The sequence below is a fragment of the Neoarius graeffei genome, chromosome 9 (genome assembly GCF_027579695.1).
Source record: "Neoarius graeffei isolate fNeoGra1 chromosome 9, fNeoGra1.pri, whole genome shotgun sequence".
Lineage (NCBI taxonomy): Eukaryota > Metazoa > Chordata > Actinopteri > Siluriformes > Ariidae > Neoarius > Neoarius graeffei.
The window spans coordinates 61,894,802-61,966,890 of NC_083577.1; the positions used below are offsets into that span (position 1 = coordinate 61,894,802).

Below are 72,089 nucleotides of genomic sequence, written 5' to 3' on the forward strand. Positions count from 1 at the left end.
CATCAGTGCAAAAAGACCTGGACGCCCACAGAAGACAACAGTGGTGGACGATCGCAGAATAATTTCCATGGTGAAGAGAAACCCCTTCACAACAGCCAACCAAGTGAACAACACTCTCCAGGAGGTAGGCGTATCAATATCCAAATCTACCATAAAGAGAAGACTGCATGAAAGTAAATACAGAGGGTTCACTGCATGGTGCAAGCCACTCATAAGCCTCAAGAATAAAAAGTCTAGATTGGACTTTGCTAAAAACATCTAAAAAAGCCAGCACAGTTCTGGAAGAACATTCTTTGGACAGATGAAACTAAGATCAACCTCTACCAGAATGATGGAAAGAAAAAAGTATGGTGAAGGCATGGTACAGCTCATGATCCAAAGCATACCACATCATCTGTAAAACATGGTGGAGGCAGTGTGATGGCTTGGGCATGCATGGCTGCCAGTGGCACTGGGTCACTAGTGTTTACTGATGATGTGACACAGGACAGAAACAGCTGGATGAATTCTGAGGTATTCAGAGACATACTGTGTGCTCAAATCCAGCCAAATGCAGCCAAACTGATTGCCGGCCTTTCATAATACAGATGGACAATGACCCAAAACATAAAGCCAAAGCAACCCAGGAGTTTATTAAAGCAAAGAAGTGGAATATTCTTGAATGGCCAAGTCAGTCACCTGATCTCAACCCAATTGAGCATGCATTTCACTTGTTAAAGACTAAACTTCAGACAGAAAGGCCCACAAACAAACAGCAACTGAAAACCGCTGCAGTAAAGGCCTGGCAGAGCATTAAAAAGGAGGAATCACAGTGTCTGGTGATGTCCATGAGTTCAAGACTTCAGGCAGTCATTGCCAACAAAGGGTTTTCAACCAAGTATTAGAAATGAACATTTTATTTACAATTATTTAATTTGTCCAATTACTTTTGAGCCCCTGAAATGAAGGGATTGTGTTTAAAAAATGCTTTAGTTCCTCACATTTTTATGCAATCATTTTGTTCAACCCACTGAATTAAAGCTGAAAGTCTGAACTTCAACTGCATCTGAATTGTTTTGTTCAAAATCCATTGTGGCAATGTACAGAACCAAAATTAGAAAAATGTTGTCTCTGTCCAAATATTTATGGACCTAACTGTAGACAGACAGACAGAATAACCCTGAAAGACAGCATTTCTCTAAAAATGTACCATGCATTAATACATGGTGATATATCTTATATAATCCTTTTCACAACTAGTAATAAACTTTACATCATTATGAGTTTGAGTTCAAAATGTTACTGAAGAATATGTGCTTGATTTTGAACAACAGAAAAATATGTAATGACATTTCATCATTTCGATTAAGAAGCTTTTATAATTCACTTCACAACTTAAAAGCTTTGCGCTGCTATTCATGACCTGATGCCTTTGTGCCATTTGAAAATATGTTCACAAGACAGGCAAATACAATAAAAGATCAGCTTAAAAGCCATTTCACCTACTTAGCAAACAAATGACACAGAATAAAGTGGTAGCTGTTTTTTTTTCTTTTGATACCTACTCCCTCCAGTGGCATAGAAATTTAAAATAAATCCAATGAAGGAAGTTCCAAATTCATACAAAGAAGTTTAAGTCTTCTTTGGAGATTTAATGAGGTCATACTTTTCCTCAAGAAAAAAAGGTTTGATTAGTTTGTGAAGATCCTTATACTGCATAGATTCTTTACATTAGCATGCTAAGGAACTCAACTGATCTGTAATATTTAGGCTAGTGAGCTTAGCATGCATGAAGTGAACCATTCATTTACTTAGACCTTGAATGGGTTTAGCTGCAATATTGGTTTATGATTAGCATTGTACAGTTTTTGTAAGGAAATATAGTTTTACGTCAGGATTGTGAATTTAAGACATCATTGAGCATTTGTGTAGCCCCATGGTTCTCAAAATGCTGTCTAGGTCAGGCATACTCCCAGGGTTCTGTAAATCATTACCAGTACATCTCAAGTCAGGTCAAGTTTATTTGTATAGCACTTTTAACAATAGACATTGTCACAAAGCAGCTTTACAGAAAATTAAAGGCTTTAAACATGAGATAATTTTATTCCTAATTTATCCCCAATGAGCAAGCCTGTGGTGATGGTGGCAAGGAAACTCTCTCTCAGATGACATGAGGAAGAAACCTTGAGAGGAACCAGACTCAAAAGAGAACCCATCCTCATTTGGGTGATAACAGATAGCATGATTGTAAATAGCTCACTTCTATAACTGTGTCCTATAGAGTCACAAAGTATAACTGTGAAACCAGGAAAATCATTATAGTTTTAACATGAAGTCAGTTTCGTTGATGTTATAACTCTTCAATTGATGAAAACTTGAGTGCAAAACTGTTCATGACAACTGCAGTCCTAAAGTTAGCAAGTCAACTGTAGTCCTCAGACATAAATGTATTACTGTAAATGTCCACAGCATCTTCCAAGTGTGACTTTTGACTGTCCATATAGGGCCGTCCTCCACACGAGCAATGTGATGAGACTCCAGCCAGATGTAGGAGTTTGAACAACAACAACAACAACAGGCAGTGGTGGAAATCATAGCCAAGCATTATAAAAGTTTAAATATTTACTATGGAGTTTAGTAGTTATTAGTCTGTTTGTGTGGTTGAATGGATGGAATACAAGCATCAGTACCTGAGGGTCTGTGAATTTTTTATTATTATTTTTAGGTTTCTTTTAACAGTTAAAGGGGTCCCTAGCTGCTAAAGTTAAAATAAAAAACTACAACTGTGACCCTCCATTTCAAAACCAGTCACATGGGTCAATTTTTCAAAATTGAGTTAGTCTGTTTTCCTGAAAGGCCATTAAAGAAGCTTTACAATGATGCATAGTTCAAGAAACTTGACCAATATACTACTGAGTTATGGACATTTCAATTAGTCAGATTTGACTTTTTACAAAAAGTCATAAATGGAGAAATCTGCTGGTAATATTTATATATAAACTCCTTAGGAAGGCATATTTAAAAAAAAAGATATTTAAATCAAATTTGGGGCACATATTTATTATGTTTTCACAGATGTACACACCAGTTTTTTTTTCACTCTACCATTAGGAACATCTTATAAACATATTTACAAAATGTAGTTTGTTTTTTTTACAGGATTTCCCCCCTTGTTTCCTCCATGTATCTCACTCAGTCTACAGTTCAAAAGTTCCAAAATTTTAAAGTTCTTTGAAAATGTTGTCCATAGTTCATGTATAACAAAAAAGACCCCCCCGCTTCAACCTCTCTGCCATGGCCATACTCATGACCACACCTGCTTCTGCAGCTACACACATCTTTGCCCACATCCATTATCTCGACTCTGTCTTCTTGTCCTTTATCTACCTGCACTGGTATTGCTTCATCCTCTGACCCATCTGGTTTATGGCACATTATGTCCTTGTTGAGCTCAGGAACAAAGGCTTGGATGTGTTTGTAGAGATACTCTTACCTAGCTTGTGGAAGTCCTGGTGAGGGAAGTGTGACTGGACGTCTACCTGGATTTCTTTGGGTACAAAAAGGTGATAGCACGGTGTTCCTTCAGGCCCGATCTGATATATGCAGCTTGAAAAAACAGGAGCTCATTGAGCTGTGGGAAACCAAAAGATATTAGGCACTCAGCATGACAACCCAACAATTTAAAAATAAAAGGACATGAAAAAGAAAGGCCTATCTGTGTCTGTATGCATTAATTACATGTCAGTTCTTTGCAAAGTCCTGCACTTGAGTATGACTGAAATTTCTCATCCTGGTTTGTGGTTGCTTATTTTTTATGTGCCTTCAATGCTCTGCATATAAATGTAATGATGTGATGTTAGGCTTGTGTAAGACTTCACAATGTAAACTCATACTCATGAAATTAATGCTGATTCCCAGCATGTTTATGATGTCCTTTGCAATAACAACTTCCACACAAAGATCATAGTAACTGCACACAAGATATAATGACTCACCTTTGAAACTTTCTCTCACTCAACTTAGTCAGCATCACTGGCATCGGCAGCTTAGCACTTTCCATGATGAACTCGAAATCTATTTGGGTCAAAGTCATCCTCGAATTCATCTTCATTGCTATTGATATCAGTTATAATATCCTCTTCCAAGGGTTGTGCGAAGAAATCCACAACTAAATCGCTCAACTTTTAACTATCGTTTAAATGTATTCATGTTTAAGAGCTTTGCAATTTCTCCTGCTATGGTTTATACATGAACGATCCTTTGCATCATATATAAGAAGACTTCTGATTGGTTGCAGTGCTTCTTTGCTTGTGCAGTTTGCAACACACAGCCAGTCAGAAGCCTTCTTATAGAGTATACATAGCCACAAGGAGGTTTTTTTTTACATGAAGATGAGTATGGTTTATACCATTTTATTGGCCACTAGTTGAAATTGCATTAAAATGAATACTGAAGCTAGTGAGTGGGAAATCTCCACTGTATTTTGATACCAGACATGAGAGAATGTCCTCAGAAATACACGATCAGTGGTACAAAGTCTGAAGGGTGTTTTTCTACCAGGATTTGAATACCTCATCTCAATAAAAGCATGTTTTAAATGTTATAAGTTATGAATTTCTGCAAAATTCTTTCAAAACATGAAAGTGTAGACATTACACTCACCAAGATCTAAAATTCTACTATTTTAGCCCACACAATGCATTTCCCTATTTCTCTCAAACTCGTGACTTGTGACTTCTAACTGGTTTTGGAATAGAGGATCACAATTTTGTAATATTTTGAAATATTTTGAAGGACACAGTTGGTGTTTTTAAATGATTGTGAGAGTCAATATTTCTGCAAGAGTTCACCATCACCATTAAAGCTAAGGTAAGTAATTTTAAGAAGTATTTTTGTTATATTTCTTGACATTCTCTTTACATCCCAACAGCAATGAATAAATCAAAGGCTCTGACAAAAAAAAAATCCATCATCTGTGGCACTCGCAGGGCTGTAAAACGCCTGTCCAATTATTTCATTCAGTCATGTCAAGGCCTATCTGCCTACCCACCTGCCTACCTGCAAGCACTCTTCACATGTACTCAAGCACGAGTCTTTCACAAGGCTAGCCAGATATACTTCAGACATATCGCTAAAGTTAGTGAGCCAACAGTTGTGAGTACTAACAATAGTTCTGTTCATTGTTTACATTCATAATGATAATGTTAGGTGTTTTCTTACATGTCAATGAGACATGTAACACTCTCTCTCTCATGGATTCGTCCTACAGCAGTAATCAGGCAGTGCGCATTCATGTGTTCTGGAGGAGTGGTTTGGAGGGAGGGCTGAGGGAAGGGGGTGAGATTTTTGGGTTGGTACTTTCAAAATATAGTTTTCTCAGGACATTATGGTCAAAAAATAAATGTTCTAATTTTAGAGTGAAAATATTGAATAAATTTCCTCTTTTTGATTGCTTGGGTTAAAAATGCCAAGCTATGATGACTGAATTGATTATTCACTTAAATATGAATAATATGATACAGTTTGGGTATTTGATATGGCGAAATAGGACACAATGGAAAAATCAAGAACACCCCAGAAAGATGAGAATAACGGCACTGGTAAAAGAACAGCGACTGTACCGGCTGAAGGTCGCGCAGGTCTCTGCTGCGGCGCACGAGCAATGGGACATCACTACCGCACCGGATGGAGCACGAGGTGGGGGCGGGGCAAAATGACTGGCTGTAGATTCTATCAAAAGTTCGATCTAAATTGAACATTGTTGCAAAATATTGGCCAAAAATACGCAAACACTACGGAATGTGAAAGTAAGATGAAAAAGAAACATTCTATTGCCTTATACTGCAAGACTAAAACAAAATAAAACTGTCAAAACTCACCTTTTCAGTGATAACATCCAAACAGATCACCCGCGTAACAGAGAGACTGCAAATGGAAGCACAATCAACTTCTAACTGTTGGAGTGGAAAATTCCATTCTACACATGTAAATTGTTAATGTGTGTCCTTCCCCGCACACAATTAACATGCTACTGTAAAAAATAGACCACAACTCATTTTATAGCTCAGAAATTCATACAAGACCAGCTACCATCGTAACATATTCTGTAAGAAACATATTCTATACCTAACTTTCAGCTTTCGTTTTAAAAAACAAAATCGCAGATTTATAACTAAATTTTTATATGGCATAGTGATTTTAAGTCACTACTTTTGGTGAGGTAGTGACCTTGACCCTGAGGCTTTCCGTTTAGATCAAAACACACGATCGTATTGGTTTGGGGTATGTGGAAAATGGAGTTACAACGGTGATCAAATATTTTGCATGATGTTTTATTACGGTTATGATTATTCTGTGAGCGCATCAATCCTTAGGTGTATAAAGTTACAACTTAAAATACAATTAGTGATAACTGTAGACTTTTCAGTGGATTACAACCTTTTTAAGGGAATGTGATGTCAACCATTTATCATGTCCCAGATCAAGCCACCATTTTTCCACAAATTTGCAGAATTGTTGCCAAATTCTGAATAGAGTATTCACATCAAAGATTTAGTTTTATCTGTATTATTTCTTTCATCATTTTATTTCAAATTAAAACCAACATCACCATTCAAAACTGTATAGTTTATTGACTGAGTATATTTAGTGGGGTACCCCCACAGTACCCAGTTTCTGAGACAGACCCATATATATATATATATATATATATATATATATATATATATATATATATATATATATATATATATATATATGTGTGTGTGTGTGTGTGTGTGTGTGTGTGTGAGAGAGAGAGAGAGAGAGAGAGAGAGAGAGAGAGAAAGACATGAGTGTTTTACTGGGAAATTGGGAAATATGCCACTTGTAGTTTTCATTTTACAATAGCTTCACTCATGAGGATATCAATTAATTGTTTTGATAAATTTGCATACTTTTTTGTTTGTGAATGTGTCTATATAATAAAAAGAAAATCACACGTTGGCTTGAAGACATGAAGTTTATCTTCTCATGTTGAAAAACTCATATTTTCCATATGAAATACATTGCAGACCTGAGTGACATTGGTTCCAGTATCTTCATCCAATGCCGTCACTCCCAGTGTTTTCCCACTGACTAGACACGCATTGTCAAAATGGCGAACCAGTTCAAAATTAAAATTCTTTTGATGAACTTGCGCCTTTTTGTGTGTGGATGTGTCTATAGTAAAAAGAATATTACACGGTGGTGTGAAAATATGAAATTTATCTTCTCATGTTCAAAAATATTTCACTTGTTCGCTTTGCTCACTCATGAGATATATAACCTTCATGTCTTCATACCACCATGTAATATCATATATATATATATATATATATATATATATATATATATATATATATATATATATATATATATATACATACACACACACACACATCCATGAGGGTAAGTCAAAAACAGTTCTAAGACAAATGAAAAAATCTTTATTTATGAAAATAACAAAGCTATTTCTCTACATATCCTCTATTTAAGTCTAAACACTTCTGCAAGTGATGTTTCCATCGGAGAATTCCTTCTTTGTATTCCTTTTCTGAATTCTTTTGAATTCCTTTTGAAATTATAACATCTGTATTAGAACTTTTTGACTTACCCTCAATTAATTAACTATAAAAGTAGGATTTAGCCTACACATATTGTTCACAACACTCGGCTGACCAGGCCACAACATGCTCTATTCTCTGTCATTCCTGTCAATCACTTTAGCACCATTTGAAGCACAGCATAGGTAGAATCTTTCATAAGCCCCCTTCGTGTCACAGGGTTTCATGCTGCATAAAGCATGCTGGTGGATATGCAGATATGCATTGTCAGATTTGCCCTCGAGGGGAAGTGCTGCATGTCCATTTGGTGGAGCAGCTCTCCCCTGCTGAGCTGAGCTCAGTTCAGGACACTCCAACCACAAAGCACAGGGACCTCGTTGCCCTGCTCAGACATGACACACCACCTCCGCATACTACATGCAGAGAGTGTTCACGAGAAGGTCACACACACGCACACACGTAAGTCTCCATGCCAGCTGAACACACTGTTACAGGAAGAAGATGATAGTGATCTGATAATACAGGCTGAGATCTCAGACATGCAGCATGACCTCGTGCTCTGGTACAGCAAAAGGACATTCAGTCTGCTTTAGATCTGTTCTTCTCAGAGAGTAATTACACAGGCTAAATGGCAAGCCATGTTCAGAGAGAAGACAAAGCAGGGGGAAGGGAACAAGGGGAATGAATGCTGGTGTCATTTTAATATTAGATGCATATTATTTGAAATAGCGGCCCTAGACAGGTATTGCTATAGACATCCCAGCAAGCATAAGACAACCTAGTTTCAGCTACGGATAATCATTTCAGGTCTATTTCTTAGCACCTTAATTCATTAAAAAAAAAAAATCAGGCTTATTTATTCACAGTAAAATACTTCTCATAAAACTATGCTGTTTTATTTTGTACCCATTTATTTTATTTCATTGTTATAAACCAATGGGAAAAAGTGTGTTATTCTGGAGATTTAATTTAAGGTTCACATTCATAACAAAGTGGTTTCTTTCTTTCCTTAGTATGTCAGTATATATAGAAAGTGTGTTGGGTTGGATAGCTAGGTATTTTTCATACTAAGTTAAATTCCATACCATAATAAATAAAAATAGAAAAGCTATTTAAAAGTATTGCAATATTTCCTTAAGTAAACATCCTCTGTCCCAAATTACAAACATGGGGAAGTGTTTGCTTGGAGTATATATCTCATATTTTCTTGCAGTAGACAAATAATAAATGGGAAGTACGACTGCAGCCTGAGCAGCCGTTTCACGTGAAACACTGGGCTGTGAAATAGAGAATTTTATTGGTTTATAGAGAGCACAATAAAGTGGTATGTGCAGTACATTTGGTGGAGGGAAAACTTTGTGGAATGAAAATCTTTCTCCTTTTAAATGTCTATGCATTTCTTTATGCTGAAAATATACACATCAGAAATTGAAGTAACTTTATTTCTTTAATGACTTTTTAAACACCATGGTGAGATAAATAGACAGTGATTTCAGTTTGACCTCCATTCAAAAAGAAGATGCTGTGTGCAGTATATCAGGCTCATCGTTTGGCCCATCACCCTTTTCCACTGAGTGCAGCTGTGTGTGGTAGTAAGAGAGCAGGTTTCCTACAGCTGGGCCAAGCTTTCGACCCTCAAAAGCTAGTCCTCTGAGACCCACTACTCCTCCTAGACTTTGACACGTACACCGCTTGTCATATGGTCCAATTTGGTCAATACAGTCACACCACTGCCACACTACAATAGATTAACCAGACACTCTTAAAAAGTACATTATTTCAGTTAGTGACTAACGCATTAATTTGATAGTGCTGGCCAAGGCTGGAATATATTGGACAGTATTGGGAACAATTTACATTCTGTGTTTGGTCCTCTGTGGCCTGCTGAAATAGCAGTTAAATTTCCAGTTCCAGTGCTACTGAATTAATTAGATTTTGTCCATTTGACCATGGTATCTGTCCTATATTGATGCAGAATTTATTGAATAATATGATGTAATTCACCACGTATGATTAATTACACAAAGCAAAGCAAAACTGTTTGCTCAGCAAAAAGGCAGACTGAACCAAAAGGAGAAAAGGGTGTCAATTAATATGTCATTTACACGTCTATTCATCCTCCAAGAGCATGTTTAAATTTGATTAAAGCCCGTCTGTTTAAATGTTAGTCCTAATAAAAGGCGGTGTAATGGTAGAAGAGGATTAGTGCCTGTGACACAAAGCCAATCCCTGAAGTGCTCTTTAACTCAGCTGTTATTACGGTTACGGCCGGGGTCTGCATGAGGCCACTCTTGATTGGAAGGCCCAGAGGGGCGGCACCAACCAGTCACCAGGGTATTGTTAGTGCCATCAAAATGGCCGACAAAGAATGGCTGATTATGCGACTACATCCAACACCACTAACAGGGAGCGTATTTGAATTTCTAACATAGCAGATGTTTGCTAGGCACCTCCATGTAGTGTGCATACACTGTTATGCTAATTTGCCAGTGTTTCCCTTCAACTTCGCTCAGAGTCATTAGAGCACACACTTAGCTTGGATCCTTCTGTCAAACTAATAATTGGCCATTATTGATATTAATTAACATTTTTTGCACCCCATCTCCATTCCTTGACCCAGTATCTGTTAGTAAATCTAGTTAGTGTGGGCCATTAGAAGCTGTAAAATCCAAGGGACCTCACGCTAGTCACAAGCCATTTATCAGAAAAGAACACAGCCCAATTAGCACCGAAGGGAGACAGTAGTCTTGATTCGCTGCTGACTACTTCTTGATCACCATTATAAATTGCTAATAGGGCAGCGAGTGCTATGCACCAGTCTGTAGGGGGTTGATGCAGGCAGCTGAGTGTGACAGGTGAGGGAGGTGGTGACGGCCGCCAGGATGAGACTGGCCCATCAGCCGGTATTTATTACTGAAGCCTGTGATGTCACAGCTGATCCCTCTCCTGCAAGTCAATCAAACTAATTAGGCCTTGAGCATTGTGAGAAAAGGCCACAGAAGGTTATTCTGCTTTCTGACAAAACAATACTTTGAAAAATCCTAAATTGCAACAGCACTTGATATTGAATAGTCTAACCCATTATTTTGCAATAAGGGCCACCGCTTAAGGTTTTTATGGCCACAGATCAAGAGATCATAATAGGAGCATATTGACAGATATTTTTCTTGCAAAGTTCCAAGGGACTCACTACAGCAGGAAAATATATCAAAAGCCTATCATGAGTGCTTGGATCTTCTGTGTAAAATCAATAGTGAGCCACAGAAGGCTGGAGTTTTCACAGTTCCCCTCCGTCATTTAAGAAGACTGTGCCGTATAGTGCATGGCCCCAGGAGAGCCAGTAGCTTAGCAACTGTGCAGTTTCTGCGATTAACTATACAGTACCATGATGCTATTGTTGTCACTTCAGCCTTTGTTGCAAATATTGATGTGAAACTCATGAAAATAAAATCACCTTCAGAATAACCTAATCCATGTCCTGGAATTAGCCAGCAACATTAACATTATATGCCTCTTTACAAAGGTTTGTTCAAAATATCCAGTGGCTTTCTCCATAAATTACACAGGTATTCTTCAAAGTCCTATCACTGAAGATCCAGAAGGCCAGAACAGCACAATTTCACTTTAGTGTTTTTATTCACCTGTCTTGTTCCCTTCCACTGGTGAAAAATATGAAGCCACAGGTTCATACAGAAGCCTTATAGCTTTATATCTCAGTGTCCTTGAGTCACATATATTGTTTTTAAAGTAACTCATCACTGATGAGGAGTGATGTTGTCGATAAGAGCTATTCCAAGTGAAAATGTTTCAGGATCACAGTCTAAACAATAGATTCAGCCACGGACAGCACTTATTGCCAATAGGCTGTCTTTCACATCATTATGGCAGTCAGCTGTGTACATTTTATGTTTCATAGCCGAATGAAAAAAATCAATCCTATATGTAAAAGAAAATGTTGTCTTCAAATGTAATTTTCCACTTATTACACAGCACAAATTTGTGTCATAATAAGTATTTGAAAAGTAAATTGAACTCTCCAGCTAATCTGACCCCCACTGACCCAGACATGGGTAGTTCTGTGGGTAACAAATTTGAACACGCTGATCAGAGAGCAAAGGATAAAAGAGAGCCAAAAAGATTCATACCGAGAATTTAGCTTTGTGTATACCAATCATTTGTGTTATCTCAACAGAAATACAAGGTATCAGAATAGTTTCATCTTTTTATGTCATGAAATTACCTCTTGATTTATTGCTTGAAGCAAAGTTGAAGCACAAAATATTGTCTCATCTTGGTAATACACTTTTGAGTGCCTTAATTGAGTACTGCTTAGCTGCATTTCTCTGTAAGTGAAACAACAGAACTTTGATAGAGCTTTGATCAAACCGTGTTACTTATCTGAGGTCTACCCTCTGCAAGCATAACGGAGCAATTCCTTATTCAACTGTACTGCTCCTGTAACAGTGGTTTTCTTTCTCTAAGATGCTTTCCCCCAGGGAATTGCTCTCAGAGCCCAATTACAAGTTTCATCATCAATCATCAGTGTTATTTATTCAGTAAAACGAATTTCTAATTAATAACTGATGAGCATTATGGCCTTGCAGACTGGAAAGCTATTAATTATACCCAGCCATGGAGAATTTGCCAGCACAAGAAAGGACTACCTGGTGAATTCTCGCCACCATTAGTATGTGGCGAATGTTTACATCCTCCTCCACAACTAGAGCATTTAGCTTGTGCCCACTGAAGGATTATTGAGCTAATGAGTGGCATATGCTGCTATTGTAGCAATTACACAATCAACCACATATGGTATATTTCATAACGTTAAATGGAAAGAACCGAAAGAGATGTTTATTGTGCAATAAAAATGACCATTTTGGTCTCCTATTTTATCTTTTGAACTCATTTTTACACAGTGAAAGAGCTACAGTCTACCACATTAGGAGTCAAGGACGGGACAAACAGTGCTGAGGTGTTTTACTGGATGTGGACTACCTGAGCTCCGGCCTTGTGGATAACAGATCGTATAAGAGGTGAAATGAGCACAACATTGTGCAGCTGTACTGTGGTCTCACACCATCAGCTTCCTTTCCACCCAGAGCAGCAGCCCATACCCAGTGTAACAATAATGATGACTTAGAGACTGTTTTCAGACACAACACCACTTTTTGCTTGTCATCTAAAAAAAAAAAAAAGAAAAATGACTCAAAACCAAAATGTACTATACTATGGCAAAGGGTTTATACATTTTCCTTATTTAAAGGGGTTTTTTTTTTCTGGCACAAATTGTACACTGTGGATGTAGGATAAAATTCACCTCAATGACAGAACACTTTACAAAGCATCAAACTGATGCAACTGTTTAAATCTATTTTTGACTTTCCTGAAAGAGCCTCCCATACTTACAAATGATAATAATACATGCTTATGTGTGCGGAAAACTCTGATGGTTACTTCCCTGGATGCATGCCTAGATTTCACAGAATACTTATATACTCAGAATATCAAGGTGAATATGTAGATGGGAGCTTTAATTGAGAAGAGAGATCAATACAGAGATTTTCAAGACAGGTACTCGCTCTTTCAAGCAGCTACAGCCCTCTTTCCACTCTTAACTGTCAATGCTATTCTTCATCTGGTTTTAACCTCATGCCAGGATTATCTGCTTCTCAAATTAATAAAGACAATTGTGTCTTTTGTTTACTGGCAGAAATTCAAAATGGTGTAATGAGAGCTACAGGGAGGAAGACAAACATATGATAAAGAGGCATAAAAATGTAATCTTTATATTTAGGCAATGAAAACCAGTCAAGCAATTCTTTAATTTAGCCATTGTTACAATTCAGCACAATTTATGCACAATTGTGACACTTTTTCATATGTTTATCTCATCTCCAGTACGAAACAGAGATGGATGGAGTTATGCATGGTTGTATTAGGTACCCAGAGTCAATGTAATAAATGTGTATGACCATAATGCTGAATCGCAGCTCCGTGCTGTAATCACATCGCTCTGGTTGGAATAGGGGGCTATTGCCAGGCTTGGTATTCACTACCATCACCGTTTGTCTGCATGGGTGTGTGTATATGTGACTGAAGAGCAGACCCTTACTCACACTACTGCTGGTGCCAAACTCTCAACTGAGGGCAACAGCCTGGACTATTTTTGTTGTTGATACATGAACTAATAGATGGTAGGAATACAGAGCAGTACACTTGTTATTCTCTTCATAGGTCTATCCAGACAAACAATTGGAAAAAGTTTTCATATTCCATCGCAAAATATATATCTAACTTAAAAGAACTAAAAATTTTAAATGCATTTAAATGTAAAGCTATTTATAATATGATGCTGAAATAATGTAGAATCTTTTAATAATACCGAATCAGCATTTAATATTGTAGAGAAGAAAGAATGTGTCATGAGCGAGGAAAATAGTTTCCTATCATGCATCTTTATCAACCTTTACCACCAATTAAAAAAATTACAAAGATGCCAGGTCATCACAGGGCTGACACAAAGACACAGACAACCATTCACACCATTCACACTCACTTTAGAGTCACCAGTTAACCTAACCTGCATGTCTTTGGACTGTAGGGGAAACCGGAGCACCCGGAGGAAACCCACGCAGACACGGGGAGAACATGCAAACTCTGCACAGAAAGGCCCTCGCCGGCCACGGGGCTTGAACCCAGACCTTCTTGCTGTGAGGCGACAGCGCTAACCACTACACCACCGTGCCACCCCGCCGTATATATATATATATATATATATATATATTTTTTAAATTAAAAAAAAAATTTGAGGCGACGAGACTGAGTGGAATAATTCTTTTTTTCTATCCACATTGACTGGATTTTGAGAAACAAAGCATTTTTATTTTTTGCAAATTCGAGAAATAAAAACTACAGTGGTGCTTGAAAGTTTGTGAACCCTTTAGAATTTTCTATATTTCTGCATAAATATGACCTAAAACATCATCAGATTTTCACACAAGTCCTAAAAGTAGATAAAAAGAACCCAGTTAAACAAATGAGACAAAAATATTATACTTAGTCATTTATTTATTGAGGAAAATGATCCAATATTACATATCTGTGAGTGGCAAAAGTATGTGAACCTCTAGGATTAGCAGTTAATTTGAAGGTGAAATTAGAGTCAGGTGTTTTCAATCAATGGAATGACAATCAGGTGTGAGTGGGCACCCTGTTTTATTTAAAGAACAGGGCTCTATCAAAGTCTGATCTTCACAACACATGTTTGTGGAAGTGCATCATGGCACAAGCAAAGGAGATTTCTGAGGACCTCAGAAAAAGCATTGTTGATGCTCATCAGGCTGGAAAAGGTTACAAAACCATCTCTAAAGAGTTTGGACTCCACCAATCCACAGTCAGACAGATTGTGTACAAATGGAGGAAATTCAAGACCATTGTTACCCTCCCCAGGAGTGGTCGACCAACAAAGATCACTCCAAGAGCAAGGCATGTAATAGTCAGCGAGGTCACAAAGGACCCCAAGGGAACTTCTAAGCAACTGAAGGCCTCTCTCACATTGGCTAATGTTAATGTTCATGAGTCCACCATCAGGAGAACACTGAACAACAATGGTGTGCATGGCAGGGTTACAAGGAGAAAGCCACTGCTCTCCAAAAAGAACATTGCTGCTCATCTGAAGTTTGCTAAAGATCATGTGGACAAGCCAGAAGGCTATTGGAAAACTGTTCTGTGGATGGATGAGACCAAAATAGAACTTTTTGGTTTAAATGAGAAGTGTTATGTTTGGAGAAAGGAAAACACTGCATTCCAGCATACGGTAAGAACCTTATCTCATCTGTGAAACATGGTGGTGGTAGTATCATGGTTTGGGCCTGTTTTGCTGCATCTGGGCCAGGACGGCTTGCCATCATTGATGGAACAATGAATTCTGAATTATACCAGCGAATTCTAAAGGAAAATGTCAGGACATCTGTCCATGAACTGAATCTCAAGAGAAGGTGGGTCATACAACAAGACAACGACCCTAAGCACACAAGTCGTTCTACCAAAGAATGGTTAAAGAAGAATAAAGTGAATGTTTTCGAATGGCCAAGTCAAAGTCCTGACCTTAATCCAATGGAAATGTTGTGGAAGGACCTGAAGCGAGCAGTTCATGTGAGGAAATCCACCAACATCCCAGAGTTGAAGCTGTTCTGTATGGAGGAATGGGCTAAAATTCCTCCAAGCCGGTGTGCAGGACTGATCAACAGTTACCAGAAATGTTTAGTTGCAGTTATTGCTGCACAAGGGGGTCACACCAGATACTGAAAGCAAAGGGTCACATACTTTTGCCACTCACAGATATGTAATATTGGATCATTTTCCTCAATAAATAAATGACCAAGTATAATATTTTTGTCTCATTTGTTTAACTGGGTTCTTTTTATCTACTTTTAGGACTTGTGTAAAAATCTGATGACGTTTTAGGTCATATTTATGCAGAAATATAGAAAATTCTAAAGGGTTCACAAACTTTCAAGCACCACTGTATGTACAAAATGTCCGACAAAATCATTTTCGCTTAGAATGTAAACAAACCGGCAAAATGACAGTAGCAATATGTGAAAAATGCTAGAATAACAATTATTGAAAAATTTTAAAATATATACGTTCTTACCATCACATACTTTTATTCCATATTTTATTGTTTTTTTGTTTGTTTTTAGGGGGGGTTAGAGTAGAGTTTTTATTTCATCCTCAGCTGGTTCAGCAACACACTCTCCCATTTTGTTTTTCTCTATGGTATATGAGCTGATAGCCTAGTAGTAGAGTAGCCAATCAGAGTGCGCAATTGCTCATATCGAGTGAATGTGGCTAGAATATAATATTCTATCCACATTCACTGGATTTGAGCAATTGCACGCTCTGATTGGTTACTCGACTACTTTTTATTGGCATTTGTGTAGACATTATAGACATAATTACAATTGTAATTAGGATAATTATATATATAAGGACCTGCTACTGACGTAATTATTATAATTATGCCTATAATGCCTACACCTAACCCTAAACTCAATAACTTTATATATATATATATATATATATAAATAAAAAGAGGTCCTTTTAGTTTTTCAAATAAAATCTGATTTTTTTTTGTGAGGACTGGGTCATAGTAAGAACATTTGACAGTATCCTCTCATTCTGAGGAGTTTTAGGCAATTTTGGTCCTCACAAAGGGCTTAACCCTGAAACGCATGGACATACGCACGCACGCACGCGCGCGCACACACACAAGTGTGATCTGATTATTTGATACTTTCTTTTTTCTAAGCAGTGTCATGATTGATTTGTAGATATACTTGCTTTGCAAACTCTTTCTGTCCATTTAAGAGAAATAATATATGGAAGCAATCAAGCTGCAGACATTTTGGAAAATCTATTTGAAATCATTTCAGCTGAGGCCCTGGCAGTTTGTCTTCAGAGGGAGCGGAGCAAAGCATAATTGTCTGCAGTCTAGTAAAACACAGAATAACTGCCACCACACTTGAGTGAGCTTATATCCAGTGACTCCCAGGGCCTCAGGAAGATAGAGCAGTTAATGTTCCCTTTTATTTTAGAGGATGTGTCACTTGTATCTCAGGTTTATACCATGATGCAGCAATTTCAGCCAAACAGATGGATAATGGTGTCAACTAGGGGAGGAAGAAAAAAACTGTGTTTTTATTGAGTTGAAACACAGGTTGCTTGAGTTTTACCAGTCTTGACTGCTCTCCTTCTCTTAATCTCTGTAATCTCAGCAGCATTAAGTTTGATGATTTTTGTTTGAAGGAGCAGTACAGCTCTGTAATAGCCAGAGCTGGAGACACAAATCCAGAGACCCTGTTTTCTGCCATGCCTCCATAAGCATCGCTGATTTATTGCGCTCTTTATGACAGAAAGGAAAATGATGTGCTGCAGGTATATATCAGCGCAGGGGGAGGAAATTGAACTTAGATATCATCTTGTCAGATGCTTAATGCTCTTCCTCCTGTCACATTCGATAGGGCCAATTTGGAGAATCCTGCAGAGGTAAAAAGAAGACAATTAACAATGACAGAGTGGTAATAGATGAAGCCATAAAACGGGGCCAAAGCATTCAGGATGCTTCATATGATTTCTACAAGATATACTAAGCTCATGCCAACACCACTATCAGTCGCATGTTACAGCAAGTGAGCAGTGTTTGCATTTATGGGCCGCTTTAGGTAGACATAGAGTATTTAACCCAAAATGGGTTAAAATACACAATCGGCTGTTTCTGATGCCATCAAATTTCCAATGTTGCATTACCAGAACGCAGTAAATGTCATAAATATTGAACACATATGGGACTTGGTTTTGCGAGGTAAATCTGTTTTGTTGCACTGATTTGTAATTCGATATCTTCTCAAGCAGTATTACAGAGTCAATAGATAATCCGTATTACAGTATGGATGTAGGATAAAATCTTTTTTTTTTTTCGCGGTCTGGTTTCCATCAAGTCCTGCACTCTGATTGGCTGGCGAGCGGGTCCGTATCGTAGGATACGGACCCCAGTTACAGACCTCTGGCAACTCGCTTGTTCACAACAATAACAAACATAGTAGAATTTTTTGTCAACATTTATCTTTTTTTTATAAGGTTTATTTATAAGATTATCAAAAATCTTGTAAATTTTTGCCAGCATTTATCAGGAGAATAGCATTAATTTTACATCATAGATAGCGATAACAAGTGTTCACAGCGAAAGCGAGTTTTACTACCCTGAGGAAGAAGAAATAAAAGAAAACATTTCAGGAGAAAGCTAAAAACCTGTAACTGCTGCTAACGCCGAGCAAAAACATGGCTGAATCCTGAATGACTCAATTTTGTATAAATAGGGGACTACATAGGCGGCAAAATGTAGTTTTTTTCCTGCCATGGAAGTGCACTTGTATACCGAGGAGGAAGCCATTTGCATTACAGCCGTGAATGAGGATTCAAAATAGCATTAATTTTACATCATGGATAGCGATAACGACAGTGTTCACAGCGAAAGCGAGTTTTACTACCCTGATGAAGACAAAATAAAAGAAAACATTTCAGGAGAAAGCTAAAAACCTGTATCTTGCTAACGCTGAGTGAAAACATGGCTGAATCCTGAATTACTCAATTTTGTATAAATAGGGGACTACATAGGCAGCAAAATGTAGTTTTTTTTCCTGCCATGGAAGTGCACTTGTATACCGAGGAGGAAGCAATTTGCATTACAGCCGTGAATGAGGATTCAAAATGGCAGCTTGGCTCGGTTTTCCCTTTCGGGCGCTCTCGTTTTCTGTTAGAATTTGGTAAAGAAAAAAATATATTATTTACCAGCTTAAGGTTGGTCCGTATAATGAAATACCATGACCTCAGCCTTGAATATTGACCTCGGCCCAGAGGGCCTCGCCAGTACTTTCAAGACCCCGGTCATGGTATTTCATGATACGGACCTCCCAGCTGGTAAATAACACATATATATATATATATATATATATATATATATTTTTTTTTTTTTTTTGCGGTCCAGTTTCCATCAAATCCTGCGCTCTGATTGGCTGATGAGCGGCTCTGTATCCTACAATATGGACCCCGGATACGGACCTTTGGCGACTTGCTCGTTCACAACAACATACATAGTAGCAATTTTTGTCAACATTTATTTTCACATTTCTCAGGAGAATAGCATTAATTTTACAGCATGGATAGTGATAATGACAGTCTTCACAGCGAAAGCGAGTTTTACTACCCTGAGGAAGAAGAAATAAAAGAAAACATTTCAGGAGAAAGCTAAAAACCTGTCACTGTTGCTAACGCTGAGCAAAAACATGGCTGAATCCTGAATGACTCAATTTTGTATAAATAGGGGACTACATAGGCGGCAAAATGTAGTTTTTTTTCCCTGCCATGGAAGTGCACTTGTATACCGAGGAGGAAGCTATTTGTATTACAGCCGTGAATGAGGATTCAAAATGGCGGCTCGCCTCAGTTCGGTTTTCCCTTTTGGCACTTTCGTTTTCTGTTAGAATTTGGTAAAGAAAAAAATAAATATATGTTATTTACCAGCTTAAGGTCAGTCCATATGGTGAAATACCATGACCTCGGCCTTGAATACTGACCTCAGCCCAGAGGGCCTCACCAGTACTTTCAAGACCTCGATCACGGTATTTCATGATACGAACCTCCCAGCTGGTAAATAACATATATATGTGTAGAATTTTAGCTGGTGCATGTCAGTTCTCAATAGTAGATAGCATATTATACATAGTAACTGCAAAGATAGCAATATGATTTAAAAAATAAGGAAACAAGCATGGTAGACAAATATACTCTATCAAATATTTGTTTAAAGGACTGGGTAAATAAAATTTCATACAAAATGACATATGACTCTACTATAGCATAATGGTTCAAAGGATGCATTCTTTCATTAAAGCTCTCACAAATACATTTCGAAGCATATTTTATTTTTTCCTTAGTCTACCAAATTACCTAAAACAATAAAAACTAAATCAGGTGTGCCTATAGTGTTCTGAGTTAGGGAACCATTACTAATGTGGAAGCAAGAAGTAAAAGGGTCAAAGTCCATCCTCTGATTTAAGACGAACACTTTGGCCAGAAAGAACAGTAATAAACACAGCATGCAAATGCGGAAAGAATGATATTGAAGGTATACTACCCAGTTCCCTCAGCATAGAGAAATCAACTTTATTGTATACATCTTTTTTCATTCATGAAGACTCATGATCCTTCAATATCAAAAGGGTTTGCTGGAAAATGAGTATATTGTTCAATAACTTCAAAGCGAGGAGGGATAATAGGACTCGGGGTTCCTGCCAAGATTGGTGCCCTTTTGGAGGTGAATTTAGCAAGTGTTTATAAACATTGTGGGTGATAAGGTGCTGACATTTCTAAACATTATGATGCCTCTAAATATATTTGAAGAGCAAATTTCAATTTGAGCTAATGCATCATGTTGAATGGGTTTTCTGCTCCAGAGAAGCTTATTGTTCCTGTTTAACAATTTATGACAGGCTCCAGTGAGCAGGGAGAGATGGGAATCAGCTTGCCTAAATGTGGTTTGTGGTTTAAACGGTAAATCCATTCAAATCAACATATTTTTGGCACCTCATGACCTTTTCACAAAATGAATTCATGGCACTCAACTTTGTCTTGTGGCATTTAAAGACCACAGAGCCAAGAACTAATCGCTAGATATCAAGTGCTTGAAGAGTGTCTCCTCATTTAGGCCATAGCAGCAGCATATGCCTTTATAACTCTCTAATTTGATTTTAATGCGTCCCAGTGCCACTATTGCACTGCAATGGCTTTGATAATGATGCAGTTGTCATCATCCAATGGTGAACTCTAATATTCAGAGAATGTTAATTGCTTTTGTGACACTCGTCTCGTTATTTTATATTATTCTCTTATATCCTCCTCAAGGAAACAGCACATGCTCCACTGATAGGCAATGCTAAAATGATAAACCCACAGATGTACATGTAGCAGTGTGGAGCTGAGAACACCACCACCAAGTGAGTCTGGAGTCTTTTGCATTGACTTTTTTAAGATTTCAGTACATAAATATAACGACAAAGGTCTTCATTTTTTTTTAACAGAGGGTAAAGTTTGAAATGTTCGCTTTCAAAAACAGCAAATGGAAAAGTGACATGGAGGGTGCACTTGTCTGTTTTACTTATTCTCTGCCTCAGGGTTTCATATTCTGTCTGGACCAGTGCTGTTATTTTCCTCAAGGGTTCACAAGGCCACACTCTTTCATTTCGACAGAAAATTGTTTCCCAGGATTTCAATCTTTGGCTGCTAGATATGACAAAACACAATATCAAGAACACTTATGTTTCTTATTTGCCATTCTTTCAAGGCATAAATAAAAGATCAGTATAAATTTGAGTCAAGTGGAACAGACTGTACATGTAAGAAATAAACATTTCAGAGAGCTCAGAACCCTAGACAAGCCCTGCTGTATTCTCCCATTCGTGACTGAATTACCTCAGCTTCGCTGACCACTGCATCATTTGTCATCCTTGAAAATCAATTAGTGGCTATGTGATAGCACATCGCTGATGGGATCCCTCTGCTGAATGGACAAGCAGGGCCTTGTAAGGCCAAAAGTGATGTATTCACTTAGGTGGGTTTTTTTTCCCCTCCTTTCCCCCTTCTTACACACCACATATATCTCTGTAGCAATGTCAGACAACATTTATGATCGCTGCCAGTAGGCTGTATGGAGCAAAACACCTTCTGATAGGAAAGAAAAGACAGAGTGACCACAGAACGCATCAAAATAACAGCGCTAACCAGATCAACATCTTTCTATTCCACAAATGCACACATTGTTCAATATATACAAAGCAAACAAGATGAGGACAGAAGAAAAAAAAGCAATACATCTTTTCCCTTATTTGTTCTCTCTACAAGTTTTGAAAGAGAATCCTACTTAACTGGAAAAACAAGCATATCAAAAAGGAAAAGATGACAATGGAAAAGACAAATGAGGTAGCAGTACTACATGGAATCCTTATACAGATCTCAAAAGAAAAGGGCATCACAAGATGCGTGTGTAATTACTCCAGCTCCTCCTGACAAATCTATGGGAAAAAATTAATCTATTGCAAATATGAAAAACTACTTTCAAGTGAGAAATATGTATTCTGTACATTTAATAGGAATTCAAAACAATATTTTGCTGGACAATGCACTACAAATTTTTCAAATAAAAATCGTGTTGAATCATGAAGCATGTAGTGAAGCATTTCAGGTTGATATGAAACCAAAAAGCCCAACAGTGATGTAGATCAAATGTTTGTGAATCATCATATTTGCTGGTAAATGTTCAAACGTCCTATTGACAGGCTGTTTTTTTTTTCTCCCCCAGTGCCCGTGCCACTGTCAGGGGTCAAGCTGAGATGGAGTGCACTGGTATCAGGTGCTACTGTCCTGCTGACAGTGATGCATTGCCACACTCAGGGGGTCATGTCTCTGTAAACATGCATTATCAAAACCCAAAGACAAATGTGAGAGGATGATCCGAGAGCCAGCATGGGAGAGTGAGAAACAGAAGTGTGTGTTTGTCGGGGGGGGGCAATATGGGTAGAGATGGTTCTCTTGTTGCAAATGAAGAGGGTCAAGCAATCAAGCTGGGTTGGGCTTGGGTGTCAGTCCCATTATCTAACACTGTCTGAAATGATCAATGAGATAAAATTAAATGATCACAAGCCAAAATAGACCAGTTAATGAAAATGGACTGTGTTTTAACAGATTCCTTTCAATGTCCTTCCATATCATGATCGCTGGAACAGACAGGAAGGGGAGTAAGCAATAAAGCAGCACACTAACAGCCCTAACAACCAATTTCTTTAGGAGGACATGCTTTTTCCTCTCTAGAAATGCAGGCGCAGTTAACTATTCAGCTGGGCAGAATGACTGATCCCTAATCTCAACAAACCACACATCTTTTAGGAAGCTTAAGATTCACCCTTGTACAAATGTAATAAGCAAAGTGCACAATCACAATATATACATAAAAGGTAATAGAAAAAAGTTAACAGAAGTCACTTGATTATGGTAATGGTTTAGTTAAATGTAGTAAAGATGCATAAAACGAGCACAATTAAAAATAAAGTTTATTTGTGAAAAGGCAGGGCAAAAGTTCATGTCATAAATAATTCCTATTTATTCTTTACAGAAATCTTTAAATAGAAAGGTACCTTCAAATATAATACTGCTGTACTTTCAGATTATATAAATAAATAGCTGTGAAATCTAATGGCTAGCTTAATCTATGTAAACATGAAACCCATCTCACTGCAGGTAGGTAGAAAACTAAACCTACTGAATACCTTCAAAAAAGGCATTGTAAAAGGTGTAAACATCTATAAATACCATAGATTTTTAGAAAACAGCAGACATTTTCATTATTGTACATGCTGAAAAAAAAAAGCTAAATACATTCATAAACAGTACTCATAAATTTCCCTTCTGAAATAAAGGACTACTATTGAGTTACTCATTAAGGAGAGGAACTGCTCTGTGAATTCATAACAGATGGAAGTGCATTATACACACACACACGACATGTAAACAGTCAAAATGTTGTGGACTTAAGGGTACTTCCACGTAAAACAAACAGGTTTTTAGCACTTAATTATTGGCATTTAGTCTTTCAACCTCATCTCCTCCAGATTAAGTTAAAAAAAAAAAAAAAAGTATATTTAAACTAGTCTAAATCAAAAAAGGTACAAACTTCGTAAGCACTCCCAAATATATTAAACATGCGCTACAAAATCACACCTTTCCAGAGGGACTTAAGTTCGTAAATATTCTTTATTCCACCTCCATAGCAGATACGTCTTGTTCATTGTCCGATTTGTCAGCAAGATCCGAGAGAGTGGTGGCTGGTTCTAAAGGTACTGGTTTTTCAGTTTGGTTTTCCATCTGATGCTCACTTAACTTTTCCTCTTCAGGTCCACAGGACTCAGATTTATCCTCTGCTGAACAAGATAGGTGATTCAGATTATGTACCTAAATAAAATAGTGTGACCTCATAATGCTAAGCATATCCTGCTAGTTTAACTATATTAGCCCCATAAGAATTTTTGGATTAAATTTATTGCTGCATCAACAGTCCCCATATTTCCTCAGAAATGCAGCAAGTCTATAATCAGCTTAAAAAGGCACACTTCTTACACATTAACTTGCATAAAAAGGAAGACCCGTTATGTACCTCCTATAGGATAATCACTACAAAGTGAGCAGAGAACAGGGCAGGAGGCCACACTGACAAACTATGTAGCACTCTGGGAGAGTATCATAAAAAGAACTCCTTTAAAGTCATACAGTACATATTTTCTCAGATTCAACAGAAGAGCAGATCAAGGTAAAGGGTGTTTAGAGATGATGAGCAAAGGGGATTTAAGCACCACATGATAATTTTTACACCAAGGGGAAAAGGGGAGAAAAAAAAAAAAAGGATGGGCTTAATAACCTATAGACTCATTCCTAGAAGAACCAAAGAACTGTTTATCCAGGCGAGACTCTCCAATCAGGGGTGACTGGGCTCATATAGGCAAAAGAGGGCAGATGGTGCTTTCCTCAGCATGTGTTAAACTGCCCTGTGATACAGCAGTTTGAAAAGATGCGGCTGGCTGGCTTCAGTTGTTAGCCAGTCACCATCCCTGGTTGACAGTTGTTGTATGATATGAAAGAGCCGACTGGTGGGTGAGAACTGGCAAGTGACCCAAATAGAGAGAAACGGGAGAAAATTTTTCTAAAGTTCCATTCCATTTCAAAAGTCCTGAAAATACTGGGGGAGGAAGAGCTGGATACAAATGGGTTTACACGCAAATCACTCCCAGGAGCATTTATGCAAAAGTCTTCATGAAACCCCTGTAAATTCTGAAAAATTTTTTGTATGCCATTCCTACTCTAATGTGTGTCTACATTTGGATACAAGACCACCAACTAATGCAAAACTCGGTTGATTGGCTTCTATTATAATAACTTGGGATAAGTCCCTGTGTTACACTGTCAAGTTCAAACCACGTATTTCAAATACACAAGTGAAATATTTTATCATTCCACAGAGGTAAATGCCAGAATTGATATGACTGGAAAAATTGGCACATGATACCCCTATGGAAGCCAAACATATTTAGAGACTAGTCGGATTTCAACCCTGAAGATGACAGCTGGCTTCTAAGTTGGTTCCGTTTGCCACAGCTTCTGGTCAATTTCAAAAAGCTTTGTCATAGCTAGTGTCCCCCAGGTAGCAGAGAAACGGTCATTAAGTAGCATTTACTTTTTTTGACCTCACTTATATTGCACTGGATGGATCACACTGAACAGAGAAATTAATTATTTTCCAGTGACTTAAAGGTAACCATTACCAAGTTTAACAGTCCCTTTTCCTGCTGGAACCTTATGCACAGACACGTGTACACACATACACAGTTTTTTTTTTTAAATGTATGCATGCACATACATATACACACACACAAACACACACATATATATATATATATATATATACACACACATTATATATATATATATATATATATATATATATATATATATATATATATATATATATATATATATATATATATACACACACACACACATATTATATGTGTGTGTGTATATATATATATATATATATATATATATATATATATATATACACACACACACACACACACATATATACACACACACATATACACATTATATATACACACACACATATATATACACATTATATATACACACACACACACACACATATATATACACACATTATATATATACACACACACACGTGTGTGTGTGTGTGTATGTGTGTATACATACACATAGCCAATTAGGATGCAACCTTTAAGATCAGAAAAGTGTAGTAAAGATAGACGTAGGCAATGTGAGGCTGCAACTACATAGCAGGTACCTGGGGAAGAAATGGGTGCACCTTGGTCTGTATCCAAGGAAACAGCAGATGGTCCAAGGCTTGTCTTTCCTTCACTTAATTCAGGGAGATGTGGAGCCTGGGGGCGTGTCTTCCGAGCAGGATTCAGGAAGTAGCAGTAAGCACATCTGAATGCTGAAACAGTAGCCATAACACAAACCTGATTAAAATTATCTATGGTCACATTGATCTGAAAATAAAGCATGCACTTGTGGAAACGCACAGCAAAAGGAACACAAGTCTATACTTTTACATATTTAAAATGTTACTGCTACTGTATTCAAAATGCTAAATTTGAAATGCTAGAGAAGGCCCAGCATTTGAGTGCCATGATGTACTGAGCTACCAAGTGTCAGAGGAATAAAGACGCCATGTTTGATGAAGACTGAAACTGTTCCATGTTCCTCTAAATCTTACCAATGTATTCAAACTCCTCCTTTAATGCCATGCCATTATGAGAGAGACACTGCTGGCATATTAGGGCATATCTGCAAAAGAATACAAAAATGTAAATTTATTAAAAGCAGGTCTACCAGCAAGACACTTGCCAACAGTGCAACCACAATCAACTTGGTGAGTGAAGGCCAACACCTACTTCCTCCATCACAACAGCAATAAACCGCTGCTTATTTCTGAGGTACAAATTACCCGCCCATATGTCATACACAAACTCGTTTGGAGGAGAATACCAATTGCTCCATTCTGCATACATGAACCATTACACCACTGACTGTCTGGCATGCATTAAAAGAGCAAATTCATGGGAAACCTCCACCACTATTAAACTAACCTGGATTCTTAGAGTATGACATGAAAAATTACCTTTTAACCATCATATATGCAAAGTAACTGCTAACCCAACAGCAAGAGAATTACAAATTATTTAAAAGGGGAAAAGCATTTAAGGATTATCAAAAAACATTTATTCACCTAACCTACAAGATTTCAGAACAACCGTAACAGTCATGCAAATCACTTTAGCCTGTTTGCTAGTGGGAGTGCTGATCTTCAGTTTACTGACTGCCAAGGTTTCACTGGTAGTGCCAGGTTCATGAGAGATCTTAAACAAAATCTGTACAAGCCAGCAACAGAATAAACAAAACCATCAATTTGATGACAAACTAGAAAACCTCCAGCTAAAAATTTAAGTGTGTATAAAATGAGTCAGTTCAATGAATCACTTTGTTGCCATTTGACTGGCTTAAATGTTCTGATGTACAGAAACCAAAAGAGGACATTTTGAATAAATCAAAACTTTCATTCCTATACCAGACACTTATAGACCCTTTTCAGTCACGTGACCTTCGTAAACGCGACCACCATTTTGGACATGTAGCGGACTTTGGCTCGAATCGGTTTGAATGCGAGGAAGACGACAAACGGAGAACATACAAGAAAAAGGAGCGAGATGCAGAAAACACCTTCACTATCCAGCGACGTAGGGCATTTACAGGGCGAGCAGAGGGAGAGGTATTTGCAAAAATTGAGGTTAGCAGGCTTAGAGAACGACGTTTACCTGCTTCCACCAGGATTGCTCACTGACGTACGGAAGTACACGAAGCCCTCGTCTTTACCTGACTTCGGCCCACATGATCTGTATACCTATGTTGTTAAAAACCCATCGCCATACACGCCAACGTCCGAGGTTCCGGAGCGCGCTCCGGCTTGCTCCCGGAGTGCTCCGGCCGAGGTTCCCCTCAAATTAAGCAGCGCGCGCCGGCTTGCTCCCGGAGTGCTCCGGCCGAGGTTCCCCTCAAATTAAGCAGCGCGCGCCGGCTTGCTCGAGGAGTGCTCCGGCCGAGGTCACGGAGCGTGCTCCAGCTTGCTCCGGAGCAAGCCGGAGCGCGCTGCTTAATTTGAGGGGAACTTCGGCCGGAGTGTGCTCCGGAACCTCGGCCGGAGCACTCCGGGAGCAAGCTGGCGCGCGCTGCTTAATTTGAGGGGAACCTCGGCCGGAGCACTCCGGGAGCAAGCCGGAGCGCACTCCGGAACCTCGGACGTTGGCTCCGGCAGCTATTTATACTGGATCCGGTGTAAATAGCTGCCGGATCATAATTACAGTAAACTAGTAAATACAGTAAAGGAAAAACTTGAGACTGAAAGGTTTTAACAGTCATCCAAATGACTGAACGTAAACATTGCTACAGTAACATACCAGCTACTTGTTGACATTAGCTAGTCAACAATAGCTACTACAGAAGAACAAAGAGGTTACAATGGGTTATTTTAACCTATTTGGTTACACACTCGCCGCCACAGAATGTTAACAGCAATGTAATGCCTTTTCTGGCTAATTTTATTCGTCTTACCTCCAACAAAGTGGTCACTACACAAGCGTTGGTATGCCGTTATCCATCTTCTCCGTCGGTCAGCATCTACCGGGATCCGATAAAATGATAACCCTTGCCTTGTTTGTTGATGGTTACTACATCCAGGTACACAACAATATAGTGGCATGATGGAAGTCTTGCTGAAAGTAAAAACTTTCTTTGCTGCCGTTCCTCAATGTTGGCTGTGGTAAACTACTGGTAGTACATGTCCAAAATGGTGGCCGCGTTTGTCGTGACGTCACGTGAAAAGGGTCCATACTGGCAAAAAGTAGTGCCAAGTAGATAGAAATATGTGGACCCTAAAACAGCATTAATGTTTGTGTGTGGGAAAGAAACACTACCAATCCTATGGGTGGTTGCCATATTGCTTTCACTTCTCTGTGGCATGAAGTTCAACTTTGCACTACTAACAACTGCTTCACTGACTGTTGCTTAAAATCTCAATCTCTCATTGAAAAGCCACAACAGTGCTGCTGCCTGTATGAACGTGTGCTTTCACAAAACTAAGATTCAGGATATTTACCTATTCTGAGGCCCATCACCTACTAGGAACTCAATAAGTTTATCCAAAGCGCCTCTATCTCGAGGAAAAACAGGCCGTGCCAGGGGTGGGCCAGGAGGATGCATTCCTGTGAACACATGCACAGACATCATTACTAACAAACCATCCAAGAATACACAAGCAGATCTTTCAGACCATGAACCAGTTTACAGATAGACCTGCAGTCCTCTGCAGCAGGCAGGTGGCCATGATAAATGGATGGCAGCGACAGATTTTAATAATGACTCAGAAATAGTCCTCCCTATAGATAACTGCGGACCTGCTGTGATCCTCATCTCTAATTAATATAATTTAACATGAAGAGCGATCATAGCAAGATGACTGGTCATTTCTACCAAACTTGGCAAAGTCCCGATATCCTGCTGCTTATTAATTTACAAGCATATGGAATCGCTGTGGTGACTCTTTCGTATCAAATTGCTTTTCACTAGCAATTCCTTACAAAAATGATCTTGCTTGGCACACCCAAGCACTGAATTCTCTTCCTGTATTAAGAAAAAAAAAATTATATTGCTGTTAGCAAAGTGTCAATCTTTTCTGGCAGATTATTGGGGGGGGGGGGGGGGGGGGGGTTTTGAAGAGCAAATCAAAATGGATGCATGCATCCTTTAAGAAAACATTCTCTCTATAGAGTATCTAAATCTTCATTTGAAATTACTGATTTTAAGTATACTGTATGAAGAAGCATTAAAACTCAATAACATGTATGAAACTTAAACATTCCCAACCAGAGAGCAGTGCTGTCATATTAGACCTTGCATTTAGCAAACTGTCAAATTTTCATGGCACATTAATAAACATTCTATTAAGAGCTCTACAAACTCTCGAGACTGTTGTGCATGAAAATCCCAGGACATTAGCAGTTTCTGAAATACTGAAACTAACCAGTCCTGCACAAACAACCATGCCATGTTCAAAGTCTGAAATTTCACATTTCACGGTCTGAAGTTAATGTGAACAGTAACTGAAGTTCTTGGCCTATACTACATGATTTTAAGCATTGCAATGCTGCTACATGATTGGATAACATATTGAATGAGGTGTTCCTATTAAAATGGACAGTGCAGTCATATTTTAATGAAATGCAATCTAAGAACACTGAGGAACAAGAGTGCTCTGAGAGCACAATATCCCTCACTGGCAACTATGCCATAACTCTCGTAAAATGCAACTGAACTGAACAAAATTGCAATATGCGTATTAGTGACAAAGAAGCCTGTCAAGTTTTGTAAAATTCCTCCAAAAATTGTGAGAGGAGTTGAATTCAGAAGGTGAGTACCCTTCATGGGACAGATGGACATTGCCACGACAATCTCCCTTCGGGCCTTTCGGCCAACGGAGGATAATAAACATTGTGATGGAAGTTGACTTCAGAAAGCAAGCACAACTTGATGAAATTGCCAAAGTTTGTTAATAATTAAGGGCATAACTCTGGTAAAATCTGCCCAAATTAAACGAAATTTTGATGTGCATATAACAGTCATAACAAAGCTTTTTGCCAAGTTTGGTGAAGTTTCTCCACAAATTGTGAGAGGAGTTGATTTCAGAACATACACCCTCATGAAACTGTCAAACTACGAGTTATTTAAATCAAGGGTCAAAACTCTGGTAAAAATTTCACAAGCGAAATTAAATCACAGTATGCATATTACCATCATATAACAAGGCCTTTTGCCAAGCTTCAAGAAATTCATCCAAAAATTGTGAGAGGACTCGGAGTTGATGTCAGAAGGCAAGCACACCTCCATGAAATTGTGAAAGTACAAGGTTGTTAATCAAGGTCCACAACTCCGGTAAAACGCGACCGAATTGAACAAAACAATATGCATACTACCAACATATAACAATGCCTTTTGCCAAGTTTCATGAAATTCCTCCAAAAATTGTGAGGAGCTGATTTCAGAAGGAAAACACACGTGAAATTGTCAAAGTATAAATTTTTGTTAATCAAGGGCTGTAACTGGTAAAATGTGACCCAATTTAACAAAATTACAATATGCATATTACCGATATATAACAAAGAATCCTGCCAAGTTTTGTGAAATTCCTCCAAAAATTGAGAGGAGTTGATTTCAGAAGGTGAGCACCCTTCCCGGGACAGACGGAAATCGCCACCACATAATCCTCCTTTGGGCCTTTCGGCCAGCGGGGGATAAAAAGCCTTAACATTTTCATATAGTATGTTGATGCTGTTTCTCCACTGAAACCTCATGTTATTACAAAAAGAGTCAAAACAATAAGTGTGCATCACTCACCCACACCAGCAACTGGGGAGCCTGTAGGGGTAGCATTTCTCCTCAGCAGGTTCTGGTGCTGGGCAGAAGCAGACAGGTTCTTCTCTGGAGGCCCACCGGGGGCTGAGATCAGGGCAGGAGGGGCAGTTGGGCCAGGAGGAGGACGTGATGCTACTGCTAGGTTTGGAGTCACAGGAACAGGAGGGCGAGGAGTCACATGCCTCTGACGAAGCTCTGGGGGGGGACGACCAGTGTGTGCACTTAGTGAAGCAGATAATGAAGTCTTTCCTGGTTATAAACCTGGTATATACACATTTTCTTCTAACCTTGACCTTGCCGAGGAGTTACAGGAGGTCCAACGGGTATAGCATCTAGCTCCTACAAATAGACAGAACCCAACTAAAAATTCTGCAACAATCCCTTATGTTGGCAGCCTGACTATACTGCTGAAATACTTACGATCTTTTTCTTAGAATCTGGATCAAACCGCTCTAGTATCAATTTGGCATTTTTGTAGGTTTCGGTCTCCATCACCTGCTCAAGCTGAAAAATATATTAAACCATTAAGTGGACTAAACAATGATTGTACTGGTGCAAAAATGTCACGGCAATCTAAAACAGGATTTTAAAAAAACCTCATTGACAGAAGAGGAAATTGCTTCCTAGTAATGTTAAAAAAAAAAAAAAAGTACAAATATCCTGCTAAGGCAGTTGCTTAGGGAGAAAAATCTAGCAGCTTTTACATTTTATTTAGCTTCATTTTAAAACTCATTTTAGAAAAAGAGCAAATAGTGCTAATTATTTAGATTTAATGAAAAGAATAATTACAAGATCTATTCTGATAATGGAGAGTGTAAAAATCCATCAACTGTAATTATTGAAAGTTATTAGACATGACAGCAGATGACAAGCAATTTCTCAGATTTATTTCCTCCCAGCACTAAACACTATTAATTTAAAGACAAGCCGTTGGCCAAGCATTTTACTAAGTCAAGTCTGTGCAATTAACCGCTGTCTGCATTGATTTTAGATTATTTATTTGAAGAAGAAATTTCTCTCCTCACTAAAAAGCATAAGCTCAATAACTGTGCAGAGAATGGATGCTCCTGTTTTAGCATTAGCATGGCACTAGCCTACTGTCAAAAGTAAAGCTGAATGGCCTACAAGGGCAAAGCCAGCACATTAGCATTTAAGGTTAACACTCACATTACTGGTGCAAAGATGTCTGACATTTCTGAGAAGATCTGCACTCTGGTTTGACCCCCTCATGAAATAACTAGATTTTAAGTGTTCTACACAGGTATGAGGGTGCAAACTGCCACAAGAGCAATGGCCTCCCTGGCCAAATAGACTACACTTATCACAACGCATTATTCAGAGAGAATGGACAATCCAAAGAAATATACTTACTATTTTCTTTTTTGCAGCTTTCAATTCTTCTAATTTTTCAGCTGAAAAACACACACAGATATGGAGAGTTAAACTAGAAAATAAAATTAAATGTCAAAATGAAATGACTTAACTGGTGACTGTCAAAATATTTAAGAACATAATTTAAAGATATGAAAGCCCAAAGTGATCATTTTACCATTTCTTTCTGTCCGTCTTGAAAATAACACAATTAACAGTTTTCTCAGAAGCCATACGCTGAGGATAAAATATAGAAATATACAAATTTTTAAAAATCTTTTGCTGCAAGAACATTTATGAGCAAACTATGAAGTGCATTAAAAAAAACTAACCAAATCATGTCAAGTCAGTCATTAAAACCAAACAAAACCCAAAAATAAATGCAGTTTGCCAATCACAACAAGTGCCCTGAGAGAAGATTGAGGTGGGAGGAAAGAAGTCACTTCAGTTTCTGGGGGGGAGGAATATTCCTAAATCTAACTTAGTCATTTTACCTGACATGACCCCTCATACAATGTACTCTTTACCAACTCAAACTAGCCAGAAGAAAATGGGAGAAACCAAACCTCTCAGGTGATCAAAAACCAACATCCATTTCTTTTTGTAGTTGATCGTAAATGCACCAAAGCTATAAATAGGATGGCACCAATTATGAAAATAAGGCCGACAGGGGCAGTGAAGCTTTAAGTGAATGTATTTTTGGGTTTTGGTAAATGAATGCGTAACATTTATACATTTTTAAAAAAATGAATACTTACAGCAGTGGAAATATTAAAAAAGGTGACGCCAATATGAATTTCCCCATTAGCTGTTCAGGGATGTACCATATATAAACAACCACACAGGCCAACAGGTACAGAAGGGTTGAATATAAAAGTAATCGGTAGACCCATAACTTCAGCCGTTTCCGATTCTTTTCTCTGTGCTCCTCAAGAGTTTGGATATCCTGGGGGGGAAGGCAAACAGTTCTAAGAAGCAAATAGTATTGTGCTGAATGGAAGTGAACAACGTATTCACTCCAGTGGCTCTGAGCACCGTCCAGTTACAATCTAGCTTGTTCTATGGTCATAATTTTCAAATTTTTTTTCATTCATAGCACACCTGGATAGCCTTGCCCTTCCCCAAAACAGTATAAGGAATCTAGAGCTACATCAGGATTTGCAACAAAGTACATTAAGTGTAATACAAGTAAAACTGAATTGTTCACACTATACAGTGCCCTCCACAATTATCGGCACGCCTTGCAAATTTTAGTAAAAACTGTTGAAGGGGGAATCCACCTTTTGGCGAAGTAGCTTCATCTCACACTGAAAAAAAATTAAGAAAATCCAATACGTAATTAATTTATTCAAAGAAAAACAATCCCTCAAGAAAATTCTTTAATAAAAACCGTGTACTGCCATTACTGGCACCCCTGAAATACAGTGAACACAATGTAACTGAAGCACATTTCCCATTTAAATTGTACATTTTTGAGTTGACTGGAGTGTGTAGGAACTTTCAAGCTGCAATACATGACTTCCTGATTAACTGGGGGTACAAATATGAGGTGACACAGAGGCCAAATCCCCTTACCCTATGTCCGAAATCACCCACTCGTTCACTACTCCCTACATAGGGAATTACTATATAGAGGACTATATAGCGAGCTCATTGGTGAAATGAAAAAATGCTTTCGGACACTTGTCCGTCGCGCTAGTATTTATGTCATTACTGTCGCACAATTAAAAACGTGCCATATAAGCTGGCTGGTGGGTTTTCAAAATAAATACATGCATGTATTTTTGTGTGATACACATACTGAGTGCATTTCCCACATTAATCAATACAAAATACCTGCATCTTTCAGTTTCTTTAAATCAAGGCTGAATACTTTCATCTTTGCTGCTGCTGCCTTTTATTAAATCAAATGAGATTTTTAATTTGATTTCTTTCAGCGACTACAATGCACGATGGGATACATTACTTGGGTAGTGACCATCACTACTTTTCGTGATGCATTGTGGGATAGTTTGAGTGCACTATACTGTATAAAGTGTAATAATCCTCATTACCATTTCGCACAGCACCACAAAATGGCGTCCTCACTATATAGTGCCCTATATAGTGAGTAGGGAGTGATTTCAGACACAGGGCAAGTCATCCATCAGTATGGGAAAGATAAGAGAACACACAACCAAATGAGGGAGAGGAGTGTCGACCTTCATAAGTCAGGGAAAGTCATTAGAAAATAGCTACTCACCTGAAAACGTCCATTTCTACTGTTAGGACAATAATAAAAAAAAGTGGACAACAACTGCAACTATTACAAACTTGCCTAGAAGAGGACCCAAGCTTATTTTGCCCTCACATAGTGAGGAGGATGGTAAGAGAGGCACCAAAAAAATTAATATACCATGTCTAAAGGATCACTGTTATTGAATTACAAGAAAAAGTAAAATCTTGGGGTTTCCAAAACCACCACCAGATTCCACCTCCATGCCAACAGATTTGGAAGGTATGCCAGAAAAAAGCCCTTGTCAGTTAACCACAAATGCAAGTGCCATAGGTTTGCGAAACACTACTACAACTCTGACTGGAACTGTTCTCTATGGTCTGATGCAACAAAAATGGAGATTTTTGGCAAAACACACTAGAGGTGGATTTGGCATATAAAGAAGGATGGCTATAATGAAAAGGACCCAATCCCAACTGTGAAATATGGAAGACATTGTGATGTTTTGAGGCTGTTTTTCTTCCAAAAACATGAAACACCAAGACATTTAAAATCAAAATCTGTCTGCCTCTGCCAGAAAACTCAAACTGGGTCATCATTGGATCTTCCAGCAGGAAAGTGACCTGGAGCATATGCCCAAATCAACACAAAAATGGTTAGCCAAACACACAATCAAGCTTCTTCCATGGCCATCCAAGTTCCTGGACCAGAACCTCATTGAAAACCTGTGGAGTGAACTGAACAGAGCACACAAGAGTGGATCTAGGAGCCTGGATGATCTGAAGAGATTGTGTAAAGCAGGATGGTCTAGGACAGTGGTCTTCAAAGTGGGGGCCACAGCCCCCTGGGGGGCCGCCAGGGGGCGCTAGGGGGGCCTCAGAAAGTTGGAGGGACGATAAATTGCGAAAAAATATATACTTTTTAAAAATAATTATTAAATATATTGCAATTAGTTTTTTAATCATTATAAAATAATTTAATAATAATACATCATATCGAAACGTTGTTTGCCATGCTCATCTCTCCGATTGCCTGTGACGTTGCAGTTTGCACCATTTATCAAGCTACTTTGCTCATCAAGCTAGCGTATTGCTAGCGCAAAATGGACAGGTTTTTGAAGAAGAGACCGAAGGAACAAACCAACAGCCCTGCTGTGGAGGACACTGCTGCAAAAAAAAAACTAAGTCCTGGCCAACTAAAATCCGAAAATATGAGGCAGCATACATTAAGTATGGCTTTACAGCCTTACAGAAAAATGGCCATGATTGCCCGAAATGCATCCTCTGTCTGGAGACCCTGTCAAACGAGTGCTTAAAAACTTTGAAACTTCAGCATCACTTGGTACAAAAACATCCGACAGATGCCGAAAAAACAGTAGATTTCTTCAGACGCAAAGAAGAGCATTTGGTCAGGCAATCTGCTGCATTCACCCAGCAAGCTACTATCCCCAAGTGGGCCCTGAAGACATAATTTTTAGCCTCGTACCACATTGCTCGTGCTAAAATACCTTACTCAATTGGAGAAGATTTGATTTTACCAGCCACCAAAGACATTGTCCGAGAATTGCTTGGTGAGGATGCTGCCAAAAAAAAAAAAAACGATGCTGTCCCACTCTCTGATAACACCGTGAGCCGACGGATTGGTGACATGGCTCAAGACGTATCTGCTCAGCTGTTGGAGCAGGTGAGAGCCAGCAAATACTTCGCACTTCAGCTGGATGAGAGCACAGATTTATCCAATGGAGGCCCAACTGCTTGTGTACATCAGATTTATTTCACAGGAAAGATTTGTGGAGGAAATACTATTTTGTAAAGCACTTGAAAGAAGAACTACTGGGAAAGACAGTTTTCAAGTTTTGGACGATTACATCAAGTCTAACGGATTGGACTGGACCCGTTGTGTGGGGGTGTGTTCGGACAGAGCCGCAGCAATGACCAGGAAGATCAGTGGAGTGACCACTCTCATTAAGCGGAAGGCCCCACATGTAGTGGCCACACACTGCATACTCCATTGCGAGGCACTGGTCGCAAAAAGGATGGATAATGAGTTGAATCAGGTACTACAGGAGGTTATACAGTTTATTGTTCAGTGCGAAAATATGTGTTGAAAACATGTTAGTTAATAATATTCTTATGCTAAACAAATTAACAATTATTGACTACTGAATAAAAGTAAGAGAAAACATTCTAAAAGTTGATGTTTCTTTACATATTTTGTAGCATTGTCTGTGGGTTTGCAAAGGGGGCACCCTGGCCAGAAGCTAATGCTGTTTGGGGGGCCTTGGCATGGAAAAGTTTGGGAACCCCTGGTCTAGGATACCATGCTCTGTATTTTCCAACTTTAAAGTTACAGGAGAAAACTCAGTGTTGTTTTGCTGGCAAAGGGAGGTTGTACTTAATTATTTGCCAAAGGTAAGGTGAATAATGGTTTTAGTATAAACAGAGGTGACAGTTTAAAAAATTTTTTAATTTATTTCAAAAGCGGCATGCAAATGTAATCACAGCGCGGGGCAGACTTATGGCACTTATCTCTGCTGACTCACAAAATACTTAGTTTTGAAATGGATTTAAAAAAAAAAACGAAACAATTCCACCTTAACTTTGAATAGTTTTAGACCAAACTTCGTAGCATCTTTAGTGCTTTTAGGAACAGCATTTTCTTTCATAATTTGTAATTCTTCCTCACTTGCGGTGACAAAGCGACTGGCCGCCATTTTGCTGAGTCACTCAAGGTGTTTATCGAGAAAGTGTCCAAATTTCTCGTCCAATCAGCACGCACAATTTTCTATACCTCACCTGTATTTATACTAAAAAATATAAGATGCAGGAATACCAATAACAGTGGCACATTTTTGCTGAAAATTATTTATTGAGGAATGTGTTTCTCTAAATACAATTTTCAGTTAAATGGTGGATTTCTCTTTTTTTCAGTGCGAGATGAAGCTATTTCACCAGGTGTATTTTTCTAACTCCTTTTACTAATCTTTACAAGGGGTGCCAATAATCATGGAGGGCACTGTAATCTCTGAAATATGGAGTTATAAAAAGTAACAGTATACAGAAAATATAACACTAGTGTATGGACAATTCAGAATTTGGGCCCTTAGTCTAGAATACATGTTAAATTTTAAAAAAATTCTAATTTACTGATTAAATAAAGTTACACTCAGGTTATTGCCCCATCAGCAACCTGGCTAGCTAGCTCGCTCACACTGATTTAAATTTAAAAAAAAAAAAAAAAACCTTCACCCAACAAGCTTTCATATTAAGTTATATTCCTGAAAAATATCATTTGCCATGTCACAAACACTACTGAACTACCCGTTTCGAACTAGGAAGTGTAATTTTATGTTGCAAACACAGACAAGTGGAGTGTTACAAACAGTAAAACGTCCCAATGTGGTTATACTAAATAGAAGCATTCTTTGTTATGCTGCTTGTCCAACCAAATTAATGGACTATAATTGCTGTAATGATATGGCTTGAGCTTTTCAATATGTATGATTTTATTCAGACCATAAAAAGTTCAGTAAAAAAAAAATAATGCTCATTCAAAAGGGTCTTTCTTGGTGAGCCAGTTCTCAAGGACCATCGTAAGTGGTTTGAAAGAACCTCATTCCAAAAATATCCAAGAACGATCGTATAGAATCTGAGCCTGTATAGTGCTCTAAAGAAAGCAAAGGCAAATACATCAACACATGTCTGTCAGCCTAATAACAACAACTGCAAGTCAGATTCTGCCAAAGGCTCTGGACTGCTGTAGGCAAATGTATAATGCAGCAAGCTCAAAGCTACCTCCATGTTGAAAATTGTGTCTTCTACACCAATTTTGTTGGTGCTTTTCACATAACCATTAAGTATAAATATGGTGTCCGTAAGACTGGATGTCAGTAACAGTAACGAGCTTTGTGGGCTTAGAGGCAGATTACTTTTTTACCTTATCAAGCCCCTCCAATACCTCCACAGTGGTTGGCTTGGCCTGAAAGACAAGTCAGACTATTATGTTAAATCTGTATACATTTCATCTAAAATTTGTTTCTGCCAGATAGACTTACAAATTGTTTTAAAGGCCAGTTATGTGCCTGCGTATAGCTCTCTTACATTTCTCACACACATTCTGCAGAATGTTAACTAGCTACTGGATATGCAGACATTTTCAAGCAAGCCTAAAATATTTTTTGCTAAAACGTCATGAACTTATGATTGATATGCCTAAATGGTATTCATTCACCAAATGAGATACAGTAACTATTTACATAGTACATACCCTCCAGCGAGAAACCAAAGCTCCCATCTTGCAGAGCAAATTCACTCTTCTACTCTCTTGGTGTATGCGTGTTAAACGGTTGAAAATTTCACCAACTACAAAAAAAAAAAAAAAAACAGAAGTTACAAGTTGATCCTCGAGTCTGAAAGGAAAATGCACTCAATATATAACCTGAACACAAACTTGCAACAAGTGGGCATAATACAAAACGTATACCCGAAGGACACAAATGTAGTCTGTTTGGATGAATCACTATGAGAATGAGGCCCTATAAGTAACCAGTGATGATTTAGAATGATTGATTGTTAACTTTACGATTGCAGCATGCTCGAATCCCAAAAATACCACTGCAAGAGAGATTTAGCCATAAACCTGACACCCCTTTCTATTTTAAACTGCAGGCCACTCGAGTGATAAGTAAGCTGCTTAAAGGTCTGCTGTAGGCACCAACCTTCCACAACATCTACAGGATCAATCAGGAACAAGGGTTGTCTAGTTACTTATTAAATATTCAACTGAAAAAAACCCCAGTATGTTGATAAGGTAAAAGTACCACGTTTAAACCACCAAGAAAATTAGCTCTTTTTCTACGTGTACTGTTAGTAGTGGTGAGGTTTGTGAAAGAGTCGGTTCTTTTAGTCAACTCTTTTGGGTGAACGTTCAGAACTGACTCGCTTATATGAGCCACAAACAACGCTGTTTAACTCTGACGGGATAATTTAATCAAAATGCTTCCAGGAAGAGGGACAGGAGGGGTAAGGAAGAAAAAAAAGGACACCTTTTTCACATATATGAGCTGCTTGCTGACAAACTGATTCATCTTTAGTATCGCTTTATCCTGGTCTCGGTGTCGTTTGCTGTTGCTTTCCTCACTTTGAAAGACATAACACTGAAACACGTGATCTGTATCTTCTGTGTAATGGTTTATACGAAAAATAAGTTCTCGTTTTCGTGTGGTTTAAAACAAACTGCCAACGAGCAACTTGGGAGCCGAAAGAGAAAGAGTCGATTCTTATTAGTGAATCAAATGAGCCGGAATTCCAATCACTGACTGAGCTCCAGAAAAGTCCTGGCTCTCCCTGTTCATTCAATCACTTCTCAATAAAAGACCCCATCTTAAACTATCACACGATAACTCATTTTGATGGTGATATTAAAAAAAAAAAATCAGTGATATGAACATACCAATGGATAAAAGATTCACTTCATATTTGTACAAGTTACCAGAACATTGTGTATTAAAACATCGAATTAAAAAAAAAAAACTAAAAACTTTGCAATACGTACACATGTATTCGAGGTTACCATGCTTTCAAACATCGGCAAGATCTGCTAAATAATCTAACAAAAATGGTGTATTTAAAATAAAAATGCAAGGTGAACTGTGTCTAAGCTAAACCAACTCACCCTGTAAACAACACGAGCTAAACTAGGAACCTTAACTAGCAGACACGACACAAAGTTACCTAACAACAATAACTTTACAGTACTGCAACAACGCAGTAAACTGTAAACAATTTAAAAGTGGGAAAAACAGTACTTTACCAAACAAACATCATCTGAGAGTAAGAAAGGCAACTTGTTTAATAAACGTCACTGAAGACCAACAAGCCCCTGCGCGAGTCCTCTGTGTCGTTGGGTCGTCACGTGATATTAACTTCCACAAAGGGCGGGAGAACAAACCCTTCCTGTGTCTGAAATCACTCAGCTCACTGTAGTCAGGAGGTATTTGTTTATATTTGGAGGCTACTTTGCAAAATTTGCCAAGTCTTGTTTTTGGTAATAATATACAAGTTCAGATATAAATCCGTAAATCTGGACTTGTTGTAATGTTTGTAGCCTGCTGTTTCATAGTTTATAATACATAGGGCCAAATTACTCAATTCTGATTGGTCAATCAAGGAGGGCTTTTTTCCTTAAAGGAACAGTCCACCGTACTTCCATAATGAAATATGCTCTTATCTGAATTGAGACGAGCTGCTCCGTACCTCTCCGAGCTTTGCGCGACCTCCCAGTCAGTCAGACGCAGTCAGACGCGCTGTCACTCCTGTTAGCAATGTAGCTAGGCTCAGTATGGCCAATGGTATTTTTTGGGGCTGTAGTTAGATGCGACCAAACTCTTCCGCGTTTTTCCTGTTTACATAGGTTTATATGACCAGTGATATGAAACAAGTTCAGTTACACAAATTGAAACGTAGCGATTTTCTATGCTATGGAAAGTCCACACTATAATGACAGGTGTACTAACACCTTCTGCGCGCTTCGGCAGTGCATTGCATTGATATCCAATGCGCTGCCGAAGCGCGCAGAAGGTGTTAGTACACCTGTCATTATAGTGCGGACTTTCCATAGCATAGAAAATCGCTACGTTTCAATTTGTGTAACTGAACTTGTTTCATATCACTGGTCATATAAACCTATGTAAACAGGAAAAACGCGGAAGAGTTTGGTCGCATCTAACTACAGCCCCAAAAAATACCATTGGCCATATTGAGCCTGCGGCACGGTGGTGTAGTGGTTAGCGCTGTCGCCTCACAGCAAGAAGGTCCTGGGTTCGAGCCCCGGGGCCGGCGAGGGCCTTTCTGTGTGGAGTTTGCATGTTCTCCCCGTGTCCGCGTGGGTTTCCTCCGGGTGCTCCGGTTTCCCCCACAGTCCAAAGACATGCAGGTTAGGTTAACTGGTGACTCTAAATTGACCGTAGGTGTGAGTGTGAATGGTTGTCTGTGTCTATGTGTCAGCCCTGTGATGACCTGGCGACTTGTCCAGGGTGTACCCCGCCTTTCGCCCGTAGTCAGCTGGGATAGGCTCCAGCTTGCCTGCGACCCTGTAGAAGGATAAAGCGGCTAGAGATAATGAGATGAGATATTGAGCCTAGCTACATTGCTAACAGGAGTGACAGCGCGTCTGACTACGTCTGACTGACTGGGAGGTCGCGCAAAGCTCAGAGAGGTACGGAGCAGCTCGTCTCAATTCAGATAAGAGCATATTTCATTATGGAAGTACGGTGGACTGTTCCTTTAAGGGGCCGTATTTCTGAAATGCTATTGGCTAATTCGTTGCTTGGTTACAGTTACAAAACTTAGCAAATTTTGTCAACAAAATGGCTGACTCTGCTGACTCAGCAATGCCGCGTTTCGCTATATTTGACGAAGAAATGATAAACCAATTGAAAGCTGCAAGCGAAAATGAAAATACCAAAAAAAGAACAAATTTTTGGCTTTCCGTGTTTAAAAAATGGGCCGCAGAAAGACAAATAAACGACTCTGAATATGAATGCTGTGAGTTAGAATACACCGTGTCGCCGTGTCATGATGAAAGATGCTTTAGAAACTGATTCAAACCTGCAAGATAGTCTTGCACCCTGATTGGTTCAGAAAACGTGAATGACAAATGTTGTGAACTTGAATGGCTTCCGAAGTATGAATTTGGCCCTATATATTATAAACAAGTAATTGTATGGTTCCTCATAAAATTAAGGATCAATTTCACTCGTGATTTCAAAGTTTTGAAATTGCACTCGTCGCTTCGCGACTCGGGCAATTTTCAAAACTTCAAAATCAGTCGTGAAATTAATCCTTCATTTTACTCAGTCTCATACGATTACCTATACTAATTATGCAGGGAAACTTTGTGCATAAAAAAAGCCCTATATAGGAAATTGGTATAAAAGTATTATATCATTGTGGCAGCGGGGGCGTGGTCAAGCGCCGGTCTGTGACAGGAGGGCGGAGTCAGGGAAGGTAAGTGGCAGAATCACTACACCTGACGGCAATTAACCTGTGTTTGTGTGTGTCTTCCCAGTGACCGCGGCCTATTTAAGGAGGGAGAGTGAGAGCGGAAGGGAGCTTCCCCAGAGGAGACTACAGTGTGTGTGTGTGTGTGTCTCTCTGATTGTTTATTTGTCAGACTGAAAAGTATGGCAATAAAGCCTCCTGTTTACACTGATCTCTGTCCTGCCGTCCTCTGTGCTCCACCCACACGCAGGGAACATTTACAGTGGTGCTGAAACCCGGGAAAAGTGGAGCACCGACCAAGCAGGCCCATGGAATCCTCCCCGTTCACCGACCTGGTCCACGCCCTCGCCACGGCTCAGCAAAACCAGCACCAGGCGCTCATCGCACTCCGGAAGGAACAAGAGCGGTGCTTCGAAGCCCTGGTGCTAGCCCAGCAGGAAGACCGCGAGGCGTTCCGGCACCTCCTCGCGTCGGCGGGGTCCACCAGCGCTCCGGCCGCGGGCCTGTCTCCCCTCACTGTCACCAAGATGGGCCCGCAGGACGACCCCGAAGCGTTCATCACGCTGTTCAGACAGGTCGCAGAAGCCTCGGGGTGGCCGATGGAGCAGCGCGCGGCGCGCCTTCTCCCCCTCCTAACGGGAGAGGCACAGCTGGCCGCGCTACAGCTCCCCGCCGACCGCCGGCTGGCCTACATGGACCTTCACTGGGCCGTCCTCCAGCGCGTGGGGCGCACACCTGAACAACAGCACCAGCGCTTCCACGCTCTGCGATTGGAGGAAGTCGGCCGGCCGTTCGCGTTCGGCCAGCAGCTCCAGGACACCTGCTGGCGGTGGTTGAGGGCCAACGATCGCGACGCCGAGGGGATCATCGACCAGGTGGTGCTGGAACAGTTCATCGCCCACTTACCAGCAGGAACTGCGGAGTGGGTCCAGTGCCACCGCCCAGCGTCGCTGGATCAGGCAGTCGAGCTGGCGGAGGATCATTTGGCGGCTGTTCCGGCGGCAGGACAGCAGATGACGTTAACCCTTCTCCCCTCTTCTCTCTCTCTCTCCCCCCCCTTCTGTGTCCCGTCCTCGCCCCATTCCCCCACCGTGGAGACGGGGGCCGGCTCCACCCCATCCGGCCTGCCGCACCCGCGGTGCCCTCCCGTTTCTCCCTTCTGCGTCTGTCTCTCCCCCCCTCAGGTGAGTGAGCCCCAGAACACCGGTGCAGAGGGAAAGCCCGGGCCGGTTTGCTGGCGCTGCGGGGAGCCGGGCCACCTTCAACAACAGTGCACGGCAATGGAAGTGGGCATGGTGGTTCGGATCCCTGACGTGCCAGAGGCCGCCCTCGATTGGGCCGGAGCGTATCGCATACCGGTGAGTATCCAAGGGGATACATGTCAGACGTTGGTGGATTCTGGTTGTAACCAGACCTCAATTCACCAAAGCCGGGTGCAAAACGAGGCATTGGGGGGAGCACAGGTGTGAAGGTGTTGTGTGTGCATGGGGATGTTCACTGCTACCCTTTGGTGTCGGTCCACATTATTTTCAGAGGGGAAAAATTTATAGTGAAGGCGGCAGTTAATCCTCGCCTTACCCACTCTTTGATTTTGGGGACTGATTGGCCGGGATGTCGGGGTTTAATGACACACCTAGTAAAGAGTGGGTCCTGCCATTTGACAGGGGGAGGTCCCGGTGTCGCTTTGGCAGGAGCAGCTGTCACAGAGCCGTCTACGTCATCTCCGCGTCAGAGTGAGGGGCCGCTGGCTCCTCCTCTCTCTATTGGGGAATCCCTCGCAGATTTCCCATTAGAACAATCGCGAGACGAGACTCTGCGACATGCGTTTGACCAAGTGAGAGTAATCGATGGTCAAACGCTCCAGCCGAACGCCACCCCGTCCTTCCCCTACTTCGCAGTTATGAAGGATACATTATACCGAGTGACGCAGGACACTCAGATGAAAGAGCGAGTCACACAGCTTTTAATTCCGAAGAGCCGCCGGGAATTGGTATTCCAGGCGGCTCACTTTAATCCCATGGCTGGACACTTAGGGCAGGATAAGACACTAGCCCGAATAATGGCCCGATTCTATTGGCCGGGGATTCGCGGCGATGTTCGTAGGTGGTGTACGGCATGCTGCGAATGCCAGTTAGTAAATCCAGCGGCCATTCCAAAAGCGCCTTTGTGCCCCCTTCCGTTAATCGAGACCCCATTTGAGAGAATTGGGATGGATCTCGTCGGGCCATTAGATCGGTCAGCACGAGGGTACCGCTTTATATTAGTTCTGGTGGACTATGCAACGCGATACCCGGAAGCAGTGCCTCTGCACAATATCTCAGCACGCAGTATTGCAGAGGCGCTCTTCCGCGTCATCTCCCGAGTTGGAATCCCGAAAGAGATTCTGACTGATCAAGGCACTACATTTATGTCACGAACACTATGCGAACTGTATGGGTTACTGGGGATTAAGCCGATCTGCACCAGTGTGTATCACCCACAAATGGACGGTTTAGTGGAACGGTTCAACCGCACCCTCAAAAATATTATCAAAAAATTCGTAAGTGAGGATGCACGTAATTGGGATAAGTGGCTCGAACCCTTGTTGTTCTCAGTGCGAGAGGTTCCCCAAGCCTCCACGGGGTTCTCCCCGTTCGAATTATTATATGGGCGTAAGCCGCGCGGCATCTTGGATGTGCTGCGGGAAAATTGGGAGGAGGGACCTTCACAAAGCAAAAACAAAATTCAATACGTTATGGACCTGCGTGCAAAACTCCACACGCTCACCCACCTAACTCAGGAGAATTTGCAGCAGGCCCAGGAACGGCAAGCCCGCCTGTACAACAAGGGTACGCGCCTTAGAGAATTCACTCCGGGAGATAAGGTACTCGTACTGTTGCCCACGTCGAACTCCAAATTGATCGCCAAGTGGCAAGGACCCTTTGAGGTCACACGGCGAGTCGGGGACGTCGACTATGAGGTGAGGCGAACGGACAGGGGTGGGGCGCTACAGATTTACCACCTCAATCTGCTTAAACTCTGGAATGAGGAGGTCCCCGTGGCGTTGGTGTCGGTGGTTCCGGAGAAGGCGGAGCTGGGGCTGGAGGTTCAAAAAGGAACATTGGCATCACGTACCTCTCCGGTCCCCTGTGGAGACCACCTCTCCCCGACCCAACTCACAGAGGTCGCCCAGTTGCAGGCCGAGTTTTCGGATGTGTTCTCGCCCCTGCCCGGCCGCACTAACCTCATAGAACACCACATAGAGACGCCCCCGGGGGTGGCAGTGCGTAGCCGCCCTTACAGGCTACCCGAACACAAAAAAAAGGTGGTTCGGGAAGAACTTCAGACCATGCTCGAAATGGGCATCGTCGAGGAGTCCCACAGTGACTGGAGTAGCCCGGTGGTCTTGGTCCCCAAGGCCGACGGGTCGGTCTGGTTCTGTGTGGACTATAGAAAAGTCAACGCGGTGTCTAAATTCAATGCGTACCCAATGCCTCGGGTTGATGAGTTGCTCGATCGACTAGGCACGGCTCGCTTTTATTCGACACTGGATTTGACGAAGGGATATTAACAGATCCCCTTGACTCCATTATCCCGGGAGAAAACGGCCTTTTCCACACCGTTCGGCTTGCACCAATTCGTCACACTTCCTTTTGGGCTGTTTGGGGCGCCCGCTACGTTTCAGTGGCTGATGGATAGGGTCCTCCGCCCCCACGCCACCTATGCGGCCGCATACCTCGATGATGTCATCGTTTATAGTAATGACTGGCAGCGGCACTTACAACACCTGAGGGCCGTCCTTAAGTCGCTGAGGCGAGCGGGTCTCACAGCCAACCCGAAGAAGTGTGCGATTGGGTGGGTGGAAGTACGGTATCTGGGCTTCCACTTGGGCAACGGGCAGGTGCATCCCCAAATTAACAAGACAGCAGCAATTGCGGCCTGCCCGAGGCCCAAGACCAAAAAGGGGGTGAGACAGTTCCTGGGGCTGGCTGGCTACTATCGTAGGTTTATACCTAATTATTTGGACGTCACCAGCCCGCTGACTGATCTTACTAAAAAGGGGGCACCAGATCCGGTCCAGTGGACGGAGCAGTGCCAGCGGGCTTTCGCTGAGGTAAAGGCTGCACTGTGTGGGGGGCCACTATTACACTCCCCTGACTTTTCTCTCCCTTTTGTGTTGCAGACCGATGCGTCGGACAGAGGGCTGGGGGCGGTTTTGTCCCAGGAGGTGGAGGGAGAGGACCGCCCCGTCCTGTACATTAGCAGGAAGCTGTCAGTGCATGAGGGGCGCTACAGCACAATTGAAAAAGAGTGTCTAGCAATCAAGTGGGCAATCCTTGCCCTCCGTTACTACCTGCTGGGGCGCCCTTTCACCCTCTGGTCGGACCACGTGCCCCTCCAGTGGCTCCACCGCATGAAGGATGCCAACGTGCGTATCACCCGTTGGTATCTGGCACTCCAACCCTTCAATTTCAAGGAGGTCCACAGGCCGGGGGCGCAGATGGTCGTGGCGGACTTCCTCTCCCGTCAAGGGGGGGGGGGAGTCGGCTGCAGGCCGGACGGCCGCCCGGCCTGAGTCGGGCGGTGGGGGTATGTGGCAGCGGGGGCGTGGCCAAGCACCGGTCTGTGACAGGAGGGCGGAGTCAGGGAAGGTAAGTGGCAGAATCACTACAGCTGACGGCAATTAACCTGTGTTTGTGTGTGTCTTCCCAGTGACCGCGCCCTATTTAAGGAGGGAGAGTGAGAGCGGAAGGGAGCTTCCCCAGAGGAGACTACAGTGTGTGTATGTCTCTCTGATTGTTTATTTGTCAGACTGAAAAGTACGGCAATAAAGCCTCCTGTTTACCCTGATCTCTGTCCTGCCGTCCTCTGTGCTCCACCCACACGCAGGGAACATTTACAATCATTAATATGCAATTATTATATCCATAATAGGTGTTATTTGTGGCACACAACCTTTTTACTCAGGTCAAAAGCATGGTTCATACATTAGATACCCTCCATCCATCCATTATCTGTAGCTGCTTATCCTGTCCTACAGGGTCGCAGGCAAGCTGGAGCCTATCCCAGCTGACTATGGGCGAGAGGCAGGGTACACCCTGGACAAATTGCCAGGTTATTGCAGGACTAGACACACAGTGCATTTACATGCACATCCAAATCGAGCTACTGTCGGTAATCGAGCTAAGGGTCCCAGCAGGGGTGCCAGAGAAATCCAATCCTACATGCACACAAGGAAATCGAGCTATTGTGTGAGGTACATTGTGCATCCAAGCCACAGGTGGTGCTACATGCCCCATCGTGTTGGTACACTTCCGGTTGTCGTCATGAAGAAGAGCTATTCAAGAGTATAAACAAAGTTATCAGTTCCGTGTTCACAAAGTTATCAGTTCCGTGTTCTCTTCTGCTGCTCGCTACTACTACTGTTGTCATGCCGACCGAGGCTGTTGTGTTTCCCGCTTGTGGTCTCGTCACTCGTCACTTCCAGAAGGGGCAGTGCTGAAGTAAGTATCTCGACTACGTAGCTCGATAGGGTTTACATGCACTAAGTAGCTCGGCTACAATCGCATAATCTAGGTCGCGTAGCTCGATTATGAGAAATCCAGTTCGGTTCAATTTCAGCCGAGCTAAGGTGTTTCCATGGCATTTAGAACTTCGATTTCAGTCGAGCTACGGCAGAAATTTGATTTTCTCTATGTGCATGTAAATGCACTGAGTGAGACAAACAACCATTCACACTCACATTCACACCTACGGTCAATTTAGAGCCATCAATTAGCCTAACTTGCATGTCTTTGAACTGTGGGGGAAACCGGAGCACCTGGAGGAAACCCATGCAGACACAGGGAGAGCATGCAAACTCCACACAGAAAGGCCCTCGCCAGCCACTGGGCTCGAACCCAGGACCTTCTTGCTGTGAGGCAACAGTGCTAACCACTACACCACCATGCCGCCCATTAGATACCCATTTAACCCTAAAAGGACCTAAACTACTGAGTGGGATCAGGTCGAACCTCAAAGGTGGTGTGCTGCTAAGCCTGTTCAACTGACATCACTTTTTGCTTTTAGGAGTTTGTTACTCTATAGATTATTAATCTAAAAGTATGTTTGTTTCAAGCTTGATGAAAAAAATGTTTAACAAGGTGACTGATTTTCTGTTGGGGTCCCATAACAGGGGCGTAGCTAGGATTTTTCAAAGGGGGGGGGGGGGGGGTCACACACTGACTGGCAGCCTGAGTACATTATGTGACAAAAAATAATTACCATTGCTAGTTTTAGGTAGCTTAGAAACCGGCTTTTCCATTATTGCTGTTTCTTCCACATTTTCTTGATGTTGTTTTCTAGAAACGGCACACTAAAACTTAGCTTCGAAGCCACAAAATGCAACTTTGATGGAAAAAATATATAATGAATTGCTTACCTCTCTTCACGTTGAACGAAGGAGGAAAGTTTCGCTTGTTTTGACATGGTGAATTATTAACACAAGAGGAAACACTCGTAATTCGCAACTAAAAAGACTGCAGCTACACTGGCAGTTTGACGATGTTTTCTAGTGCGATCGTGTTGCGTTTGCGCAGAACTGTTTCAGTCCTGCACGCCTTGGCTCGTGTACCTGAAGGCATACCTCGGGCTGCGTGCACACCTAATGAGCTCTAGCACGTGTGCCGTTAACAAAGAACACCTGTCTTTAGTCAGTGAACTATGTTTGGGCTATTTAAGGACTACGCCCATGCAAGGATGATGCAAAGTATTACGCCGCATCTAGTGTGCCTTACTGAGCCTTGTTCCCTGTCCTTGTTGACCTCCTGGGTTTTCGACTCCTGTTTCTCGTCCCTTGATCTTGTATAGTTTTGCCTCTGATATTCTGTCCGTGCCTCGATTGACCTTCTGCCTGTTTCCTTGATTACCACTTTGACTGCTGTTGCGGACTGTTTGCCTGTTGGATGCATTTCACGGACTTTATGCTCATATCGCGCTGTGTATTATTTAACATATCTGCACTTACTGTACATCCTCCTCTCCCGCACACACTCTGACAAACTGGGTTTTCGCGCCCAAACCACAGGAAGTCCATACAAGGTTATAGAAACCCTAATGAGGCTGAGGTGACAATCTCATTCATTACCTCTAGCTGCTTTATCCTGTTCTACAGGGTTGCAGGCAAGCTGGAGCCTATCCCAGCTGACTACGGGCAAAAGGCGGGGTACACCCTGGACAAGTCGCCAGGTCATCACAGGGCTGACACACAGACACAGACAACCATTCACACTCACAAGAGGTGACAATCTAGTTTAAAAAAATGTTAGAAAAATTACAGTGGGCGCGTTTCTAATATTCTTATGTGGCTATTGAAAAAAATGTATGGTCTGACAAAGGGGGGGGGGGGGGGGGGTCACGGGCCCCCCAGCTACGCCCCCTGCATAACTCTGTGAGATTTGTTGCAAAAATATTTCAGCAAGTTAGTCGCTTCTTTGTGTGTCTATCTTTGCCTATCTGTACGTTTGCATGCTTGTCTCAGATGTCTGCCATAATTAAGAATATAACTCTTTCTTACGAATTGTAGATAACTAGTGAACCTGTTAGTTATAGAGTTACTGAAATGTCTGATATCTGATGCTTATCTGTCCATGCACTCTCCATACAGAACAACAGACGGTCCAGCGGATACAGAGAAAACTGACATTGTCTAGTTGTGAAAGTGACATTGTTTACTTTTGAAAATAGTCCAGTGGCTGTTCTGGTCATAATGTGTTACCAATAACTGCTTTTATCTTTGTGTTTTGTGTTTGAATCCTTAGGCAAAGTGTTACTTCTTGATGTAGTTTGGACATAAAAAAAAAAACCCAGAAACTGCTAGCAGCTTAGTAATAAATGTATCACAGAAATTTCTGAAATGAGAGATTGTGAGCTGAGTTCTGGAATGTAGATAAGCTATAAATATTCTCAAGTTCTGTAGCAATAGTGTAAAATATTTCTGGCTTTTTTATGTTCTCTGTGTACTTAAATGTCTCATTTTAAACTTGATAATATCATGTAAATATATGATTTTTATTCACAAAGTTAATAAACAGGTAATTAAAAAAATACAGATGTTATAATGGACTTAAGTGATACGAATATATGGGTTTTTTTTTATCTTTTTACATGCGATATTTAGCATTTCCTTTTTTTGGTGAAAATGGTGATTGCTGACATTACAACAAGTAAAAATAATTTGTTTGGGATGTAAATGAAGGGTTAATACTGAGAAACCAGACTTGGCAAATTTTGCAAAGTAGGTTACATATGCTCCCTGACTACTATATAGTTGGCTCGCCATTTTGTAGTGCTGTCCAAGAAAGGAGTAAATATTAAGAAAAGATTGACCAATGTGACGGTGTATACAACAGAATTGGTGGCAATATTATTGGCTTTGGAATGGGTTAAAGAAAATGCAAGAAACAAAACAGTCATAATCTAAGATAGTTATTCATCATTGGAAAGTATTCAATCAGGTAAATCATTTAGAATAGATATAATCAATGAAATCTTTATAACTTTGCGTAAAATAGATTCAAAGCAGGCCCGGCGCCGTGGGGGGGGCGAAAGGGGGCGTCGCCCCCTCGTGGCTACAGCCCCGCCCCCTCAACGGAGACTCGGATCACTTAATTGTTTTCTTATGAAAATATAATATATTATAGACGTATTAATAATTTGCATTTTCAAATACAAAATATTAAGTGGTTGTGCATTGCACAAAAATACATTTCACATAAATCACCTGTTTTAGACATAGATATGTAATGCTGACACAGCCGCGCACACACAGACCTGTGATAAGGACAAGGGAAGGGGTCGTGCGGGCGGGGGTTTTACATGTACACTTACAAGTGTACTGTCTCTGCAATATCCTGTAATATGCAGTCAAGTTTATGGGAGTAGTCTTTCCCCCACCGAATTAAACGAATTCAATCACAATATTGTGAATCCATTTTCTTTCTTTGTAGGCTAAGTTTATCTCCGTTTATGTTGGTGCATGTGTTCATATATGGTCCGCTTTGTGCGCAAATAGCGTAAGAATATGTGTCGTTGACGTCACCCCCCATGCAGCGGGGGTGAAAATTCATCACTTCAGAGTGTTTAGTCCCCTACACACCTAAGCTGGGATCGCGGATTAAGTGGTTAGCGTTGACTTGGTGCGAGTCAGGAAGGCTATTACTGGTGCAGCCGCGGGGTCTGTTGATTTTTTTAAATTATGATTTTGGCCGCCGAGCCAAGTACCTTAGACTTGCATTGATGTTTTGTTTTCATGCCGCGGAGCTATTTGTATGTATTTTAAATGTAAAGGACTTGCCTGTAGGTTTGTGTGTGTTGTTTTATGTTTGGCATCTTTCCGGTTGTAACGCGTGTCTGTGAGAAAATTGGAGGGGAGGGTTAACAGGTGGGCACGGGTGTTGATAAAGCGCAACTGGTAATATGTCACATGATTTTCCCGGACTAAAGCAACCTTCGGGGCCGTGGTTTTGTGGTTGGTGCAGTTAATTGTTTGAAACACGTTGTCAGACTGCCATCACTACTACACACTATATGAAAAATATTTGCCCCCTTGCGATTTCTAATTGCCCCCTTAGTAAACTGTTCCTGGCGCCGGGCCTGATTCAAAGGGCATTTCAACTAGTTTTCTTTGGGTACCTGCGCATGTTGGCGTGGAGGGAAATGAATAGGTGGACAAGCTGGCTAAGCAATCATTAAATAATATAGATATAGAATTGCAAATTCCAATCAGTAAGGCAGAGGCTAAGATTTACGTCAAGTCCTCCGCAAAGTCAGTCTGGCAGGAGTATTGGGATGGCAGTGAAACAGGAAGGCATCAACAGTGGGGCAAAAAAGTATTTAGTCAGTCACCAGTTGTGCAAGTTCTCCCACTTAAAAAGATGAGAGAGGCCTGTAATTTTCATCATAGGTATACCTCAACTACAGTATGAGAGACAAAATGAGAAAAAAAAAAATCCAGAAAATCACATTGTCTGATTTTTAAAGAATTTATTTGCAAATTATGGTGGAAAATAAGTATTTGGTCAATAACAAAAGTTCATCTCAATACTTTGTTATATACCCTTTGTTGGCAATGACAGAGGTCAAACGTTTTCTGTAAGTCTTCACAAGGTTTTCACACACTGTTGCTGGTATTTTGGCCCATTCCTCCATGCAGATCTCCTCTAGAGCAGTGATGTTTTGGGGCTGTCGCTGGGCAACATGGACTTTCAGCTCCCTCCAAAGATTTTCTATGGGGTTGAGATCTGGAGACTGGCTAGGCCACATTCATTCTTTCCTTTACACGGATCAGTCGTCCTGGTCCCTTTGCAGAAAAACAGCCACAAAGCATGATGTTTCCACCCCCATGCTTCACAGTAGGTATGGTGTTCTTTGGATGCAACTCAGCATTCTTTCTCCTCCAAACACGACAAGTTGAGTTTTTACCAAAAAGTTATATTTTGGTTTCATCTGACCATATGACAGTCTCCCAGTCCTCTTCTGGATCATCCAAATGCTCTCTAGCAAACATCAGACAGGCCTGGACATGTACTGGCTTAAGCAGGGGGACACGTCTGGCACTGCAGGATTTGAGTCCCTGGCGGCGTAGCGTGTTACTGATGGTAGCCTTTGTTACTTTGGTCCCAGCTCTCTGCAGGTCATTCACTAGGTCCCCCCGTGTGGTTCTGGGAATTTTGCTCACCGTTCTTGTGATCATTTTGACCCCATGGGGTGAGATCTTGCATGGAGCCCCAGATCGAGGGAGATTATCAGTGGTCTTGTATGTCTTCCATTCTCTAATAATTGCTCCCACAGTTGATTTCTTCATACCAAGCTGCTTACCTATTGCAGATTCAGTCTTCCCAGCCTGGTGCAGGTCTACAATTTTGTTTCCGGTGTCCTTTGACAGCTCTTTGGTCTTGGCCATAGTGGAGTTTGGAGTGTGACTGTTTGAGGTTGTGGATAGGTGTCTTTTATACTGATAACGAGTTCAAACAGGTGCCATTAGTACAGGTAACGAGTGAAGGACAGAGGAGCCTCTTAAAGAAGAAGTTACAGGTCTGTGAGAGCCAGAAATCTTGCTTGTTTGTAGGTGACTGTGGCAGTGGGGGCGTGGTCAAGCGCCGATCTGTGACAGGAGGGCGGAGCCAGGGAAGGTGAGTGGCAGGAAGATCGCGAGGCATTCCGGCATCTCCTCGCGTCGGCGGGGTCCACCAACACCCCGGCCGTGGGCCCGTCTCCCCTCATCGTGACCAAGATGGGCCCGCAGGATGACCCCGAGGTGTTCCTCGCATTGCAAACAATGTGAGGAACGCCTCGGGGTCGTCCTGCGGGCCCATCTTGGTCACGATGAGGGGAGACGAGCCCGCGGCCGGGGTGTTGGTGGACCCCGTCGACGCGAGGAGATGCCGGAATGCCTCGCGATCTTCCTGCCACTCACCTTCCCTGGCTCCGCCCTCCTGTCACAGACCGGCGCTTGACCACGCCCCCGCTGCCACAGTGACCAAATACTTATTTTACAGAGGAATTTACCAATTAATTCATTAAAAATCCTACAATGCGATTTCCTGGATTCTTTCCCCCCATTCTGTCTCTCATAGTTGAAGTGTACCTATGATGAAAATTACAGGCCTCTCTCATCTTTTTAAGTGGGAGAACTTGCACAATTGGTGGCTGACTAAATACTTTTTTGCCCCACTGTATACAACATTGAAAAGCAGGTAAATAGTGGAAGGATAGGGGGCAGGAGTCAGAGAGAAGACATCATGATCACGGGATTAAGAATTGGACATACAGGACTTAACTATTCTCTTAACAAAATAGGCAAACACCCAATCAGAAATTGTGAATATTGTAGCCATCCGGAATTGGTAGAGCATGTAATGCTTCACTGTAAGAAATATGAACGCGAAAGAAATGAGCTTTATAAATCTCTCAGAATGGTTAATCATCACAATTTCACTTTATCTGGTTTATTAGGGAGGGCATCAAGTCAGATGTATTATGTTATCAAATTTCTGAAAGATTCAGAATTAGCTAAAAGAATATAAGGGATTATTATTATTATTATTATTATTATTAATTAATTTATATTTTCCTCCCTTATATCTCCTGTTCTGGGCAGCATGGTGGTGTAGTGGTTAGCGCTGTCGTCTCACAGCAAGAAGGTCTGGGTTTGAGCCCCGTGGCCGACGAGGGCCTTTCTGTGTGGAGTTTGCATGTTCTCCCCGTGTCCGCGTGGGTTTCCTCCGGGTGCTTTGGTTTCCCCCACAGTCCAAAGACATGCAGGTTAGGTTAACTGGTGACTCTAAATTGACCGTAGGTGTGAATGTGAGTGTGAATGGTTGTCTGTGTCTATGTGTCAGCCCTGTGATGACCTGGCGACTTGTCCAGGGTGTACCCTGCCTTTCGCCCGTAGTCAGCTGGGATAGGCTCCAGCTTGCCTGCGACCCTGTAGAACAGGATAAAGCGGCTAGAGATAATGAGATGAGATGAGATGAGATGAGATAGCTCCTGTTCCACACTCCAGCCCAGTCGGTGGTGGTAATGCACCTTTAAGTTGGTTTGCCAACCGCCATAAACCTTAAAGAAGAAGATGTAATAGTGCTGTCCAAATGTACAGTGAGAATTATTACACCCAATATAGTGGACTCTTAGTATCCCACAGTGCACCGTGAAAAGTAGTGTACAACCAATGGTCACTAACCAAGCAATATATACCATCATGCATTGCAGTCGCGCTGAAAGAAAAAAAGTGTGTTGGGCTTCATTTCCTTATAGTGATGTTAAAGGTACAGTGTGTATAAGTGTAATTTTGTTTAAAAAAAACCATGATTATTGTATCAGAGAAGAAAATGCACTCGATAATATGATGTTAGGTCACCCTGCTTGGAAAACAAAAACACAGTTGCCAAAACACAGGCCAAGCTAACTGAACTGGGAGACCATGTTTTCCAGCTGGTAAGTGCTGGTACACTCTCAGAATTATTGTACCTTTAGGGATACAACGGGGGATGGCACGGTGGTGTAGTGGTTAGCACTGTCACCTCACAACAAGAAGGTTCTGGGTTCGAGCCCAGCAGCTGACAGGGGCCTTTCTGTGTGGAGTTTGCATGTTCTTTCCGTGTCTACGTGGGTTTCCTCCGGGTGCTCCGGTTTTCCCCACAGTCCAAAGACATGCAGGTTAGGTTAATTGGTGGCTCTAAATTGACCGTAGATGTGAATGGTTGTTTGTCTATGTGTCAGCCCTGTGATACCCTGGCGACTTGTCCAGGGTGTACCCCGCCTCTCGCCCATAGTCAGCTGGGATAGGCTCCAGCTTGTCTGTGACCCTGTAGAACAGGATAAGCGGCTACAGATAATGGATGGGGTACAACGGCTTATCATTGGGGCAGTACTCTTTAAGGTACTTATTTGTACCATTTATATACTGATTGGGAATGTATATAACTTTCTGACCCTAAAAAGGGACACATAGTTACCTTGAAGTCCAATAATGAGCCCTAGGGGATGCATTAGTGTAGATTGTACTTTGGGGGACAGAAATGGACTCCTACTGTACCCCTGTTTCTGACAGTGTAGGAAGGAAGCAGTTTTGGAATTATTGCTAATTTCACACAGTGGACAAGTAATTTTTAAGAAAATAACACAACAGTTGGCATTTAGAAAGTCTCTTTATTGATCAAATTGGTCAATTCATTAATAAAGCCCGTTTCACATACATAGAAGATATTACATGGTTGTGTGAAAAAATGAAGTTTATCTTTGAGTGGTGAATATATTCATGAGTGAGCGAAATGAATGAGTTAAAATATTTTCAACACGAGAAGATAAACTTCTTATCTTCGTGCCACCATGTAATGTTCTTTATATTATATAGACACAGCCACAAAACAAATCGCAAGTTAATCAAAAAATTTAATTTTGAACCAGTTCACAATGTTGACAAGACACGTCTAGTCAGCAAGAAAACACTGGGAGTGACATCATTGGAGTGAAATATCGCAAATTATTATACATACAGGCCACTTTTTCCATGGAATAAAAACATGTATTCTATTCCCTTCTAGTGGGTTTATTGATAACAATATTGCATGCTATCATATCGCTTATCCTACATGTATTACACCACTCTCCCCAATGGAGAATGAGCATGCAATATTGTTACAATATTGCACGTCGTCAAGACAACACGATGTCACACGTCGGCGCTCATGCTCATCCAATGACAAAACTTTTCTGCTGCGCATGCGCACAATCATTTCTTTGTCCACTGGGAAAGAGAGAAGACCAGGCTAATCCAGTGCTACTACTAGGATTTGCTATGCTATAATTAAACACTAAATAAATAAAGACTGAAACCAAAGATGTGCTGAACACCTGAAGGGCTACCAAAACTTAATTATACTGTATATTCTTCACACCACGGGAGATTGCTCTAAGACAACGAGGGAGGCTTAGCCTCCTCTAAAAATGACGAACATCGTGTAGGATGAATTGCGCTAGGCTTATGTTATAGCCGACCTTATAACATTGCTATTTCAGATCCAGAATCATAGAAATATATGTGCTCAACCCAACTACAGTGTGAAATCATTCCGTTATAACTTTCCCCAGTTCACCTAATGTGTGCATGAGTTTTTCCCCCTCGTGACAATGCGATGCAGCCCAGCCTCAGTGGACTTCAATGGCATTTGGGAGCTATGCGCTTTCAATATCAAAATGCAAGACGATTATTGGACAAATACTGCGAAAACGCCCGCCCCACGGACTCCCAGCCTCAGTGGACTTCAATGGCATTTGGGAGCTATGCGCTTTTCAATCTCAAAATGCAAGACAATTATTGGACAAATACTGCGAAAACGCCCGCCCACGGACTCCCAGCCTCAGTGGACTTCAATGGCATTTGGGAGCTATGCGCTTTTCAATATCAAAATGCAAGACGGTTATTGGACAAATACTGCGAAAACGCCCGCCCACGGACTCCCAGCCTCACAGTGGGAGGGACATGGCAAAGCTTTCCGCGAGGAGACTGGTGATTGGTGAAAGCGGCCGGATATTTTCTTTGATTGACAGCTTGTTTCAAATATAGACAGGCAGCGGTGAATTTCAGTTCAGTCCCATGCAGATTTGCAAGTGCTGTGGTGTATTGTAAGAGATCAGCTTACATTTCGAGTTCATTCATTACATACGGTTTCTACCAGCTTTTTTAGTTTGTATATATTTTCATTGTAAATAAAGTGTAAATATAGTGTTGTCAAGTTTGCTATCTTAGTTCCAGAAATTTTGTTTATTTGAGTGACTGAACTTGAACTTGAGGGGTCTAGTCAGCTAGCAAGAAAGCTGCGCATGGATGCCAAGCATTGCTGATTTAATTTTGGCGAAGCCATTTGCCAGTCTTCCTTTCGAGGAAAAAATTAAAATTAAAGAGCAGGGTAGACCAACGCCTCAAATTGACTTGGTGAAAAAGGTAGGGAATAATACTCGTTCCTTTCAGCTCTCCTGGTACGAGAAAGTGAATTGGCTAACAGCAAGTGACCCACATCAACAACAGTAAATAGGCTACTTTAGTAATATGTCATGGATGGACCAAAAATATAGAATCTATTTAAAATGTTTATGCTGAGTATATTATATTGGAATATATATTTTTCTGGATATGAATTAAACACAGCTACAATTTGGAAAACATTTTTAAACAAAAACACAGCCGAGAACATTTCACACTACAGACCTGGATTAAAAGTGAAGGGTTATCAAAATTGTCAATAAAATATTTCTCAGTCAAAATAAGTAAAATATAGGGAAAGTGTCATTGAATGAAAGGTGTGGCACCCAGCTCTATGTTTGGCTCCCCAAGGTCAGTGCTTGTGCCTATTCCAGAACACTCTGCTGTTACTGCTGAGGTTCCTGACAAAGAGCTGCTTTCAATAATGATCAATTTTTAAACAACATGCCACAATTTTAAAATATAAAATGTTAAAATATACCCCCCCAACACCACCATCATGTATATTGGACAGTAGGCTAATGGGCCAAAAGAACCTGTTATTTCATAGTTTGTGACCCTGCCAACAATCAGCCAGATCAGAGGCAATAGTATGGGCAAAATTGATGTGTTTTTTCTTTTTTCTTTTAAAATCTGGAAATATCGTAACCGACCAGGCTCCCCTGTTTGAAAGACTACCAGCCGCCACTGCTTCACACATATTTACAAGAGAAAAACATACCAACGGGCATTAAAAAACTGGAAAAGAGACACGTCGGAGATGTAAAACTTCCGCACTAGCAAGTGACTGGGATAGTTTGTAAACAAATATGGCCACAAGGTTTGGTTCATTAAAAGCGGAAGATTTTGAGAGAATTGTGGCTGCCAGGTCTCTCTGTTGTGTGTAGTTGTTGATGTTGATTTTAAAAGTGACTAAATAAATTACATTGGGAAATGAATACTTAAGTCTGAGTGAAAAATGCTGTGGCGAGTGTGCGTGGAAGAAGACTCTTGGGACACAAATCTTAGTTTCTCATTTGTTAGCCTGTGCTACTGATGAACACTACAGCGGCTGGAAGGCGAATTCACTGCTGCGCTAATGAACCCTTCACCGGCTGTAGGTGACTTCACTGCCGTGCTAACAGTGCCAACTTGCGGGTAAGCTAGCGATGACCTTCGAGAATGTTGATATGTTGATATGAAGAGAGTGTGTATAGTAATAATAATAATATTGGCTGGGTTTTTTTCATGGTATATCAGATATATACTCATTTTTGACTTGTTCAATATCATGCTAGCTGAATGGAATATATCTGATATACCACTCAAAGCCAGCCAATATTATTTAATTATTATACATACAGGACACTTTTTCGATGGAATAAAAACTATTTTATTCTATTCCCTATTCTATTCTATTCTATTCTATTCTATTCTATTCCCTTCTTGCGGGTTTCAATAATTTGGTTTGATAGCATGCAATATTGTTCACATATTGCTTATCCTACGTGTATTACGTCACTCTACCCAATGGAGAATGAACATTGAATATGGTTTATGATATTGCATGGTTGTCAAGAAACATGATGTCACATATCAGAGCTGATGCAAATATTCAGTGAGAAAGTTTTCTGCTGCGCATGCACAGAAGCATTTCTTTGTTCAGCGGGAAAGAGAAAGACGCATTGAACACCCACAAGGGTACCAAAACTTCATTAGATATTCTTCACACATATTTAATAGAGAAAAACATACCAACAGACATTGAAAAACTGGAAAAGAGTGTGTATGTCAGTGGTGAATCATTACTATTAGAGCTGGGACTTCAGCTCAGACAAAACTTACACTGCAAAAAATGATGTCTTAGCAAGTGAAAATATCTTGAATATAGTTGAAACGATCTAGCATTTCCTATGAGAAGAATACAAAACACCAATTCTGAGATTATTAAACCTAGTTCTAGATTGCAACCAACTTATTCTAAGATGTCTTATCAAGTAAAAATATCTGTCCATGCAGCAAGATAATTTCACTAGTATTAAGTAATTTTCTCATAAATTCAGTTTTCAATTTTTTGCAGTGTAGCCAGACCAAAAAAAGCAACAGGGTAAAGGATTTTGCAAGGGATTAGCGGCAGGCTGCCAGGTAGCTCCATTGTGTGTAGTTGTTGATGTTGATTTTAAAAGTAACTAAGTAAATTACATCGGGAAATGAATACTTAAATCTGAGTGAAAAATACTGTGGTGAGCATGCATGGAAAAAGAGTCTGGAGACAGAAATCTTAGTTTCTCAGTCATTAGCCTGTGCTACTTGCTCTCGATAGCACTGGCTTGAGTGCTTTATTGACATTTGCTAACACTACTGATGAACGCTACACCAGCTAGAAGGTTACTTCACTGCTGTGTTGATGGCGCTGACTTGCGGCTTCGAGAGGCCAAGGACAATACATTTTTAGTCCCTCCCATTATAAATAAAAATCTGATTGGTTAATTCATCTGTCACTTCCTACATAAACATAGACTGCCATGGCCTTCTGTCCTGGCAATGAAGTCCTAATCAATGAGTGATCCAGCTCTAAACTCTTCTCTGCCAAGAGACAACAAACAAAAACTTGACATCTCGTTTACTTCGTCTTGACAGAGATTGCTGAGATTAGCCGTACTAAGTGTGTTACTGGGGACCACCACGTAGAGGTTCTCAGCTTGATCCCCAGCCTACCTCAGGGGTCTATCCTGGCCCCTATACTCTTCAACATCTATATAGCAGATTATCCATCTACTATATCAAGCAAGTACCTGTACATGGATGACAGCGCTATTGGCTACTCAGCCCGAACCTATGAAGAGATACAATCTACCCTGGAAGCTGATCTTACTTCATTTTGTAGATACCTTACTCTCTGGCACCTCAAATTAAGTGACACCAAAACAGTATGCTCCATATACCATTTGGCCAATCGATTGGCAAAGACGGAGCTAGAGATAAAGCTGGATGGTAAGAAGCTTAGGTTCGACCCTGTGCCAGTTTACCTTGGAGTCTCCTTGGACCGCAGTCTGACCTTTGGCCCTCACCTGAAGAGTACGGCAGAGAAGGCTTCAAAACGGGTCAACATCATCAAGAAACTTGTCAGAGCCAAGTGGGGTGCCAAGTTCACTACCCTACGCACTTCAACCCTGGCCCTGGTTTATTCTATAGCAGAATATGCTGTCACTGTCTGGTCGCACAGTATGCACACCAAGGCTGTTGATACAGTCCTTAATGGTGCAATGAGGCTGATTTCAGGAATGCTAAAGTCCACCCCCACGGTCATGCTACCTGTGGTCTCTGGCATCCCTCCTCCCTCCATTCGACGTGACTACCAGGTGCTTAAACTTTCCGAGAAGGCTAAAGAGGGGGGTAGCCTGGTACCCCTACCCGACCCTACAGCAGCTCTGCAGCGCATCCAGAGACAACACTTTGCTACTAGAGCTGCAAAGCTTCAAGAACATCTACCGCTGTTGGCATCCTGGGTGGAGAACAGGTGGCAAGAAAAGTGGCGTACTCTCGACACAAGACTCCACATGTTCATCAAGACTCCCACCGCCAAGCCCAGTGGCCATCAGCTGGCTCATAAGGCCTGGGCACAACTGAATCATATACGCACTGGCTATTGCAGGACTCATGCAGTCCTTAAATCCATTGGTGCGTGCGATAACGATATCTGCGAATGTCGTTTGCCACAGACATTGCAGCACCTAATCCATGCCTGCCCAACCTTGCGACCCCCAAACGGCCTGGAAGGCCTATTAGAACTTGACACCGATACAGCTGAATGGCTCAAGAGCATCCCCGTTTGACAAGAGGTTAAATGAATGACGACGACAAAAAAAAAATCTCATTGGATAACTCTATTTTAATGTTTTCAGGACAGTAACCTTTTCATTTCTGAAGCAAATTTGACAGAGAATGAGGCCAAATTACAAGAGAATAATTATAATGAAATTATGAAAGAAGTTAAAGAATGAAAGAAATTAAATATAACATTTTAAATGCGGATATGTTTGGGTCTTCTCTGAAGGCCCAAACATCATCAATTTCTTCACAAGTGACATATAGAGTTTTATGTCATGGTTTTGGTTCTCTGTGTCCTGGATGTAGCTCATTTGAAAAATACAAGTGGCGTATTTTCCAGTAAAACATTTGTTTCCATATAATATAAAACATTCTGTTCCCATATGTTCCCTTTTGAGTCTGGTTTCTTTCCCATATCTTCTCAGGGAGTTTCTCCTTGCCAGTCTCACCTCCTCCTTGCTCATTAGGGATCAAACATCTACATTTGGATTTCTGTGATGCTACTGTGTGACAAATATCTATTGTTTGAAGTGCTATACAAATAACAATGAGTTGAACTGAATTGAAAATAATTATGGCATTAATCATTAACCCATGGGACCCATCTGACAGATTTTTGCTTCCTAACCAATGGGCATTGCATTGTCATCATATCAGTTGGGGTGTAGATTATATTACATTTCTGAACAAAGATATGAGAGTGGAAGCATGACTGCAATTTATAGAGTAATACACTAAGAGCCATAACTAATCACTATCTACAAAATAACAGTGCCACATAAAGAAAATACATAAACATAACACAAAGAGTGGGTATAATACATGGGCAATTCTTCAGCAGAGAGGCCAACATTATGACATTATTAAGACTGCCTTAACTTGTCAGCTCAGTGACATTGCTAAAGTATGGGCAAAAAGGCAAAATGTATTGAAAAACATATTTAAAAATAATCTCCCCAATTATAGCAACGTCATTTCACAGAAATCTTGGTTTGAATTTTAAGAAATGAAAACTCAGTTTTTTCTGATGCCATTCTGTTGCTGACTTTTCTTTCCTCAAAAAAGATTTTGCGTTCAGAGTTAAACATAGCCAAGTTTTCTATACTTTTTGATGGTCATAAAATACCTCATACAGTGTGAAATATTTATTTACCATAATACCATTATCTTGAGTACTGCAACTAAACAAAGTTACCACATTTTGCTGAGAATGTAATTCTGTTACCAAAGAACTACCCACATACAGATTTTCCATTTGTTTAATAGCTGTTTTTTGGCCAGTGTAAACTAAAAAATAAAAGTCAAAGTCCTTCCCATGCCAGAAGGCATGTCGGGTGGCGCTGATCTCCGTTTCAGTAGCCCTCAGCCTCTCACATAGCTAGAGTTACAGTGGGGGCAAGTCCTCTGGTAACCATGAGACTTTCACTCCCTACACATCTTTATTGTGGCGTCCCTCACCAGATGGCAGTAGGTACCATTTTTATGATGGTCTTTGGTATGAACTGACCACGAGTTGAACTCATTATCTACTGGTCGAGAGGCAGACATACTAACCACTAGGCCAACTTGCATATAAAAATAAAAATATAAACTTTCTGTACATTGTGAATTCAAGGTAAAAATGTACACTCATTTAGGAGGAAAAAATACATATACCAATATCAATTCCCTAATATATTAATGCCTCTAATAAGTACCTTACTTGAGATGGGGAATGGACTTCAGCTGTTTGTTTTTGTTGTGTCTCTTTTGTATCCTCTTTCATTTTAATTCCATTTTTTGGTTATTCTTAAATGACAATTATTTTATTCTATTACTTTTAGATCCTGGCAAGTGCACCAGGATTAGAGTCCTGTGGATTGGAAAAGAAGACTAGTAAGTGCATGCAATTAATTCTGGAAGTTTATCAGTTCCTGCTCTTTTTCCAAAAGACATTGTCAGATCCATTATTGTTATACTGTATGTATGAACTGGAGTAGGTTACTGTCCTTCTGTTCATGTATTTTATCTTTGTGCAAGGTCATCACACTTTTCCTTTTTCTGTGTTTCACAACATACCATAAGATTTAGAAAATAACATCTTTATTTCATTTTGTCTGATCAAGGTTTTTCCTATTTTTCTTTTATACATTTTGTAAAATTGTTTATGCTTACATACATTAACTTGCATTCTCAAAAGAATGGCGGTGTTAGTAGTCCAAAAAGTGTGTATTTATATGGGTGCATTTGTTGATGAATAGCTCAGTTGATCAGTGGAAATTATGTCCTGTCAATCTAATTTCTGACAATGTCAGGTACTGGGTGGCATGGTAGCTTTGCTGCTTCCTGAGTTCAGGTTATTGTTTGTGTGGAGTTTTGCATGTTGTGCTCATGTCTACATGATGATGGGTTCATGACTGGGTTCATGACTGATCCCTGCAGAGGAAAAGAGGTGGAAAACAATCTCTTCGATATCAGGTCTCTTTAGCAGATTCAAGAGCTCACTTCCTAACAGACAGCTAGTGTACAGCTGATGTAAGTGGAAATTGTGCAAAAGTTCACACACAAAAAGTGTGAAGAGGAATGGTAAGAAGTAAAGAAATGGCAAGGGAAAAAAGAGAGCCACTTCAGTGCACTGCCATAGCTGGAGTTGGCACAAACACCACTCCCCCATTCACATCTGATGAAGTGGAGGCGTAATGTTTGTGGACCTGCCTCATAGTGCATTATAGGTGAGGCTGATTTTCACAACAGAAAGCTGCCTCAAATTTTAGAGCATGCATCATCTGCTTCCACCTCTGCAGAAGAATGAACCCCATTTCACTGAGCCAGCAAGTCCATTCTGGTCTTCTAGGTACTATATGCCACAGATATCCCACTTATTATTGGTTTTGTATGTAATGGAACTGATTATGTGTGAAATATGAATTATATTGGGACAGTTTCAGTGAGCTAAATTGACTTCTATTATTTTTAAGTGAAAAAAAAAAGTGATTAAGATTTACTCAAATCATGCATGGTAATTTCCACACATAAAGTCTTAGTAAATTTAGAATGTGCGAAACAAAGATGATTTTCATTTAAAAATGTAAATAAATTTACTTTGCTGTTTTTCTTTTTTTTAAGGTACATTTTACTCAAACGAATTAAAATCTCATCTCATCTCATCTCATCTCATCTCATCTCATCTCATTATCTCTAGCCGCTTTATCCTGTTCTACAGGGTCGCAGGCAAGCTGGAGCCTATCCCAGCTGACTACGGGTGAAAGGCGGGGTACACCCTGGACAAGTCGCCAGGTCATCACAGGGCTGACACATAGACACAGACAACCATTCACACTCACATTCACGCCTACGGTCAATTTAGAGTCACCAGTTAACCTAACCTTTGTCTTTGGACTGTGGGGGAAACCAGAGCACCCGGAGGAAACCCACCGCGGACATGGGGAGAACATGCAAACTCCGCACAGAAAAGCCCTCGCCGGCCACAGGGCTCGAACCTGGACCTTCTTGCTGTGAGGCAACAGCACTAACCACTACACCACCGTGCCGCCCAGAATTAAAATCAAACAAGTAAATCAAACTTTTATATATAACACATTATTTTTCTATTTCATACAAGAGAGTTCAAATGAACTGCATAAATCAACACTGTAAAAAAGTATACCATATCTAAAGGTTATCATTATCACTTAATGGCCACTAATGCTTTAAATGGCTCCAGGCAGAAGCACTTCAGTGGGAAAATGTATTTGCCTTCATAAAAAAATGAACTGACAGAACCCAGGATGGCTACTTCACTAACATGCTTGCACTTACACAAGCCATACACCGGACTGAGAAACACAAAGGGGGTGAAGCAAGAAAATGTTATTGAAACACTTGATCATTTGAAGCATTTCATAATAGAATAGCCTTACTCCTTAAAGCCAATACAAAACAAGAAATGTTGAAAACAACCCATTCTAGTGTTCCAGCTAGTTGATTTTACCAGAGTGCTGCACCTTGCCCTCCAGAATGTGTGCCCTGTCCTCAAACACCAGTGCTATGCCCAAATTTACATGCGTCCTACTCATAAGTTTCCAGAATTTTCCTGGCACATACGTTCCACCACAGAAAGAAAGTGCGCCCTAATGAGTGTTGCCGACTTGCAACGAAGGTAATGCATGTTGTCCAATCACAACACACTATTAGTGCGGGGTCATAGTCATGCTCTGTTGACCATTTTGTTTTCTTGCAGTAACAAGTCAGTGCAACAAAGTATGTTCGAAAAGCAGCAATCAGAGTTTGCTGCTTAATATAAATTTAGCTATTTAAGTAGAACATAACTTTAGATACCCTTACTTCATTACAATTCATATCATCTATTTGAGTGTGACAGATGACTGTGATGGCTAAATGTTGAATTTAACCACTCTGAAAGCATCTACTCTTCCTTGGGAATCCTGGGTTCTTTACATAAAATTACATAGTTGCACTTTGCTATTATTAAATCATTGAAATGATTTTTTAAGCCCATAACCCATTATTTTAGGTTAGTTTTGGATTGGATGTGTGGTTTAAATTATTTTATCTAGGGAGCCACTATTCCAGATCAGCACCATGGACAGTTACATGTTTTATTTTGTACACGGTTATGAAATGGATAAATAGTGTAAAATATTTTTACACTGTATAAAAATATCAGCATTAAATTATCACCCTGCCCCAAGGACAACCTACACACTTTAGAGTCAGGCAATTTTTAAAAATATATATACATATATAGCTCAAGGCTCAATGGTGTGGTTTGCTTTTTACCCAGAGTAATGTATTTTAAAGTAAAGCCCTCAAAGTAGCTTTTATTACTGATCAATTTTGTAATAATTTGCACAATATATTTAAGGTTAAGGGCTATGTTTGTGCTAGTGGCATGTAAGTGGAGACCTGGGGTAGTACCTGTCTGTCTGTCTGTCTGCTGCCATCCTCATAGTTGAGGGTCAGCAATCCAGGAAGTCATCAGCTAGCTTCCATTAATTATCTTGGGTGATTATAGCATATGAGAGGGACCCAAACCCTTATTTGGGGGCAGGTACACATACACACATATGGGCAATTTAGAGTAGCCAATCAATCTAATCCACATGTCTTTGGACTGCAGGAGGAACCCCATGCAGACATGAGGAGAACATGCAAACTCCACAGAGAAAGGCTTCAGTTAGCTGTTGTCGAGCCCAGCACCTTCTTGGTGTGCGGTGACAGTGCGAACCACTGCACTACCGTGCCGCCCAGGATAGCAGCTGCCCCCAGTGAATTTTCTTAGTTAATTATGACATTGATTTAGTATCCTGTGCCTTCATTAAGTTGTATGCACATTTAACTCTTGGCATACAATATTTAAAAAAAAAGCAAAATAATGGGAAGTGCTGGATCAAGTACTATTTTACAACCCCAAATCAGAAAGAAGTTGTGACGGTATGGGAAATGCAAATTAAAAAAAAGAAAGCAGTGATTTCTAAATTTACTTTGACTTGTATTTCATTGCAGACAGTGTGAACCCAATATATTTCATGTTTTGTCTGGTCAAATTCATTTCATTTGTTATTATACATCCATTACTGCATTTCAGGCCTGCAATACATTCCAAAAAATGTCAGGACAGGGACAATTTAGGGCTAGTAATGAGGTTAAACAATTAAAAAATGATGTGAATTGAAACAGGTGATGTCAACAGGTGACTGTAATCATGATTTGGTACAAAATCAGCATCCAGGAAAGGCCCAGTCTTAGATGAGCAAAGACGGGCCAAGGATCTCCAGTTTGTCAACAAATGCATGAGAAAATTATTGAAATGTTTAAAAACAAGTCCCTCAAAGAAAGATACAAAGGGATTTGGATATTTCACCCTCTACAGTGCATAATATCATTGAAAGGGTTTCCCCAGCTGGAACGGTCAACTTCTCGAGACCAATGCCCTCGCGCCACCTGCAGAATTCTGGGGCGAAAAAACACTGCGAAAAACAGACCAGAAAACCAGAGATTGGCTTCACCACTGTTTATTCACAGTTTTCTCGCCAAAGATGAAATTTTACAAACAACCTTTTATAACAAATTATAATCTCTCTAAACGGCCTATTGTGTATGTCGAATATGTGTGTGTGTGTGTGTGTGTGTGTGTGTGTGTGTGTGTATGAAAAGGATGTGTGTAAAATGTGTGTGTGTGTGTTTGTGTGTGACCTCAGAAAGGGGTGGGTGTAAGATGTGTGTGTGTGTGTGTGTGTGTGTGTGTGTGTGTGTGTGTGTGTGTGTGTGTGTGTGTGTGTGTGTATATCTTGTGCTAAGTCAGCAAATCACATCTTAATTCCAATTCCTTAATTCCATTAATATGTATGTGTGTAAGTGAAAATATATCCTGTATACATTTCAGATGTTCTAACAGATATCAATTTACCTCATGTTCTGATAGAATGTTCCAAAACACGTCTCGAGCAATGTGTCTAGCTTAGACAGAAGGTCACACAGTAACTTACAAGTTACACAAAATTCAATGCCTTCTAACATACAATATTAAGAATAAGTATTAAGAATTACTGCCTTCTTGGTCAAGAATAAATATTTACAATTATTTATCCTTACAAAGGAATAAAACCTTACAATATGTGTGTGAATGAAACCTTCAATCATAAGCAAAATAATATTCATATCAGCGATTCAGCAATTTCAGCATTTATGCACGTCAAAGCGTGCGAGATATTTTCACAACAATTTTAAACAAGACACCATGTTTATGTCTAGCAAAGAGGAAGGTCAGGTTAGTCTAAAATAATAAAGGATCTTAAAAGCTCTAAAATATTAAATCATAAAGTCTAACAATCCTAAATCACGTGTAGCTATAAAACTAACTTAAATCATGGCTTTAAATCTAACAATCATTAAACGATTAAAGAAATCTGAGGGAATTTCAGTGCGTAAAGGGCAAGGGCACAAGCCTAAGCTGAACACCCGTGATCTCTGATCCCTCAGACAGCACAGCATCAAGAATTGTTATTCATCTATAGCTGATATAAACACATGGGCTGAGGATTACTTTGGCAAACCTTTGTCAAGCACTACAATACAGAGTTACATCCACAAATGCCACTTAAAACTTTACTGTGCAAAAAGGAAGCCTTATAGTAACTGTGTCCAGAAGTGCCATCAACTTCTCTGGGCTTAGAAGCATCTGGGATGCACCATCACACAGTAGTAGTCAGATGAATCAGTATTCCAGGTCTTTTTTTGTAAGAAATGGACACCATGTGCTCTGGACCAAAGATGGAAAGGACCATCTAGACTGTCTCTAGGAATAAGTTCAAAAGTCAGGGTGTGTCATGGTATGGGGTTGTATCAGTGCCCTTGGCAAATTTAACTTACATTTCTGTGATGGCAGCATTAATTCAGAAAATTGCATGAAGATTTTGGAGCAACGTATGCTGCCTTCAAGATGGCACCTTTTCCAGTAATATTTAAACAAGACAATGCAAAACCACATTCTGCACACATTACAAAGGCATGGCTGCAGAAGAAGAGGGTGCCTGTCCCCTCTGTCCCCAATAGAGAATGTGTGGAGAATTTTTAAACAAAAAGTGACAACAATGATCCTATATTGTTGCACACCTTAAGACCTGTTTACAGGAAGAATGGGACAAAATACCACCTGAAACACTTCATTGCTTGGTGTCTTCAGTCCCTAAACATCTTTTAAGTGTTGTGAGAAGGAATGACAATGTTATAAAGTGGTAAATGACTTACCTTCCCAAATTTTTGAAATGTCTTGCAAGAATCAAAATTGAAAAGTGTTTATTTTTTAAAAAATACAATTCATGAGGTAAAACATCAAATAATGTGTTGTTCAATTGTTTTGATTCCAATACAGGTTAAAGATTATTTACAAATTATTGTTTTCTGTTTTAATTTCAATTTCAGCATACCCTCCGAACTTTTTCTGATTTGGGGTTGTATAAGCTCCAAAATAATGAAGTGTGATTAATGTGCTAATTACAATTAGGACTATTCATTCAGCAATACAGTATATTGACAGTATACTAAACTCCTATAAGATTGCATTATTTGTTGGGCTAATACATTGTACCAGTGGGGCATGATGAAAATGTTGCAGAACTTCAGTTCCACCACTGGCTCAGGGCCTCATCAATATCAAACCCCTATCAGAATTTCTGCTTTGACCTAAGACTTTAGCTCCCTCTTAGACAGAACAAAAGTTTCTATTGAACATTTAATGCCTGGCGCACACTAGAGGATTTTGAAATCCTAAACTGATTTTAAAAACATGAATGTGAGTATGAATGGTTGCTTGTCTCTGTGTGTCAGCCCTGCGATGATCTGGTGACTTGTCCAGGGTGTACCCCACCTCTCACCCATCGTCAGCTGGAATAGGCTCCAGCTTGCCTGCGACCCTATACAGGATAAGCGGCTACAGATAATGGATGGAGAGACCACAGATATATTTAATTAATTTAATTACTGCATTATATATTTTTTAAAATGTCATTTGGCAGAAACTTTGAGATCCCACAAAATGTAGATTTATTTTTTTCTCCCAACCATGTCCCTTCCAGGGTTCCATAGAGAAGAATCAGCAAGGCCTATAGCTACATTTACAGGTGACTAGTGCAGGCTACTGCTACAAGCACTGTTCTTTTCTGCACACAGGTGGAGGGGAGAGTGAACCTGTCATCATTAGAAATGTACTCATTTTTATATACGGTATTCTCTGACCTGCCACTGCTATGGAGATGCCGTTCTACACAAGTATGCAACATTTGCCTTCCCACTTCCTTTCCTTTCATTCTACAGGATTTTCCATTGCTCTTGCTCTCACACTACAGGATTTCGAGTCATGAATATCAAACATGTTTCCAACCATCCTCCATTTGGGATTGCCCCCATGATTATTGGAAGGAGCAAATTGGACCCAAAATCAGCCCAATTATCTTGTTGTGTGGGGCTTACCTAAGGTTCTGTTTAACCTTTTAAATCTTAGTGGTGTCCATTCAATTCTAGAGTTGAGATGGCTAAACTGGTTCTGTTTTAGCATAAGGCTATCAGATGTTATTCATGCAATGGAATCGCAGGATTGAAACACATTAGTGGATCTGCGTGATGCATATTTACACTGGCCCAGCATGCCTGCATTTTTAAGTTTTGCTTTTCCAGGGACATGGTTGATCTTGAGGTGTATGCTGGTGGACCTGTTACCTGATGACCAGAGGTATCAGGAGATACAGTATTTGTACAACTGACTCTTATGTGGGGGTGGCACAGTGGTGTAGTGGATAGCACTGTCGCCTCACATCAAGAAGGTCCTGGGGAAGCCCAGTGGCCAATGAGGGCCTTTCTGTGTGGAGTTTGCATGCTCTCCCCGTGTCCACATGGGTTTCCTTTGGGTGCTCTGGTTTCCCCCACAGTCCAAAGGCATGCAGGTTAGGCTAACTGGTGGCTCTAAATTGACCATAGGTGTGAATGTGAGTGTGAATGGTTGTTTGTGTCTATGTGTCAGCCCTGCGATGACCTGGTGACTTGTCCAGGGTGTACCCTGCCTCTCTCCCATAATCAGCTGGGATAGGCTCCAGCTTGCCTGTGACCCTGTAGAACAGGATAAGCAGCTACAGATGATGGATGGATGGACTCTTATGTGCCTCTATCCCAAACACATCCACCCACTTTGCACACATCATGGTGCTCGGCCTCATGGTGACCTCAGAAAATAGCTCCCTAACAATGAAACAGGAAACATAATTCGTTGGCATGAAGCTAGTTTCACTGAGAATGCTATCCACCCTTTCACGCCAGTGTGTGGTAAATATGATGATTGCTGAAGGCTCATAAACTTTTCAAAGCCTTTCTGAAGGGAACAAGACACTTTTGTCTACCACACATGGAATCTCACCTTTGTATACCTTAAAGATAAGCTTGTTTTGTATAAGTTTGTGGCCAGATTC

The 72,089-nt window shown here is 40.7% G+C and overlaps 1 protein-coding gene across 2 annotated transcripts; it reads right to left on the reverse strand.

Annotated features, from left to right (window-relative positions):
• Nucleotides 1–23,249: 23,249 nt before the first annotated feature.
• On the reverse strand, nucleotides 23,250–40,744 carry lnpa (limb and neural patterns a). 2 transcript variants are annotated; one of them, XM_060930042.1, is made up of 13 exons: nucleotides 40,630–40,744; nucleotides 39,085–39,179; nucleotides 38,755–38,796; nucleotides 33,362–33,549; nucleotides 32,782–32,840; nucleotides 32,604–32,644; nucleotides 31,653–31,736; nucleotides 31,520–31,571; nucleotides 31,215–31,427; nucleotides 28,921–29,026; nucleotides 26,485–26,555; nucleotides 26,050–26,202; nucleotides 23,250–24,094 (listed from the first exon to the last, which is right to left on the reverse strand). In XM_060930042.1, the coding sequence occupies exons 2-13, from the start codon at nucleotides 39,109–39,111 to the stop codon at nucleotides 23,931–23,933; spliced, it is 1,200 nt and encodes a 399-aa protein (XP_060786025.1). In that variant the 5' UTR covers nucleotides 39,112–39,179; nucleotides 40,630–40,744; the 3' UTR covers nucleotides 23,250–23,930. The 2 variants fall into 2 exon arrangements, with proteins under 2 accessions (XP_060786025.1, XP_060786024.1); XM_060930041.1 differs by lacking the exon at nucleotides 40,630–40,744 and adding an exon at nucleotides 40,372–40,440.
• Between the last annotated feature and the right edge of the window lie 31,345 nt (nucleotides 40,745–72,089).

What these genes read in the sequence shown, in the direction of transcription:
- lnpa (XM_060930041.1), bottom strand. An exon ending in AAGCTGCAAAAAAGAAAATA is followed by an intron (nt 31,737 to 32,603) that starts GTAAGTATATTT and finishes TATATTTTTCAG; the next exon opens with CTTGAGCAGGTGATGGAGAC. An exon ending in GGAGGAGTTTGAATACATTG is followed by an intron (nt 26,203 to 26,484) that starts GTAAGATTTAGA and finishes CTACTGTTTCAG; the next exon opens with CATTCAGATGTGCTTACTGC.